The sequence below is a fragment of the Lampetra planeri genome, chromosome 24, assembly GCF_965212315.1.
Source record: "Lampetra planeri chromosome 24, kcLamPlan1.2.h2, whole genome shotgun sequence".
Lineage (NCBI taxonomy): Eukaryota > Metazoa > Chordata > Hyperoartia > Petromyzontiformes > Petromyzontidae > Lampetra > Lampetra planeri.
This window is the reverse complement of record NC_136130.1, coordinates 6,631,163-6,703,251: the sequence shown is the minus strand read 5'-3', so window position 1 is coordinate 6,703,251 and position 72,089 is coordinate 6,631,163. Positions and strand designations below refer to the sequence as shown.

At 46.8% G+C, this 72,089-nt stretch overlaps 2 protein-coding genes and 1 long non-coding RNA gene across 3 annotated transcripts in view; 1 reads left to right on the top strand and 2 right to left on the bottom strand.

Annotated features, from left to right (window-relative positions):
- LOC144726682 (von Willebrand factor C domain-containing protein 2-like) overlaps window positions 1–2,037 on the top strand; it is a 17,318-nt gene extending 15,281 nt beyond the window's left edge. The window contains exon 3 of the mRNA XM_078605473.1: window positions 1–2,037. This exon is cut by the window's left edge and continues 2,714 nt beyond it. The gene's annotated coding sequence lies outside the window, so the exon portion shown is untranslated.
- Window positions 1,565–3,833, bottom strand: LOC144726684 (uncharacterized). Its single transcript, XR_013587324.1, has 2 exons — window positions 3,622–3,833; window positions 1,565–3,145 (listed from the first exon to the last, which is right to left on the bottom strand). It is a non-coding gene; the product is annotated as an uncharacterized LOC144726684 (long non-coding RNA).
- Window positions 3,834–16,240: 12,407 nt separating this feature from the next.
- LOC144726683 (beta-1,4-galactosyltransferase 2-like) lies at window positions 16,241–52,799 on the bottom strand. Its single transcript, XM_078605474.1, has 6 exons — window positions 52,171–52,799; window positions 34,015–34,250; window positions 31,930–32,117; window positions 31,304–31,426; window positions 20,368–20,472; window positions 16,241–17,640 (listed from the first exon to the last, which is right to left on the bottom strand). The coding sequence occupies exons 1-6, from the start codon at window positions 52,472–52,474 to the stop codon at window positions 17,511–17,513; spliced, it is 1,086 nt and encodes a 361-aa protein (XP_078461600.1). The 5' UTR covers window positions 52,475–52,799; the 3' UTR covers window positions 16,241–17,510.
- Window positions 52,800–72,089: the final 19,290 nt, after the last annotated feature.

The following is a 72,089-nucleotide window of genomic DNA, read 5'->3' as shown; positions in this document are numbered from 1 at the left end:
CCCAATCTGCCTTTTGCAAATAAATTCTGATAGTTTATTAAAATCCCTTTTTGGGAAGTTTGGGAATTCCATTATTGAGAGGCATGTGCGAGGAAATCAGAGTACCAGGAGAAAACTCCCACACATGAGGGGGTAACACTCAAAAGCTCTGCACAGATGGATTTAATAATCTATTTGCAACACGTTCCTTCGGAGTGGGCAAATAGGAACTTGGTTGGACAGCGCATTCGTGCGATCCGTGTCACGCGGCGCAAGCTGCGTGGGGCGGCGCGTCACGTGGTGCTGAGCCCGCCCGAAGTACTCTATGAAATACAAATCGAGGGCGTGGCTATGCACGACAGACAGGCACATACTCCCTGGTGGGCAGTGTGGAACTGTTGTTCCTACCTGTATTAATTATATCACCTGACCATCTTGTAGTCGAACAAGTAGCCAGCAAGATTCAGTTTTCAAAATGAGTTATTGGTTCAAGGCCCGACACTAAATGACTTTTGAGTTTCTCAAATGTCAAAGATGACTTTTAGAATGTTCAGGGAGTTCGAGGCAATTCGTTCCACAAGCGCAATATTATTTTGTATAGAACATTATGACTAAGATGACAATGATGACGACGTGCTCCTGTGTTACCACTAATGGGCAAAATGTAATTACGTGAAACTAAACTCTTGAAAAAGAAATGCCATGGTAGGCTTTAAGATGAATACCCGGGCACACTCCACATTCCTCAGCGCTGTAATATTACGATTTTAGAGATTGAATTAACAGTATTAGACAATATTATATTATTGTCATCATCTTCATCATCGTTTCACGTGCCCCTTGAAGCGTTGCTTGGCATCAGACAAGGATCCCCAAAAACGTATGAGCCACTTGGCATACCTTCGGGAATCCGCAAAAAGTTTATTTTCTGTGCTTTTACACACACACAATCGTTTTCACCCGTGAAAGCGTGAGTTTAAGACGACTCTTTGTATTTTACGCGATCGCAGCCCTAATTAAACGGCACATTTTGTAATGATTGTGTCACGGTAAAGTATGCTTTGCATAAATACTTAACTTTTTGTTTTCAAATTGCCGACAAACTTAACTGTAATAGAATGCCTGCAACATAAACTCTAAACGCAGCTCTGATGCAGAGCTCAGATAATTACTTTTTTTCTTTTTTTGCTCTTGAAGTGACAGTTAAATTATTATAATTTACTTTCTAAAAATGAACGCCATTGGTTGAACAGAAGGGCAATTTTAGATATGAACTCCGGCACAGGTCGCGGCTGGGCAGGGTAGCTCTCTAAAGTATTCTGGGTTGTTACCGCGTGTTCTTTGGTATGTGGTCCGACGTTTCACTCCACGTTCCAGGAGCTTCTACACGTATTGCATTAAATTCAGTGCAGCGAAACGTCCGACATAATGCCGAACTACACCTTGTACAACCCAAAAGCACAGTTTATAACACAACGTTTGTTTTTAGTTTGGTATTCAACAAGTAAAAACAAAAGGATTAAGCCCTACATATGGTGATACAAAAATAATGCAAAAAATGGGCTCTTTGATCAATATCACACTGGCCAGAAGTTACGGAAAAAGTTGTGCCCAGAAATGTTTGTGGGCAAAAACGTTAACTGTCAACCGTTTAATGTTTATTTTTACATGTGTCTAAGGTTACACAGAATGTATTGCAAGAACACACGTATAGGTTTTGCTGTGATGTGGCACAGCAGATCTTGTGTACGTAGTTAATCAATAGAGCAGCATATGGTTTTAATATTATTTTATCTTATTTATTCCTTTTTTTTTACTTTGACATAGTGCATGTTCAATTGTAAAACCTGTCAATAAATTGCAAGGATACCTGGTCACCTTATTGTGAAAATCGTTTTACATTGCTTTATCTGCTTATAAATCTATACACATTATTCATGTAAACCTGGCATTTGCATAAGTTTACACGTGCAAATGTATTGCTTGTCTAGTACAGCGTTGTTATTAACAAGATGTGAGCAACTGAACCGTCGAAGAATAAAATCCTTTGAAAAGCTTTTTTCCAGTTAATATGTTGTTTTTCCCCCAAAATGATACGGACATCAGCTGATGATTTCTATGTTATTGTTACTGTCATTTAAAAAGCATGTAAACAAAGTGAAATGATATTATTGGTTCTTTCGGTAAAGTCACGTAGAAGGGAAATAATAAAACAATATAAATATAAAACAAAAACATTTCTCACGACGTTTTGACTGCAACACAAGCAATCATCATCAGGTGTGAAATCCACAGCAAGAAAATTTGTGTTGCAGGCTTCGTTGTTAACTAGGTCTCGCATTTATCATAACAATTTAACAGCATTATAAAGGCATTTACAGCATTATAACGGCCATTCTAACATTATAACAGCATCCCCAGTATTATAAGAACATAAACGAACTTACAGACAATGCTTCTTAAAGTCCCACAATATCCAATTACAGCTGGCTTCACTGGGACACGATGTGTGCCGCCATCTTGAACTCTGTGTAATGGCGGACCCACCAGCCTCGTGGCTGAAGGGCTGTCAAATCGGAACTTCCTGGTCACGTGACCAACCTCAACCTCAAAACAGGAAATTCCTGTATACACACACCCCCACTCCCGCATGGAGCAACACACCTGCCGTGAGGCAGAACACCGTGAATTACAGAACAGTCGGTCGTCAATTAAAGGACCACCCACACTGCCACCCTCTGGCTGCCCCAAGGAGGAAGCTGTGCCCTCCAATATAGAATGGCTTGGACGCTCATTGGCGTTGTCGCTTGTTGCGGTGCCCCCACGCTTGATTGCCCGGTGACCGCTTGCCCACCTCCATGATCACCTTGGTGTACAAGGGCCATTGCTCCGCCTTAATGAGCTTGTACTCCAGGGTGTTGATGCCGTCCCTCCACATGGTAAAGGCCGTCTTAGTGATTTGCCAGCTTCTGTGTGCAGGGGTCACGGGCAGATATCGACATCAGGGGAGCAGCCAGACGTTTTTTGGCGCATGGTGCGTATCTCGGCCTCGCTGTGCGCTGCGTTGCACCGCTAGTCGAGTAGATAACCTTGCGTTCAATAAACCCTCGGAGCCAGGATGAACGTCCAACTCCAATCGTCATTTATTGATTGTAACAAGGTAAAACTGGCGAGAAAACACAGATACAGCATCTGTTATTATCCGGAAACACCAACACAATGAACACCACAGCATCAGAACATTGTCTTAGATAACAATAGATCCTGGACGGACCAGGCCCCTACATTACCACTGAACAGCTAGACAAGAGCACAAGCCGGTGCGTTGCATACAGGCACATCGTGTATTCATCCCACTGCACCCCAAATGTACAGCATTACACATAACACTAAACTGTGGATGAGATACTTCGTCATCTTTACTCTCAGGATCGCAACATAGCCACCTGGGCACAAGTCTGACTCGACCTACTAAATCACAAGTAACATCCACAATAAGGAAAGTCGCAGGCTTCGTTACTAACTAGGCCTCGTATTTACTACAACAACTTAACGGCACCATAAAGGCATTTACATCACTATAACGGTCATTCCAACATTACAACAGCATTGCCAATATTATAGGAATATAAACAAACTTACAGACAATGCTTATTAAGCTCCCACAATGGACAAGTGCGGCTGTGGTCTCACTAAGATGCGATGCGTGCCGCCATCTTGAATTATCAGTAAGATGGCAGATGCCCGCGTGGTTCACTGAAAATCTAACATCGTCACTTCCTGGTCACGTGACCAAAATTAGCAACAAAAACAGGAACTTCCTGTATACATACGCTCCACATCTGCCGTGAGGCAAGACAGTGCAAGAGCAAAGCATGGTGCCATCCTTGCGTCCCCCCCCCACCACAACTGCTACAGCAGCGAGGGCACCACCCCCATCAAAAACATGAGCCACCAGTCGTCGCTGCTTGCCTCCATCGATTCACCGAAACATTTATGCAACGCCATCCCCCAGGAGGGGTGCCCAGGGCTGCCGCCTCATCTGGACCACCCCCCACCCCACCCACCACACCCCCGCCTGCCCAGGCATTATGAGGTCAGCACCAAGCAATGTATTTCAAGGCCACGTATGAGAAATGGAAGTGGCAAAAAGTTACTCTGTTGAAACGGCCCTGCTTTTGAGAGAGCGTCTTCCAATTCGAATCGGCCTTGCGGACGTGAAACGTTTAAAATGTAATCCTATGCAATGACGAGCACCTTCACTGTTTGCGGTATATTTTGTTATCATGACTGTAGGACTACACTCATTACAAACCAATAATACAGTCTGCATTCAGCAGCTTTCCCCCTCTTTCCTCCTGATCACGATCGCTTGTGTTGTGATCGAAACGTCGAAGTATTTTGTTTATTTAATATTTATTATTTTATTAATTTGTACCTATAGCTACTTGACTACCGAAAGACCCAAGTAATATTTGTTATCGTGATGTTTGCCGGACGTTCAGCGGACGCGTGGGTTGTTGTACCGTAATATGGCTCCAACATCTATGCTTCTTGCCTTTACCAGACACAGTAAAATAGCTCTCCCGGTCCACACGGCCATGGATAACCCCTCATCGATGCAGCGGATTGACATAGGACTTTACATGTACATACGTGAAGAGGTGGCCATGTCATCAGTGGCACAAATAGTTTCTGCATCCCAGCACATGGCACATGGGCCACAGTAGACTTCGGTTCCACTGGAGATGATGAACTTTAAGGGATACCATTTTCCTTTCATCCAGTGGTGGATTGCCAAACAGGCTCCATGTCCGTGTGCACACCGGCGATTAACACGGTTGGCTACGTACGGTGCGAAAAGAAGTTCCACATACATACCCACACGTTCCTGTTTAGCAAAGTGCGCACTCTGGCACTGATCAAACTGCTTTAGATGTATTCAAGCCACTCCCAGAGTGTTGCTGCAAAAATGTGTTCAACGTGTGTCCGTGTGAAATATGGAAATTGCCCGACGGGAATGCACAGATTTCAACTCGTCCCCACCCCACTTTTGACCAAAAAGCTCTGACAGAAACTACAGTTATGTACCTGTCTATATAGTCACACTGGCGGTAATAATTTTAGTTTATTTTTATAAATGCCCGAATGATTATTGCCTTGCATGCAGATATTGTGCGTCGTGTAAAGGGAGACTCACCGGAATGGGTTGTTTTCATTGTGAGCGTCTCGATCGTGGCGAATCATTCTGTACCTCCCAATCGTCATGTCAGGACGTGAGATGTTCATTCCCACTCTTCTGATCCTAGCGTACAACGCAGCTTAACAGCTTTACATGTCAGCATTACACGCAATAACAGCCCTCACATTGCTGTGTATATCGTCTTTGCAGAATTGTTTTTGAATATCGCAATTTCCTCCATAATATATTCCCTTTGCCAAGCCATTCTCTCACGATATCTCCGCGTCCTGGCGCCACGAGATCTACTGTCATGGGAGGCACGATATGAATATGAAATATTGATGGTCCATGAATCGAATTGGTGTTTAACAGTCTAAACACACGCATCTCACTACATACTCACCTGAATTCATAGTCAAAAAATACACCTGTCCTTAAAAGGATCAAATTCTCATCATTATGATCAACCGTGAACAATTTCTTAAGCTTAATACAACAACCGGCATTTAATAAAACACCAAATGCTTGGTAGAATTGCATCTAGTATTAGTAAAAGTCCATTGTCAATGTTACCAAATTCTCCATGCTGATGTTTCACAAAATACGTGGAATGCGCACCTGCTTTTCGCAGAGAGTCCATGACATGAACAAAATAATCTAAATAATATACATTTGGATACAATTTTTATTATTTAAATTATTTATGAGGCTATAAATATCCACGGGATAGGCCAGGTTGTTTCTAAAAAATAAGTGATATAGCTCAGTGAACATTACTCTGAAATAAAAATAGTTTAGTTTATTTGTATATTTTTGTTTAAGTGATGTATTTACCTTTCCTATACTGTGCACTCCCATCGTGTTTTTGTATTGTTTGTTGTTGTATCGTTCTCACCCGCCCCTACTGGACATCTGTGAAAAATAACTTTATAGTTCATCGGATTCCTCCTGCAGTCTAAATGCATACAGCTAGTCCCCGACTTACGATATTTCGATCTTACGATGGCGATATGACAAAATTGTTAAATATTTTACATTTCGCAAGGTAGGCAAACGCAGCAGCGTACGAGGTACGATACTGTACGTTGGGACGCTGCCGGGATGTACTGCACGCATCTCCCGCCTTGTGTGGTGATGCCTCACTCTCACCAGCGGTCGACGGAGTTAAGTTGTCTCGGTGTTCAATGCATGTTAAAAGTTTTGATAGCAGATAGGATTGTTTTCTGAAAAAACGTTCTATATAATTGCAGTTCATATAGGTAGGCTAAGAATTTAACTTGTTTTTTACTTTAAATTTTACTGTGCAAAACAGTATTGTAATTAATAAATACGTACAGTATATAGTTTATACAGTACGGTACTGTAAATTGCTCTGATTTGTTAAATTATCACCATTCTTTAAGACTCTTGGGTAGGCTAGGCCATTTTCCACTTACGATGGGGTCGTCGTAACGCATCTCCATCGTAAGTCCGGGACTACCTGCATTCTGATTCTGAACCCGTATTGTGCATTGTGGTGCGTACATCTCTTGTAAACCCTGCCACGTTGTATGGCTGGTGCCATGCATTTGGTGGCTCACGCTGCTGCAAAAGGGCCTCTGCTATGTGGAGCTCCAGAGAGCCTCGATGGAGTGAAAGCGACCCACTCTTTACACACCGGACAGACGTGTTGTGTTGCACACTCGAAATGAAGGACGTGGGCAGGTGCTCCTAATCGAGGGCAAACACATTTATTGTGGCTAATCTGTATTCTTGTGAAGAACAGCACCGTCACTCTGTAAAATGCAACAGCACGTGTGTCACACACAGCAATTCTTCCGAGTCACCATTAACCATGTCGCTGGTGTCCAAGTCCGGTTAATCATTAACAGTTTTCTCTTAAACCCAATTCTACTACTGATCTTTTTCTGACAATAACATTTACACTTCACAATTCGAATATTACTTTAATCCTAAGCTGTATGTCTATCTATACCATCCACTTATATCGGTATCTTACACCCATTATATGTACTGTATGTGCACAGTATATTTACTGTATTTGTCACCATTGTACAACTTACTACTTTACATGTGTTCTATTCTCAATAGCATTGCAAGTAGTCATATTCTGGGTGCATGGGCATGGTTATAGAATAAACAGTATTAGGGTTAGAGAATTAAGAATTACAAGTGTGGTGATCATGCTGGGACATGCGCGCGCCAAGCCACTGTATTTACCGGTGCGGGGTGGTTGTGTTTCCCCCGTCTGGAACCCGCCAACGGGAGGGGGCTGTGGGGTGTGTCTGTGATCCCACAGAACCCCGCCCCTCGGTGGGGTATGGTATAAAAGGCAGGATCCTGAGAGCTGAAGGCAGTTCGCCTCAAGCCGAAGCCGCCTGAAGACAAGACCCTGGACCCCAAGTCCCGACGGCCTTCTCAGGGCCGGGGCTCAGTGCGGTGCCAGTGGTCGGGAGGCTAGGACCCTGAGGATCCCTCAGCCTGACGTCCTTTTAAGGGCCGGGTCTGGATGGGCCAGTGGTCAGGGACCCATCAAGCCAGTGGTGGGTTAGCCTCCCTTAGGTCCAGCTAGCCGGAGGGCCATAGAAGCCGTTAGCCCGGTGGCTAGGGTACATTAGCCCAGAGGCTGTACCTCCCTAGGTTGTGGGTGGAAGGGGCCGTTACCCCTTCGTGTTAGGGACCTAGTTGTATACTGTGATAGTTATAATTAAAATGTTGCCTCCTATGACGACTCTGTCTCCATACAAGACTACTACACAAGTATTAACTACAGTACATCATCCTTTACAATGCACAGTGATAAAACCCTTCTAATTGAATATATCACAAACTAACAATTCTAACTCTTTGGTTTTTTCGGTAAAGTCACGTAGGTATAAAATAAAATAAATCACGACGTTTCGGGCGCAACAGAAACGTCCGTCATCAGGTGACTTATTTTATTCTATACGTACGTGACTTTACCGAAAGAACCAAAGAGTATGGATTCCTGCAGTCACGAAAGCTTCAAATTAACAATTCAAAGCCAAGCTTGAAGTCTAGAACAAGTCGAGAACAAGTCTAGAACATTTCTAGAACGATCAAAAACAACCTTTGGGTCCTTTATCTGTAGAATGCAACAGCACGTGTGTCACACAGCAATCGTCACCGAGTCGCCATTAACCACGTGACTGGTGTACACGTTCGGTTAATCAATAACCCTGTCAGCCCCCCACAGGCCCAACTCAGTCATCACAGGCTGGTGTACACACGTGCATTGATGTACTGCACAGCACATAAGGACTTATTAAAAGAGTGGTCCATTCCTAACGTGCCACAGTGACCTCCTTTTTAGACACCGTTTTGAATTTGTGTTTCAGCACTCTTGTTTATCCTGTTTGCAGTGAGTTCTGGCGTGGGTTTCATGTAATTTCACAATCTCACCCTGCAGTGTCATGCAAGTGCCACCACTGCAAGGTGGTTGTCGTGGTCACAGAGTTGCCTAGCTCTACGGGGGCCTTGCCAGTTGTAAAAAAAAGTCTGAGTCTGATAATATTTAAAGATAACATTTTAAACATTTCCTCTCCAGTGTTTCTGCAAAAAAAACACCCACGTCTGCGACACCTACATCATAGAGATGACACGCTGAAATGTGCATAAAGAAGCGTCGAGAGACGCATGTTTTGACACCGACAAAAAGACAAACACGTGTATAAGAAAACGTGCAAAAATCATGTATCCTGTAAAGGGATTATGACCTGGACAGGGCAGACACATCGCTATGATAGACTGAAAGGACAATACTGGTGGACTAAGTGGCAAATTGCTCCTCATTCATTGAAATTGATGGAGCGAGTCAGGATGATATTTCTGGACAAACACAACACATAGAAACACACGCACAGATTAAAACAAGTCTTCCATTTTCTGTAAATGATGAGAATATTATTTGAGATGAGAATATGTATTTATACTGGAGAAATCTTATTAAGCTATTTTTTTATAGATGTCCAGTAGGGAAGGGTCAGAACGTTACAAAAGAACCAAAGAGTATGTAAACAAATCACTTAAACAATTATACAAATAAACAATTTTTATCTTACCAGGTAAAGCCCACTGAGCTATTAGCTTATTTTACAGAAGACCTGGTCACAAATGATAGCTCAACGAAGTGGCTTATCACGTGATATTTCATAGCAGCAAAATAATCTAAAATTAAAAAAATATCGGCATAAAAGTGTCTGCAGGCTGGAAACGTACATCAGAATGATTCACGCAAATAGTGATGTCCATTGTCTCAGTAGATGTTAATGTGGCCATTGGATCGGGACTTCCAAAATGCATTGGTTGTCACTTGGCACAACAATACTGCGTGTATGATGCACACAACATTGTTTTAGACCAACAACTCAAGAGCGTTAAATTTGTGGCCATAACGTTTTAGACTAGGTCTTTCGAGTGTGTGTGTGTATATATAGTTGCGCATTTCTGGCACAAATCTGCCACTCAAAGCACCATCACATTTAAACTTAAAATAAAAATAAAGAAAATTTTATAAACAATTAGAATACATATCAATAGTATTTACAAACTATCTAAAGTTGTTTAAATACAATAAATGTTATTCAAGTTGTGGTTGCGAGATAGTTGTATGCATGTGCAAAAATATGCGTTTTTCAACGGTGACTGTGAATGTAGTGGTGGGAGACGAGTGTGCGGGTTGCTTTGGGGACGTTGTTCCAGAAGTGCGGTGCTGAAAATGAGAACGATTTTCCAACCCCATGGTTTTGTGTTTGGTTGTTGGTGGTTGGAGGAGTGTTTGGGTTGTGAAGCGATGTGACGTGTAGTTTTTCTTGATCTTCATGAGGTTTCTGATGTTAGGCGGAGCTTTTTCTGTAATGCTTTGTATCTTTATATAATGATTTTTAAGCGTATTCTGTATTTGATTGGTAACCAGTGTTGGACACATTCCCATCAGTGAGCACCTCTGGCGGGCAAGGCTGCGTTGGTTTGGTGCGTGGTCCGCATGCCTCGCCACGGCATGCCTTGCTACTGCATGCCCACGCAGCTTCTGTTTGGCTGGATGGAAGGGGGATAAATTGACGCGGCACGAGCAGGAGGATGTGGTGCCGAGTGGACTTGCCGAAGACCTGGTACCAGCGGTGTCAAGATCGGCCACTGTGAAGGAGGCTCGTGAAGGACGCTGCTACTGGGCAGTTGGAGGCAGTCGCCTTCCAACAATAGCGCAGGGCAGAGGAGCCACGCTCACAACGAGCGGATAAAACGCAGCAAGTTGGCATAGTAGGGGGGGGGGGCACATGTGGTGCACCTGCCAGTCATCTGTCAGTCAACCCATGGAACCTGGGTCTGTGCCGTGAGCCCTCTTGTCAGCGAGCCCTTCAACACTTCACGTGGCCTCGCAGTGCACCTGGACTGGTACAAGTGAAGTACCGTTGATGACTCTTGGACACCGTTGGTGAGGCACACGTATTTATTCCGTACAAGTAGTCACAACTGTGGACATACAATACTAGAGGGGGTATCGGCCCCCTCACCCGGCTAGCTGGGAATACACTGCTAGCTATCTCTGACCTACCTCCTAGTCCTCCACTAACGGGCTAGGGGAGGCTGTCTGGCCCGTCACTGGTAAGTCGGGCTACGGTACCCGGAGTCCCAGAGCACTAGCTCTGGTTCTCGGGACCACGCCGCTGGCTCGGTCCTGCGCGGCCCTGACAAGGGCGGCGTCCCAGGGGAGTCCAGGGCTCTAGCTAGACGATCTTCGGTCTTCACTGGTTTAGCTTTAACATTCTGCCCCGAGCCCTCTGACACATCCCCCTTTATACTCCACCCCCGCTGAGGGGTGGGGCCCCGGGCTGCCTGGTGCGGACGTCGTTGAGAGCACCCCCCCCCCCCGTGCACTCACGTAGCCCCGCCCACTGTGTTTGTTTCCCATAAGCTGCCATGCATAACGGCTCTCTCTCTAACACCCCTACACAAGCGCCGTGGTGACGAATAGCGGCGATTGTTGTTGGGTCGTGAAGCCCCCCCCTGTCCCCCCACTACTGTCCCCGCCCCCCCATACAGTCCCCGCTCTCCCTATAGTCCCCACCCCCTACAGTCCCCGCCCTACCTATTATAATAAAACAATAAAATTATTGTGAGAATTGTATTGTCTTATTTTTATTATTTTATTATTTCCCTTCTACATGACTTTACCAAAAGAACCAATAATATACATATGTAGCGCAGTAAATAGGGCTATACTGGTAGTCCTCTACTTACGATGGAGATGCGTTACGACGACGCCATCGTAAGTCAATAATATCGTAAGTCAAAGATGGACTAGTCTACCCAGGAGTCTTAAAGAATGGTGATAATTTAGCAAAACAGAGCAATTTACAGTACCGTACTGTATAAACTATATACGGTATGTATTTATTAATTACAATACTGTATTGAACAGTAAAATTAAAATACAAGCTAAATTCTTAGCCTACCTATATGAAATGCAATTTAATATAAAGTTTTTTCAGGAAACAATCCTATCTGCTATAAAAACGTTTAACATGCATTAAACGTATGTATCGTATCGTGTTAACCCTAAAATGAAATCGCTAAAGCTATGTATCATACATGCATTGAACGTATCGTAACGTATCATATTGTACTGTACTCACCAAGATTCTGTCCGTCGTCTGCATACTTGAACGATGTGAGGTTGTTGATGGCTACATTAACTTAGTTGTCGGAAGCGGATGGCAATGATAAAGTACAGTATCGTACCTCATACGCTGCTGCATTTCCCTGCCGCGCGAAATGTAAAATATTTTACAATTTTGTCGTATCGCTATCGTAAGATCGAAATATCGTAAGTCGGACCATCGTAACTCGGGGACTACCTGTATATGTACTTAATGGGTTGCGCTACGTACCTGCAGTTGCGAACGAGGTCCACCAGGGGCAATACCTCGGACCGGCATAGGGGCCGCTATATACCCCAGCTCCGAGGCAAAGGGGGGCTGCGGGGTGTGCTGGGATCCCCCGGGACCCCCCTTGGAACTCTCTGGAAGGGAGGCGTGGCCGGGGGTGGGCACGCCTCCAGAACTGTATTAAAGCCGGACCTCTGGACAGCTCAGGAGCCAGTTGAAGACTGAAGACCAGCTAGCTAGTTGAAGACTGAAGACCAGCTAGCCAGGACCCTGGAACTCACCTGACCTTGTAAGGGCCAGTGGTGCGACCCTGGAACCCTCGGGGCCCGACGTCCTTGTAAGGGCCGGGACCGAGCGGCCCAGTGGTCGGGACCTGTACCTTGGCTGGGTTAGGTCAGAACAGCCTTGCCTAGGTCACCTTTAGCCGGAGGACCCAGAGACCGTAGCCCAGTAGTAGGGCACGTCAATCCGGATGCGGTACCTCCTTAGGCAGCGGGTGAAGGGGCCGTTACCCTTTCACGTGTTAGGGTTCGCTACGTGCTGTATCATAGCCATTGTTAATAAACGTGTGCCTCTATCCGTCCATCTCCACTCTCATAAAACCCACACTACACATATAAATACATTTAAAGCACAAAACCATAATATATATAGTCACAGGTATGTGTGTAGGAGCGTAATTTTACAGTTACGCGTTCAGTTTTGTCTATTAAAGATACATTTTCCCAACAAATATTAAATGTCTTAGCTATGTTTTTTTATTCACCTTGTTCAACAAGAACAGCTCGCACCACAGCAACATGTGTTTAAATGTAAAAAAAATAGAAATTTATGTGAAACATGACCCAGATACCAACGTGTATTAACAAAATAAAAAAACAATACCGTACACTAACCCGATTCCCAAGAAGACTACCCCTGATGAAGCTCAAAGCAGTTTGAGCGGAACGTCGATGTTAAATTCAGCCACGAACAATCGTAAGCCACCGGTGAGGTTAATGGTTAAGAATCGGTACATCGAAGTGGCATGTATACCATATTTTCATATTTGTTGAATCATACATTTAAACACCGAGAAAGCTTTTGCAAAAATATACAGTAAAACCTTAGATTGCGAGTAACTTGGTCTGCGAGTGTTTCGAAAGACGAGCAAATTTTTTAAATAAACTTTAACTTGATAAACGAGCGAGGTCTTGCAATACGAGTAGTACGTATACGCTTTGTCTGCCGAGCGTCACGTGATCACAACTGAGCCGATGGTTCTTCTCTTTCTCGCTGCGGGATTGTGGGTAATCGTCTCCCATGCTCGGTCTCAGTCGGCGTGCCTCACTCGTATAGTCAACATCCGTGCGAGCGTATACTGTTTACTATAGTGTTGTGACCAAGTGTGTGTGCGTAAAGCATTTTTTTAATTTTGTGTCCAAGTGTAGTGACTCTTCTTTAGTAACTGTACTGCAACAATGGCCCCCATAAAGAAAAAGGTTGAAAAGGATGGCGGTAAGAAGAAGGAGATGATTATGGTGGAAGTTAAGAAGGAAATCATCGAGAAGCACGAACGAGGTATAAGAGTGGCCGACATCGCAAGATTTTATAACAAGTCTACGTCGACGATTTGCACAGTATTAAAGAAATAAGGGGGCTAGATGCAGCAAAAGGAGTCACGAGAGTATCAAAGCAACGGCCACGTGTTCTGGAAGATGTAGAAAAGTTGCTTCTTGTGTGGATAAACGAGAAGCAACTAGCAGGTGATACTGTGACCGAGAACTTTATCTGCGAGAGGGAAAAGGCCTTGTACGCCGACCTCGTAAGTAAACTGCCGGGTACGTCGACAGAAAACGAAGAAGGTTTCAAAGTGAGCAGGGGATTGTTTGATAACTTTAAGAGGAGAAGTGGCATCCATAGTGTTGTGAGGCACGGAGAGGCTGCGAGTTCGGACGCTAAGAAAGCTGAGGCGTTCGCTGCCGAGTTCCAGAAGCTCATGGTTTCCGAGTGTTACCTGCCGCAGCAAGTTTTTAACTGCCGCAGCAAGTTTTTAACTGCGATGAGACGGGGCTTTTTTGGAAAAAGATGCCAAAGAAGACCTACATTACAGTAGAAGAGAATGCAATGCTCGGTCACAAGCCCATGAAAGACCATCTCACCCTCTTGTTGTGTGCTAATGCAAGCGGTGATTTCAAAGTCAAGCCCCTGCTCGTGTATCGTTCCGAGAATCCACGAGCCTTCAAGAAATGCAAGGTGCAGAAGAGCCAGTTAAATGTTATGTGGAGGTCCAACAGCAAGGCTTAATGCTCCTGCTCATCCTCCAGGCCTTGACGACTTAATGGAGGAATTCGAGTTCATTAAGGTCAAGTTCCTTCCTCCCAACACCACTCCATTACTCCAGCCCATGGGTCAGCAGGTCATTTCAAACTTTAAAAAGCTTTACACCAAAGTACTATTTCAGCAATGCTTCGAGGTGACCAAAGGAACAAACCTTACCCTCCGAGAGTTTTGGAAAAATAATTTCCACATCGTAAACTGCCTCAAGATCATCGATAAAGCCTGAGATGAGGTCACCAAGAGAACCCTCAATTCTGCTTGGAGAAAACTGTGGTCTGATTGCGTTGAGAGGTTTTCTCATGAACAGGAGCCGCCAGTTGTCGATGAAATTGCGTCCTTGGGGAAGAACATGGGACTGGAGGTGAATGAGGACGACATTCAAGAGCTGGTGGAGGAACATGGCCAGGAGCTGACCACCGACGAACTGATGGATCTGCATCGCGAGCAACATCAACAGGTTATGGAGGAGATCTCGTCTGAGGAGGAGGAGAAAAAGACGGAGGAATCCCTCATATCAAATGAGATTAGGGAGATGTGTAAAATGTGGGAAACAGTGCAAAATTTTGTAGAAAATCACCACCCGAATAAGGCTGTAGCAGTGCGAGCGATGAATTATTTTAACGACAATGCAATGTCACATTTCCGTGAAATCCTCAAAAGGATGCAAAAGCAAGTGTCATTGGATAGGCTCCTTGTTAAAGTCTCACAAAAAGAAAAATATTCCAGTGAGCCAACAGATAGCAGTGATTTCGTTAGTGACAGTGAAAGTCGTCCTACAGAATAACCCTCCTCCTCTCCTCTCTCTCGTCTCCCTCACACCAACCACGATTACATTTAATAAATACATTTGATTACTTTATATAAAATTTAAATAATAAAAATATTAAAAGTTAAATTTCGATATAAAACTTTCGTGACTTCAGGGATTCATCTTCTTGGTTCTTTCGGTAAAGTCACATAGAATGGAAATAATAAAATAATAAAACATAATAAAATAATTCTCACGACGTTTCGACCACAACGCAAGCAGCCGTCCTCAGGTGGAGAACAAGTCTGTCGAGAAGACAGTCTGAATCACACACCCCAGGCTTGGAGCATCTATTTAAGCTGGGATGGAGGGGGGAAGAGCGCCTTGACTAAATAATTTGCATATCAATATGAATTTAGCATATTTATGGGAAATGCAGATATGCGATTAGTACTACTTGTGAAATGCGTAGGAGGTTTGGTGGGGGGTTTAAAGTCATTATGCCCGTGCATTATGCAGGATTAGCAGCATCAAAGGGAGGGGATAGGGGTAACATTAATAAAGGGAAGGAATGTTAATACTATGTAGCTGCAGTAACTAAACCACCACGTAAACAACTAAAGTATAAACTACATAGTATCATCAGTATACTAAATATACTCTCCAATAAGCTGAGCTACTAACAGTAAGTAGACAAACCCAACATTAAATTTATGCCAGTATATAGTACGGTGTAGACTCGTGTGATGTAGCTGGAAGCATATTATATTTTTTGCGACATAGAATTGTAGTGTATTACTTACTGTTAGTAGCTCAGCTTATTGGAGAGTATATTTAGTATACTGATGATACTATGTAGTTTATACTTTAGTTGTTTACGTGGTGGTTTAGTTACTGCAGCTACATACTATTAACATTCCTTTCCTTTAATAATGTTACCCCTATCCCCTCCATTTGATGCTGCTAATCCTGCATAATGCACGGGCATAATGACTTTAAACCCCCCGCCAAACCTTCTACGCATTTCACAAGTAGTACTAATCGCATATCTGCATTTCCCATAAATATTCTAATTCCTCTTGATATGCTAATTATTTTGTCAAGGCGCTCTTCCCCCCTCTATCCCAGCTTAAATAGACGCTCCAAGCCTGGGGTGTGTCATTCAAACTCTGTCTTCTCGACAGACCTGTTCTCCACCTGAGGACGGCTGCTTGCGTTGTGGCCGAAACGTCGTGAGAATTATTTTATTATGTTTTATGTTTATTATTTTATTATTTCCATTCTACGTGACTTTACCGAAAGAACCAAGAAGATATAAAAAGTTATTTTGTATTAATCATTATTATATGAATATTTATGTGGGTTGAGAAACGAATCATCTGAGTTTCCATTATTTCTTATGGGGAAATTCGCTTTGATATACGAGTGCTTTGGATTACAAACACGTTTCCGGAACGAATTATGTTCGCAATCCAAGATTTTACTGTATATATTAGGCTATATATATTTTTTAGAAGGGTACTATGTTGAGCGCAATATTAGTCAGTGGCTGTGGACTTTCTGTGCTTTCTCTTGACTTGAGTGTCAAACTCCCACCAAAGATTATCTGTTTAGTTAACTCGCAATGGTGATGGTTTATTTCTAACTGTTCAGTATGAGACTTAAATAAATTCAGAACTATAGACTGGTTGTTTCCGTTTGCTTAAAACGAATGTATTTTCGGCTGTAATCTTGGAGGCCAAATTCAAAGAAATTTGATTTTCACATTTTTATAGATTTAAGCATTCCTTGTGCCAAATTTCAGCTCTCTTGTCTTTCTCGAACGTCATGAGAATCCACGTCAGTGATTATCATTTATGTGTTCGAAAACAAGTGCTAATTTCTAATCTCTTGTTAATCCACTGCTGGATGAAGCGCCTCCCCCCATGCTATGTCTGTCATGGGGGTTGTGTATTCATACTTCCCCACACTGATTATTAGTAGCGATATTTATTGAAGAGGGGAGGCGACGACCAGCTCGGATATAACTCGCTAATGACGTAAGCCGGGGCGGGGAATCAACCACAGGTCACCAGGTTCGTAGTTCATTGTACTCACCACTGCACCACCGCTCTTCACATGTATTAAGTAAGTTAAACGTAAATCCATAAGAGCAAGAGAAAGTTTACCGAGGCCAGCACGATAATTTACTTGTGTATGTGCGTGTGCGTGCAACTGTGCAAGAGCTAACCCATCAACACTGCACAGGACAGTGATGCTAGTCAGGGGTCTAGACAGACTGTGGAAGTTAGATTACAGATGGTATCTGGGAGTTTCAAAACCCAGGTCATACCTGAGTCAAACCTGGAAAGGTGGACACACTAGATCCCTACTTCTAGGGGTTGCCGACGTTCACCGTGACATTCGTATAGAGTGGGTAGAGTTTTTTTTCCACCAGCAAGTACTGAAGTGAGTTGATGCCGTCTTTCCACATCGTGCTGCTGGTTAACTGAAGCAAGTTGAACCTATACACACGCAGCACACGCACAGCACACGCAAAGACAAAGATTCGCCATGTAACTTACAAAGGTGGTTGTGGAAAGGCCAGAATGACACACGAGCATGTGGGTGTGGCCAGAATCTCGCCCCGGCCACCTTTGTCTCTCGAGTGCTGGTGTATACACAATGCATTAGATACTCATTTAGGACTAAATCAACTGAGTGGAGGTTCATGACCAGTCAGCATAATCATCACCACTGTTAGACATAGTTTGGTATTGAACCCGGGTGACTGGGTTTACAGCGCAGTCCACTAAACACGGTGCCGTTGCTCATTGAAAACACACACAATATAAATTGAAGAAGCCTACGACCGCATCACCAAGAATGCATGCTCCTGATTTCATCAGACCTCAGAAGCAAAGCAGGCTTGAGCTCGGATAGTGATTATCAGGCGTCATAGGTTCCGTTGTGGGCAGCAAATGAAAGTGTATCAAAATACATTGTACTGTATGTACAACTATGCTTCAAGGAAATCTTTGACGAGGGACACCAAGACACATCAGACAGAAGCAGCATTGCATTATTCTACCATCTACTGCCCTCTACTGACAACTTTCAGGGCTAACAAAAGGAATGTTTAAAATATTGCTGGCTTGCGCTCAATCCGAAAATCGGCGCCACTGGTCTCGTGTTGATGCCACTATGAACGGCAGGCAGTCCTCGACTTACGAACATTTTCTATAAAAATTTGTTTTTAACATTGACTTAAAACGTTAATTCTCACTTGCTAATTGAACAGCGGCACTATTTTGTTTCGCGATATGTAATGGGTCAACCTCGTGCTGCGAGTGTTTGTGTGGGTGGGCATTTAAATATACGATACATTATTTTGTTCTGACTTACGAACGGGTCTCAGGAACGAATTGTGTTCACAAGTCGATGACTGCCTGTACTAGGGTATCAGCTAACATGGGTGAAGGGCGGAGAGGGAATATTTAACATCTTCAACATAAAATTGTGATGCTATAAGAGCAGACCTGGTAGGTCAGGCGTCAACTGTGCAATTGCTGAGGAATCTGGCAGTAAGAAGGAAGCAAGGGTGATGATGTGGGCTATGGTAGCATCAACGACATTGATTTCACGATTTCGAACTTGCCTTCGGAGTGCCTCTCCAGCCACTTCGAGGCTTCTGAAGGGTGAGGGTGGGACCCTGCTGTTCATTGGGGGGATTCTGCTGCCGTGACACCGGACTTGCAATTAGGCCTCGGCAAGGTAAGGTAAAAGTTAAAAGGTAAAAACAACGAGCCTATCTTTACCCTACCTTTTACCTTACCACAATACAATCACTCTACCCTACCTTTTACCCTTCAGCAGGTAAGGTAAAAGGTTAAAAGCAACGAGCCTACCTTTTACCCTACCTTTTAACCCTTACCCCATACAAATTACCCGATTACAGGGTATATACTAGGGAACTACTACACATAAACAAGGTTTATAACGGTAAATTCTAGGTAGAGCGCTTTAATCATATAGAATACTCTCGATGATTCCAATTTTACACGCTTTCTTTTAACTCACTCTGTTGTTGTCATTGTTATCATTGTTGTAGTTGTTGTTGTAGTTGTTGTCGTCGTCGTTGTAGTCGTTGTTGTATCCTAAAATCTTGTAACTACATTTTTACTCACTTCCTAATGTGGTATCGACTGCAAACTTGGTATACTTATGTCATACTTATGACAACACTATATTCTATCATAAAAAAAGTATTTTTAAACATTCATTTTGTATATGTTATGTTTCGGGTTGGGTCTAATTGTCGACGCTCAACTGACATTGGCTGTAATTGCCCACGGCCCCTTACGCTATAGAAAGCCTCGGGGCCACTTCCTGGAGTCGTGGAGTTCTTCCATTACTAGTACATTTAATAAAAGCGTGGTTTTAAGAAAGTTTAAAAAAAATATTACTTATTAAATGGAGGCCACGGACTGCGCCACGGAGCTTTTAGCGGTAAACAAGGTACCATATTTACCGGGTAACACTTTGCGCTACCTTTACCCTACCGGGTAATTCTTCCGAGCTACCTTTACCCTACCCTTTACCTTACCCCTTGCCAAGTCGACACCTTTACCCTTTACCCTTTTACCTGGTAAAAAGGGTAAATTACCTTACCTTGCCGAGGCCTACTTGCAATCCACAGGCTACAAGTTCCATTTTCCAGTGCAGCAGTTAAAACAATGGGAATGCTTTTGTTTGTTTGCCCGCCTCTCTGCTCCCAGCAGTGAAAATGCGTTCACCACAGTTAGTCGATCTGCCGATCGCATGTGATAAGAGTAAACTACATGTACTCCCACCTTTTCCAAGACATCCATCCAGCATTGAAGACATCGACCCTCTCGATAGAACTCACTCTAGTGGAGGGCCTTCCACCAGCAGTAACATGAGACAGTAATTTAATGGGCTGCACATTTACATTTACTGCTCATTATTGGGGCATGGGGAACACCGGATCACCCCATTTAAAGCTTGCTTTTGGCTATTTCTGATTTGTATATATCGTGGCTTCCTGGTCTAAAAGCAAGATGATTGTGTTACTTCACAAGGATCATAGGAATCCATACAATGCCATTTATTTTCCTCTCGTTTCTGCTCATGCAACTGAACTGTATTCACGCAAATGAACTGTGTTCATGCATGTGAACTGTGTTCACGCAACGCACACCACGTGCTGAGCCTATGCTGGTCAAACTCGCCTTTGTGGGTTCGGCTCGTTGTTCTTGTCCTTTGTGTGCTTTATCATTCGGTATCGGCCAATCTCGCCCGATGGTCGAGAGATGTGCATTCCAGTCAGATACACTCTGTGGGGGGGGGGGCGGGGGAAGGCAAAAGTGGAAAATGCAACTCCATCCTGCCTGAAACATCACAACTTGGGTTGCACCCTTTAGAGGTACAAACAACATTCATGGTTAGGAAAGATATCACAATACAGTAAAACCTCGTTATTTCGGTATTTGATCATTCGTAATTGGGGATAATTCGGCACGGCTGCGCTTTCTGCAAATATATAGTACGAGTAATTCACCATGAGCCAAATTACCGTACCGAATGGTCCAATTTCGGCATACACGTGGAGCGACGCCGAGACGATTCCCCACACCAACAGCCCCCAGGTCCGGTTCGCGCCAGCTCTTATGCCTCGTCTGGTTCGGCCACGCCCCTATTGTCGAATTCTCCTCACCGCACCTGGCTCTGTCAATCTCTGCCTTTATTACACTTTCCCGCCATTGGATCCCGTGCTCCCCCTCACGGGACCCTGTCAACGTTTGTCCCATCAATCATCATTGGCACGTCCATTAGTAACCATGGTCCGGGCAACCATACTGTCCCTCTATGGCTCCGTACTGTCTTTACATATATGCAGCTATGTCCTCGTCGTGTCCTCCGCAAGTGCCCAGTCATCTTAGCTATGTTTGGGGAAACCAAAGCTGCAGCTAGCTGACCGAATCGTCATGATCCTGGCCGACACGTGACTATAGTCACACCAGTTACACCTCCTGCCCAGGGCTTAGGCTCCTGGGATGTGGAGCCAGCACTCCGTGTTCTTCAGCTTAATGTGGAAGGACTATCAGAGGCTAAACGTGATGTCATTCATGAAGTAGCCACTTCACACAATATCGACATCGTCTGCTTACAGGAGACACATGTTTCTGACGACCAAGCAGGGAGTTTCGAGATAGCTGAATATGACCTTGTCTGTTGCTCACGTCACCCAAAATATGGCCGTGCAATGTATGTAAAATGTGAACTAGTTGACATCGAACTGCTGCCGCCCTATGTTATCTGTGGTGCTGTGCGCATTGACTCTTATACTGTCTGCAATGTATAGAAGCCACCAAATAATCCATAGGGTATACCATTCAGTCTACCCAGGTTTCAGCATTCTGCGATATACGTTGGAGTTATTAACAGCCACCATACACAGTGGCAATATGCAGTGTCTGATGACAATGGCGAGGTGCTTGTGGAGTGAGCATCACAGTACGATTTTCACTTGGTACACGATCCTAAACAGCATGGCACCTTTCACTCGGCCAGGTGGAAACGCGACTATTCACCGGACCTATGCTGGGTCAGTGCAGCTCACGGCCATCAAATGCCAGCATCATGCACTGTTCTGAACAACTTCCCCAGGAGTCGGCACCGTCCATCATTATTCCACATCGGACTTCAGCTACCCATCATCACGAGCACCTTAAAACCACGCTGGAACTTTCGCAAGGCACAGTGGACAGACTACACTGCAGCAATTGAGTGCATCATCGCCTGCATCCCGAGTACCATCTCAAAAGATGACGCATGCTCACGCTTTATGGGGGTATTGACAATAGCAGCCACAAAGACCATACCACGTGGTGTTTGTGCCATCTATACCCCGAGTCTTGATGCTGAGTATGCCGAACTACTTCGACAATATGAGGAGTCCGGCGACCTGGAGGTAGCGACTCATCTTATTCACACATTGTGTGGTGTGCTCGCTGGGAAGAATTAGTAACAAATACAGACTTCTCCAATTCAAGCAGAAGGGCCTGGACACTTGTCCGCAAACTCGGTGCTGCCCAGAAACCCCCAGCATGCAAGCACCCACTGGTTACACCTAATCAAGTTGAGAATCACCTGGTACAGGTAGCCAAGACCAGTTGGGTCAAGGCGCACGAGTGTAACGTACGCCATGAGTGGCGGAAATACCTGCATAATGAAACAAAACGCCATCACGAGCCTTTCACGACTGCCGAAGGGCACAGTATAGGAAAGGTAAACTCTTTTTAATTTCACAGAGTAATGCCCACTGAGCTATTCACTTATTTTTCAGAAACAACCTGGCCACGAATTATAGCTCAACAAAGTGGCCTATCACGTGGCGTGGATATTTATAGCCGCATAAATAATCTAACTAATCAAAATGTAATCAAAATTGAGATTATTTAGATTATTTTGTTTAGGTCATGGACTCCCTGCGAAAAGCTGGTGCACATTCTACCAATTTTGTGAAACATCAGCATGGAGAAATTGGTAACTTTGACAATGGACTTTTACTGTAATGAGGGAGCGCAATCCAGGGGACACCAGAGGGTAATTAGTACGAGCACGATGATGTCATCGGGATCCAATCCTATGGGGGGATATGATCGGGCTGGAGAGGCATTCGGGAACCCTCGAAAAGGTTCCCCAAGGGGGTGTGGCCAGAGGCGTTGCTTAGCCCCGCCGAGGGGGATATATGGAAGATCGAGGGGAAGATTTGGGGTCGGTGTGGGAGCCTGGGTTCCGGACGGCGGCGCTGCCCTTCTCCTCCTCGCCACGGGCTACATGGTGGATCTTCCCTCGAAGCTCGCCTCCGCTTCCAGCGCGCCGTCAGCCAGCGGCGAGGCCGGGAGAGTGGAGTGAGCCTCGCGGGAATGCGGATACAGAAGCGCCTCGTCCACGGGTTGGGAGAGTGAAACCATCGGGAGGGAAAGCGAAGCATTGTGAATGAAGAAGCACTTGTAGTGAGCTCTTATGGAGACGGAGACGTTGTCGTAGAGGCAACACGGGTTGCTTTTATTAACTAACAATAACTATCTTAATGATCCCTCTCTAGGGAGGTACGGCCTCCGGGCTATCAGGGACTTATACTCTGCCCTCTTAACTCTTAGTCCTCCGGCTAGCAGTGCCTAGGGGAGACTATCTGACCCGATCCAGCCAAGGTACGGGTCTCGACCACTTGTCCCAGCTCGACCCCGCCCTGAGAAGGACGTTGGTCTCGAGGTCCCAGGGTCCTGACTAGGGAGGCTATCCTGACCCGACCCAGCCAAGGTACGGGTCCGACCACTGGTCTAAGCTCGACCCGGCCCTTACAAGGGCAGCGGGCTCGAGGTCTCAGGGTCCTAGTCTAAGTGGCCTTCAGTCTTCGTAACACTGCCTCGAGCTGTAATCGGGGTGCCCCTTTTATACACCTCCAGGTGACCCTCCGCCCCTGGTACTGCCCCCTTTCTGGAACCTTCCAGAAGATCTTGGAAGGCCCCCTCCCAGCCCCCCACCTGGGGTATGGGAGGGGAACCTACCTCCCTTGGGTCCGGCTCCCTCTATATCCCCTTTGTACTCGCTGGCACACCCTACCGACTTCTGGCTGCAACTGCAGGTAAGTGTATTCGGCGAACGGCAGGTAAGTGGATACCGGCGGAATGTGCATACGCGATCCGACGTTACATGTACGTACGCGATCCGACGCTACACACCCAACAAGCATCGTTGTGGAAATACTTTATTACTCTAACACCGGAAGCAATTCTACCAAGATTTGGTGTTTTATGAAACGCCAGTTTTGTGTTAAGCATAAGCAATTGTTCACTGTTGATCATAATTATTAGAATTCGATCATTTTAAGGGCAGGCTATGAATTCAGGTGAGTCAGTTGTGAGCTGTATGTGTTTAGACTGCAAAACACCCATTCGATTCATGGATCATCAATATTTAATATTCATATTGTGCCTCCATGTAAGGGAGGGGAAACGAGCAAGAATCACAGGTAGGCGCACGATTGGCCACGTGGGATAACACGACCACGTGTTTTTTAAGTGAGGGGGATAAAAAGGGGAACCTGAAGCGAGCGATCATCTCAACAAGCGGCTGCGTGGGCGGACGCACGGCAAGACTGAGGGCAGAGCCGCAGCACGAGCGCTTGTTGAGGTAATCGCTCGCAGGTGTGGGCGCGGTCGTGCTGCTGCGTGCTGTGGAGCGTGAGTGGTGGGGGACGCGAGAGAGTAATCAAGGAGCCGCAGCATGTGCGTGTGTTAAGAGGCAATCGCTCGCAGGTGTTAGGCGCTAGCGTGCCGCTGTCCGCTTCGTTAGCTTTGTCTGTGGTGTAGGCTAACTCCGTGCGGAGGTGAGCCAGCAATTTAGCTATGTCTCTCAGAGAGGGTGCTAGCGCGAGGGGGCCGATCACCCGGTCGGCAGGGGCCCAACAGGAGCCAATCGACGTGGTGAAGAAGGGAGTGGAGGGGGCGGATGTCACGCCCCTCCTGCCCAGCGAGGGCGGTGGGGTGGACGCCGGCCCCCACAAGTGCAAGTACCAGTCCTGAGTGTGTTTAAAATATCTGCTTTAGCTGCTGTAAACATAGGTGGTTCTTGTCATTCCTGTCTCTTACCACTAGAGGCCGACCGAAATTCGGTTTCGGTGCCGAAAGTTGGCAAATGGCCACTTTCGGCATACTTTCGGTTTTGGCCGAAAGTCAATTTTTTTACTTTCAGTTTACTTTCGGTTTCGGCCGAAAGTCAATTTTTTACTTTCAGTCTGGTTTCGGCCGAAATTGATATTGACTTTCGGCCGTCAACTGAAGATCTATTTTTAGAATATAACGCTAGTTGTTCTGCCTCACGGCAGGTGTCTTGCCTCACGGCAGATGTGGGGCGTATGTACACAGGAATTTCCTGTTTTTGATGCTAAGTTTGGTCACGTGACCAGGAAGTTGCGATTTTAGATTCCCACCACGCGGGCGTCCGCCATTACACATAATTCAAGATGGCGGCACACATCGCGTCCCAGTGAAGCCAGCCGCAATTGTCCATTGTGGGACTTTAAGAAGCATTGTCTGTAAGTTCGTTTATGTTCTTATAATATTGGCAATGCTGTTATAATGTTAGAATGACCGTTATAATGATGTAAATGCCTTTATAATGCTGTTAAATTGTTATGATAAATACGAGGCCTAGTTAACAACGAAGCCTGCAACTTTCCTTATTGTGAATGTTACTTGTAATTTAATAAGTCGAGTCAAACTTGTACCCAAGTAACTTTATTGCGATCTGGAGAGCAAGGATGATGAAATGTCTCATTCATAGTGCAGTGTTATGTGTAGTACTGTACATCTGGGGTGCAGTGTGATGATAACACGGTGTGCCTTTATGTAACACAGCAGCTTATGCTCTTGTATAGCTATTCAGTGGTAATGTAGGTGCCTGGCCCATCCAGGATCTATTGTTTAGAAACATGTTATCTAAGACAATGTTATGATGCTGTGGTGTTCATTCATTGTGTTGGTGTACTGTTTTCTTACCAGTTTTATCTCGTTAAATTCAATAAATGACGTTTGGAGTCGGATGTTCATCCTGGCTCTGAGGGTTTATTGGACGCGAGGTTAACTACTCAGCGCACAGCGAGGCCGAGACACTAGTGCTAAGTCTATCAGCCGGTCAGTCGGCGCTAGGCAATCTTATGCGATCGGCTGCATACACACACACGTCAGCAGCAGCAGCTTGCGAGCGAGGTTTCAGCCGCAACCATGGTCTGGGGCCATAATTAAAGGACGTCACGCACCTAGGGGGGGGCAGCGACTGCGTAGCGATTTGCCCGCTGCGCTGCGAACCTGGCGGCCCAAATTCGATTCCCGCTCACGGCCGGTGACGATTATTTGAACCGGTCCTGGGACTCCCCTAGGTCGACTCAGCCTCAAACGAGTAAGTGGTGTGGTATGTCAAAATCGCCACTGGGGAGACAAAGGCGGCCGGCCGTGGTGAATCCAAGTCCCGGGCGAAGCCGGGTAGTAAAGCTAGTATTTCATAAATTTTGTGACCGGTAACTTAGGTTATATACCTTTCTGTTTCGGTCTTGGTCGAAAGTGTAATTAACCTTTCGGTTTCGGCTTTGGCCGAAAGTAAATTTTTAACTTTCGGTCTGGTTTCGGTTTCGGCCGAAACTAGAAATTCAGTTTCGGTCGGCCTCTACTTACCACATCTACAATAAAGAATACCACAATAATAACTGCATGTGTTTTTGCACGGTGGCAGATAAGCAAAATGTACGCACTTCCTCAATTCACATAACCCACCAGACATTCTATTTTCCATAGCTCATATTTCAGCTATCTTTTCATTATGATTCACCTTATTACGTACATTAAGTACATTAAGCTAATGTACATAATAAGGCCCAAGCTGTGGACATTCGCTCAATACACATAATACATTACATACATTACTAGCGGGAAGTACCGAGCATTGCCCAGGGGAAAAATATATTTCAAAACTTAAAAACATAACATATACATACACAAATACTAAGCTATTGTGAAAGCCCGGCGTGCGGTTTGTCTGTCCATTTGTCTGTCAACAAAATTACAAGTCAAAAAAGTTATAGAAAGTGGGGGGTAAATAGTTGAACTAAAAGGTTTCCAAAATTGTCAACCCCCCTCCCACCAGCCTATTCCCATTTCATCGATACCACAAATCCTCACCAGATATCGATTCTCGCCACTCCCGTATGCGGGTTGACGCCACACACTTCATGATCATCCCCCCCCCCCCCCCCAATACAAAAGTCTATTTTATACGTTTTGCATTGTGTACAGTATGGGAACTACCCACATGCCAAGTTTCAAGTTTGTAGCATGTTGGGAAGTATGCTAAACATTTCGAACAGACACACATATCCACAAATTTCCCTTTTACATATATGTAGACTAGCTTTACTACCCGGCTTCACCGGGACTTGGATTCTTGTCTTGGATTAATACACGGCCTACGTGGAGGGTTGGGGGGGTGGGATGCGTGACGTCAGCAGGCACACTGCGTAACGCTGCCGCATGCGGGTGGCATGACAGATGTGATGTCACCGCTCACTTGCGTACAAAATATATGCATTATTGCGCCCCCCCCCCCCCCCAAATACAAAAGTCTATTTTTATATGTTTTGCATTGTGTACAGTCTGGAAGCTACCCACACGCCAAATTTCAAGTTTATTGCATGTCGGGAAGTATGCTAAACATTTCGAACAGACATACATATTCACAAATTTCCCTTATATATATGTACTTTAGTCTCATGTACGACATCAAGTACATAGATTATATACACTGATGTGATGCACGTAATACGTAATACAGTAAAACCTTGGATTGCGAGCATAATTCGTTCCAGAAACGTGTTCGTAATCTAAAGCACTCGTATATCAAAGCGAATTTTCACATACGAAATCATGGAAACTGAGATGATTCGTTCCACAACCCAAAAATACCGTATTCATATAAAAATTATTAATACAAAATAACTTTTTTTATTTTTATTATTTAAATTTTAAATAAAGCATATCAATTTAATTAATTAAATGTAATCGTGGCTGGTGTGAGGGAGACGAGAGAGAGGAGAGGAGGGTTATTGTGTAGGACGACTTTCACTTGAAGTACAGTTCCTAAAGAACAGTCACTACACTTGGACACAAAATAAAAAAATGCTTTGCGCACACACTTGTGGTCACAACACTATAGTAAACAGTATACGCTCGCACGAATGTTGACTATACGAGTGAGGCACGCTGACTGAGACCGAGCATGGGAGACGATTACCCACAATCCCGCAGCGAGAGAGAGAAGAACCATCGGCTCAGTTATAACGTGACGCTCGGCAGACAAAGCGTATACTGTACATACTACAGTACTCGTGTAATAATGTTCCAGGAGACTGGACGCCGGGGTTTGGAGGCACACGTATTTATTCCGTGTCGGTACAGCACAACACTGACATACCACACTGGAGGGGGTATCGGCCCCCTCACCCATCTAACTGTGGATACACTCTCTAGCTACGCCTAGCCTACCCCTGGGTCCTCCACTAACGGGCTAGGGGAGGCTAGCTAGCCGACACTGGTAAGTCGGGCTCACGGTACCCGGAGTCCCAGACCAGCTCTTACAAGAGCACCGGCTCTGGCTCTCGGGACCACGCCGCTGGCTCGATCCTGTTCGGCCCTGATAAGGGCGGCGATCCAGGGGAGTCCAGGGCTCTATCTACGACGATCTTCAGTCTTCACTGGTTAGCTTCAACATCTCTCCCCGAGCCCTCCGGCTCATCCCCTTTTATACCAAAACCCCCGCTGAGGGGTGGGGCCCCGGGGGATCCCAGCTCCGAGTCAGCCCCCCAGGCTGCCCGATGCGGACGTCGCTGGGAGCACCTTCCCGTGCACCGACATAGCCACGCCCACTGTGTTTCTTTCCCATCTGATCCCATTCTATAACAGCCCCTCCGTAACACCCCTACACTCGTATTGCAAGACCTCGCTCGTTTATCAAATTAATATTTATTTAAAAAAATTGCTCATCTTGCAAAACACTCGCAGACCAAGTTACTCGCAATCCAAGGTTTTACTGTACTCCAATTGACGCATTTTTTCATCTTGTTTGAAACCAATCGTGTGCTGCATCCGCATGCGAATATGTTTGTCGGTACCAGTGTGTAAATATTCACAACAGACATGACAAAATGCAATTTAGTTTGGTTCAAATAATTTGGCGATGTTAAGTTGGCAGTGGTGCACAAATACAAAAAAACAAAAACCCACAATTGTCAACAACACTGTGGCCTTAACAAAAGAAAAAAATATATATACAATACTCTTTGGTTCTTTCAGTAAAGTCACGTAGGTAGAAATAAAATAAAACAAATCACGACGTTTCGATCGCAACACAAGTAATCTTCATCAGTTAGAACAACCACAGCAAAGAAAATGCTGAAGTAGGCGAGAGAGCTGCCGTGGCAAGAGGTGATATAGGTAAGAAAGGGGGAGGAGCAAGGGGGGAGAGAGAGAGTGTGGAGCAGGGGAAGGGGAGCTGCGTGAGCGCTAAGGGGAGAAGAAGTGAGGCTGGGGGGGAAGTAGGCGGGGCTAGAAGTGGGAAGCTGAGTGTGGGACACGGGGGTAAAGGATTATGTGGGTTAAATACTTTGAGGAGTAACAATTGTCAATAGGATCGTTGAGCAAACGTACTTACTGGCCAGTCTTAATCGTGTAATGCTCTCAAGTTTAATGGACTGTTTTACCAATAGGTCAATGCAATCGCCATGGGATATAGGTCCCGGGTTTTGTTAATATTTTTGCTGCACGGTGGAAGAACAATATTTTTTATACGTGGACGTTAAAGGTAAACTCTATAAGAGCTGCAGTGGCGACTGCGTAATAAAATAAAGAAACATAATCATATTCCTCACCAAGGATGTCCTCCGCACATTCATTGATGTAATCACGCACTGTCACCCCTCACTATAATTTACAGTTCCATTCTTGCGTGCGGCAATAATGTTCAGTAGCTAAATTCTAATGCCAAGGTCTGCTAGCCACGATTTTTCAGTATACATCCGATGCCAGCCTTGCTACTTTGAAATAAATATGTCCGTACAGGAGAACCAGATAATCACGTTGCTTCATTACGACACAAATATATTTGCACAGCTTATTATTTACAACTCTTTATATACCATATGTAACAAATTAAATTACATACTGAATTCCACAAGCTTTTGTATTTTAATTTATTTTGTCATTTATAATACCCCACAATAATGCTCATGATTATTATCTCTTATGCATTATATAGTTTTGCGTTCAACTAGGACCCATATCTAAAAGAGAGGGTTCTTGCCTATACGTATGCTGAACTTCTGTTGCACCTTACGCAGTCAACCATGGGTAGTGCATCAGCAATGATTTAAGAAAGCTCTTGAGAAAATGAATGTTAAAATAAGTCCTGGGTTTTCTTGTATGAAACCAATTCTGCTGACAAAAATAATTCTCAGAAAGCCATGTTGTTGGTGGGATGTGTAAGATAAAATATTATGGAGTGGCAGATATTGGAAGGGAACTTCTTGTCTGAGAATAGGTTTTCCCCTTTTTTCTGGCAACAAAACAGGTGTTAAGATGTTAAAAGACCACACTGAAACCTTTTACAAGGAATCATGTCTGCATTAACCACAATACTAGTGGTCAGAACACAAACAAAAAACAAACTGTGATAGATTTGCACAGCAATACCCTGGTGTCGACAAACTAAGTTGAGTCTGTGCCAGCAGTTACATTGGGGAAACGAAACGACGTCTCGGACCGTGTTCACGAACACAAGGCAGATTTGAAACATGGCATAACCAATACCTCTACCGTGGCTGATCACTGTTTGAACGCGGTGGGCTCACATGATATTGTCTTTTCCGAGACCAAGGTACTCTGCAAACCTTTGGGCTACCATCAAAGATTTGTCCATAAAGCCATCCAGATTTAAAAACACAGACATAATTTCAACCAAGAAGATGGATACACAATATTAGCCAACTCTCAAATTTCCAGGCCCTATCCGAACTCGGCCCTCGCCGAGCTTACATTTACATTTACAAGCAAATTTCTGGGCCCTGGCCGAGCTCGGCCCTTGGCGAGCTTACATTTATAAGCAAATTTCTCTCTCCAACTCGCTCTCTCCTACTCGCTCCTACAATAACATTAGCTGCCCCGCCCATCTCTAAACCTTTATAAAGAGCCTGCCTCAGTAGATTCCCCCTCTTTTTCACCTGAAGACGGTTGCTTGTGTTGTGATCGAAACGTCGTGATCTATAATTTTTTCTACCTACGTGACTTTACCAAAATAACCAAAGAGTATACTCTGATAATATATGCACAATAATACATAGCTTTTAACGCGTTATTGCATTGCTTGCCGGGTGGACTTTTCGTTTTGTTTCATCAGCACTCCCGAATCAGGGGCAGGGTAACACGGAAAAGAAGAAGAGTGAGCAACACCATGGGCATGACTAAGCCACCAGGGCCTGGAATCAACAATGACAATGCGGGGCAGCCGGGGCAGCACCAATGGGCATCCTTGCAGCTTGGCCGCCTGGCTTCTCACCTGGTAGAAATGTCATCGTCCTCGCCACCCCAGCCCCAGTAGTTGTTGGGGAAGCCGTTTATCTTCTCAAACTGAGCCTTGGAGAGGCCTGACACTCCGCCAAAGATCCTGTTGTACGGGAGTCTGAAAATAAACATTGTCGCGAATGTGATTAAAAAACCTTGCAGCATTTTTCCGGTGCGCTACTTTTAGACTTGAAAGAGAATCATAGTACTATACTTTGTTGTGGGTGTTCGCATAAGTGTTTTGGTAAGCCTATGCACCCGCAATCTTGACAAGACATACACTATATTGCGTGCAATTATACACAAATGATGGCCAATTGTCATGAACAATAACGGAGTGGCAGCCAAGGAATGCAACACATCCAAGAGGACGTCTGTCAAGAAAATCGAGTGATGAAATCGGTTTGTCCATGGGGATGCAATGTTGGATTTTTGTATCACGGGATCCCAAGCGGTGGCGACGGTTTGGGGAAAGCCTTCAACCAGCAGTGGATTGACTATGGTTGATAATGACGACGATGATGAAGAGGAAATTAGAATAGTTGGGCCTTCAGCAGGGTGGGCTCATCCCCCTCCAACCCCTTTTCCCCTTGACACTACGGGGCTGGTGTTGACCCTTACTGGAATCCGAGCTTGTCTACGGCAACAGAGAAGTGCCGGGGGTTGTCATAGCAGCGGTAGAGGTTGCGGTCGTCCATGGGCACCAGGTCGACGTCGCTGAAGATGAAACAGTCGTAGGGGGCGTCCTTGAGGGCCTCCACGTAGCCGATGTTCATGAGCTTGGCTCGGTTGAAAATTCCCTCTCCAAACTGCAGCCACCGCACGCGAATGGTCCAGTTAGCCAGACATTAGGAGGTAGTAGGTTCTGCCAAAGCGAGTGTTTAGTGGATCACCCGAATGTAACGTGTGTGTGACCATGAGAAATGCATGTGAACTACGTGCCGACATTCATATTAACGACCATGAAATCATTTGCAATAACGTTTTACAGACATATTCTTAGGTTTTTTCCGTAAAGTCACGTAGGTAAAATATCAAAATTAATGAAAATAAAATAAAAACAAAAACAAAAATCACGACGTTTCGGAGGCAACACAAGTCTCCGTCATCAGGTGGGACCGTCACAGCCGAATTAGCTGCATCAAGTGAGGCAATGATTCAAGAAGTAATCCCTTATAAGCAAGTTGAAGGGGGGAGGAGAGGGGTGGGGAGCTCATCAGAATGTGGTAGCCAATGAATGGAACGTATCGGGAGGGAGGGGGGCGGGGCTCAAAGACAGCACGGAGCGCCAAGCACAACGCATCGGGAGGGGGAGGGGGGCCAAAACAATGGACGACGGCTTGGACGCGGTTGCCGCTGCACACGCCAACACAATGGACAGAGGGGGGAGGGGAGGTCTGATACACATGATAGACAAAAGAACGAAAATGCCCATGCCGACACCAATGCCGGCTGAACAATGAAGAGAGCACTGCCAAAAAACAACTGGGGATGTTAACACTCGGTAAAGTAAAGTAAAATAGTGCCTGTCAGATAAGATGGTCCAAAAAAGTGTAATTAAGTCTTTTTTGCGTGGTTGATAACATCTTTCCAATGATTACTAAGTTTTTACCCATCATCAGGGTTGAAATTATGTCTGTGTTTGTATATTTGTATGGCTTCGTGTACAAACCTTTGATGGTAGCCGGGAGGTTTGCAGAGAACCTTGGTCTCGGAAAAGACAATTTCATGAGAGCCCACCGAGTTGTAGCAATGATCGGCCACGGCAGAAGAATCAGTTCTGCCGTGTTTCAGATCTGACTTGTGCTCGCGGACACGATCAGAAACATGACGTTTCGTTTCTCCAATGTAGCAATCACCACAAATGCAACTCAATTTGTAGACTCCAGGATACTGTAAGTCAGGAACGACATCCTTCACAGATGGAATCAGCTCACGGATTTTATGCACTGTACTGGATCGGACTTGGATCTTATGTTTGTTTAGAATTTTGGAGATCTTTTAGGTCACGCCTGCTATGTATGGTAACGTGATGGTTTTGGTCGGAGTTTCAAGTGGCTGTTTCTGTGTGGTGACCGTACTATCCGCCAAGCTGTCTCTCCCACCACACAGTGGTGCTATCTTGGAAGTGATATGATCTCTAGAGAAATTGTTTACACGATTTCATAAACTCCTTTCATGACCAGTTCAAGAAAAGAAAATACTGCAAAAGGTTTGCAAGGGGAAATAGGGAGTTTCGAGACGACATTAATTATATAGGGGAGAGTGTGGCACATTATGAATGGACCACTCTTTAAAATATTTCTTCGTGCAGCAATGGAGTAAAGTGTGGTTTTGTGAAGGTCGTTGTGCTGTGCAGTACATTAATGCACGTGTGTACACCACCATGCGATACTGAGTCGGGCCTGTAGGTGGCAGGCAGGGTTATTCAATAACCTGACCTGTCCATCAGTCATGTGGTTAATGGCGACTCGTGAAAATTGCTGTGTGTGACATACGTGCTGTTGCATTTTACAGATTACCACAATAAATGTGTTTGCCCTCGATTTGGAGCACCTACCGACGTCCTTCATTATAAATGTGCAACAAACGGTATGTTGAACATCCACTGTGAAAGTGGACGGCCGCCCATTTATTTTGCGGCTAAAACGCCCGCATTATTTAACCAGGGGGCAGCCACGGATACGGGCGGTGTGTCATTCCTACCTGGTTGACGACGTAGATGCCATACTCGATGGTCTGCTGCTGGAGTGTCGGGTGCAGGTAGTAGAGCCAGTGCTTTAGGTGCTCATCCCGGTGCCGGAAGGGGATGATGATGGCCACCTTCTGTTTGGAGATGCAGTTTGCGGGACGGAACCGGCCACCTTCTTGCACCTTTGGGTTCATGGTCTTTGTCTTTTCCAAGGTCACGGGAATGTTGAATTCCACCAGACGGGGCCCCACTGCATAAATGCATGTGACAAGCAGTGCATTAACTACAAAAATTCCGCTGATACAAATGACCGCTTCCTGACTTTGAGAACCAGTATTCGATTATGAAAACTGTTATACAGTGGATTGGAAACACAGCAAAATATATATTTAAAAAATCTTGTTTCCTTTTTCAAATGTACACACCTTCAAAATCAATACATCAGCTGTATTATCATGAAAATGTAATATATATGTGTAGTGACATCGCGAATGTCACTGTGCAATGCCGGCCCTAGAGAGGCACGGTGTGCGAAGTATTGAAATCGCGGACACCACTTATATGTGAGTGCAGTACCAGCCCTAGAGGGGCTTGGTGAACGCTGACTGACAGCGCTGGATGGCACCACGCTCTGCGTGCAGTGCCGGCCCCTACCTTTGGGTTCACGGGAAGGGGGTTACTATAGGCCGTGGCACTCTGGTTGATCCCAGAGGACACGTGACCATTTGAGTCTACACAGAGGTGGTCACGTGTCAGGTCCGAGATCCTGCTCAAGGATTCTTCCAAGGTTGTCGTGGCCAAGGGCGGAGTCAGCCACGCCGCAGAGGATCCCCGAGAGGGACCGGCTGCTGTTGTTCATCCTGAAGAAATCTACATTCTACCTTCTACGTCCTACAGACTCTCCAACACGTGGACCTGGACCTGAGCTATGGTCCGGTCTGTTGTAGCTAGTTACGGTGTAATTCGTGTAGTTAGCCTGGTGGTCCACCACCATAGCTTGTTATCTGGTTAAGGGGCAGTTACCCCTTTGTGTTGGTATTAATGTGTTGCCTCCAAAGAGTATGTCTGCAACTCAGTTGAACTCACTACATACAGTGAAGGAAAAAATTATTTGATCCCCTGCTGATTTTGTTCGTTTGCCCACTGACAAATAAATGATCAGTCTATAATTTTAATGGTAGGTTTATTTGAACAGTGAGAGACAGAATAACAACAAAAAAATCCAGAAAAACGCATGTCAAAGATGTTTTTAAGTTGATTTGCATCTCAATGAGGGAAATAAATATTTGACCCCCTCTCAATCAGAAAGATTTCTGGCTTCCAGGTGTCTTTTATACAGGTGTAGGACTTGAAATGACACGCGCCATGCGTTTGGTTGCGATGCGAGCGTGCAGCGGACAGTGGGAGATAAATGAGGATATACAGTTGTTGTTGCGCCAATTAAGGGGTGAGGTCATTAAGAGACGCCACAGGTGTTAAGGGTAACTGAGGACGCAGGCCGGTGATTGGTCGAGAGGGTGAGTGGTTGATGACTGGCGTCGGGGTGGCGACGATAACAGGATCACGTGAGGCTGGGGGCCTGGGGGCGAGTAGTGAAGCGGGGGATGACATAATTAATTGGGGCTGATTGGTTCGGGGATAAAGGCAGTGAGCGTATGGAGATACGGGAGTCATTGTTAGTGTTGGAGTCAGAGTTGGAGTTAGCGTTTGAGTTGGTGCCTGGGACAAGAGTGTATAGTATAGGGTAGCAGTGGACAATAGTGTATAGTATAAGGTAGCAGTGGATAAGATTGTATAGTATAAGGTACCAGTGGACAAGGAGAATACAGTATACGGTAGCAGTGGATATAGAGAGTACGGACAGAGTAGCAAGGACGGAGCGGAGTAACGGACCTTGGTGGAGAGAGAGATGGAAAGTTGTGCATTGAAGAGCATGGAGGAACATTGAGTGATGCTGTCGGAGATGTAAACTATATGCGGAATAAAAGGAAAGAGAAAGACAAAGAAGTTGTCGCGTCAGTAAGAGTCCTACACAGGTAACGAGCTGAGATTAGGAGCACACTCTTAAAGGGAGTGCTCCTAATCTCAGCTTGTTACCTGTATAAAAAACACCTGTTCACAGAAGCAATCAATCAGATTCCAAACTCTCCACCATGGCCAAGACCAAAGAGCTCTCCAAGGATGTCAGGGACAAGATTGTAGACCTACACAAGGCTGGAATGGGCTGTAAGACCATCGCCAAGCAGCTTGGTGAGAAGGTGACAACAGTTGGTGCGATTATTCGCAAATGGAAGAAACACAAAAGAATTGTCAATCTCCCTCGGCCTGGGGCTCCATGCAAGATCTCACCTCGTGGAGTTGCAATGATCATGAGAACGGTGAGGAATCAGCCCAGAACTACACGGGAGGATCTTGTCAATGATATCAAGGCAGCTGGGACCATAGTCACCAATAAAACAGTTGGTAACACACTACGCCGTGAAAAACTGAAATCCTGCAGTGCCCGCAAGGTCCCCCTGCTCAAGAAAGCACATATACATGCCCGTCTGAAGTTTGCCAATGAACATCTGAATGATTCAGAGGACAACTGGGTGAAAGTGTTGTGGTCAGATGAGACCAAAATGGATCTCTTTGGCATCAACTCAACTCGCCGTGTTTGGAGGAGGAGGAATGCTGCCTATGACCCCAAGAACACCATCCCCACCGTCAAACATGGAGGTGGAAACATTATGCTTTGGGGGTGTTTTTCTGCTAAGGGGACAGGACAACTTCACTGCATCAAAGGGACGATGGACGGGGCCATGTACCGTCAAATCTTGGGTGAGAACCTCCTTCCCTCAGCCAGGGCATTGTTAAATGGGTCGTGGATGGGTATTCCAGCATGACAATGACCCAAAACACAAGGCCAAGGCAACAAAGGAGTGGCTCAAGAAGAAGCACATTAAGGTCCTGGAGTGGCCTAGCCAGTCTCCAGACCTTAATCCCATAGACAATCTGTGGAGGGAGCTGAAGGTTCGAGTTGCCAAACGTCAGCCTCGAAACCTTAATGACTTGGAGAAGATTTGCAAAGAGGAGTGGGACAAAATCCCTCCTAAGATGTGTGCAAACCTGGTGGCCAACTACAAGAAACGTTTGACCTCTGTGATTGCCAACAAGGGTTTTGCCACCAAGTACTAAGTCATGTTTTGCAGAGGGGTCAAATACTTATTTCCCTCATTAAAATGCAAATCAATTAATACAAATTTTGACATGCGTTTTTCTGGATTTTGTTGTTGTTATTCTGTCTCTCGCTGTTCAAATAAACCTACCATTATAATTATAGACTGATCATTTCTTTGTCAGTGGGCAAACGTACAAAATCAGCAGGGGATCAAATACTTTTTTCCCTCACTGTATGTGTTAATCAGGTCACACTCAGTTCATTCGTTATGAGACTGAAACCGCTTTTTCACTGTACAATCGAGCCACGCGCCGAGGCCATGCCAAGCCAGCTCTGTGCCACTCAGGAGGTGCTAGGATGCCGCTGATGTCACGTGCAATCAAGGTGGAATGGCCGATTCACACAATCGACTGGTAAAAAGTGATGGAAATCATTGACGCTGTCCCTTGTCCCTACTTGGCATGAAGTGACATGTACACGTCTGATAAGGCCAGTTTCACAGTTTGGGCCTGACTCAACTTGGAAAACGGCCAGCGGGAAAAGAAAACAAACTATTACGTGAGGGCCCCATGTTGGTGTAGTAGAGTTACCCACTCGATATTCACAAACTCGGAGAGCAAATCGTTAACAAGATTTTCCCGCTCAAACTAACGGTCAGGGTCTCACAAGCTGTGAGAGCTGACCGTAAACAAGGTTTTCCCGCGTGACCAAACGGTCAGGGTCAGATAGGGTGAATTGGGATCGAAAAGCATATTGGGAACGACCAATCACAGGGTTCCACAAGGTGGCCGGGGATTGGACAACCCGGCCACGAACAAGTATAAAGCCAGAGCGCGGAGAGCTCTCGGGGAGTTGGACTACACGAAGACCCAAGACGGCGGAAGAAGCCGAGGGTTCAGAGTAACCAGTGGTCGGGAGACATCTCCCTAGGTCCAGTCAGAGGACACTGAAAGAGCGGGATATTAAGTAGCCTGTAGGGTACGGGGGCTTGTACGTTCTGAGTGTAACAGGTGAGGGGACCGTATACCCCTCAGTGCATAGGGACTGTGTTAATAAGACGAATAAAAGTGTGTGCTACAAAAGACGTTGAAGAGTCCGTCTGTACAACACTACATTGGCGTCAGAAGATGGAAACAAGACGAACGAACCGCACGCGAAGTCCCGATGATGCAAGCTCTGACTCACCTGTGGGTGCTGCGGGCGGCGCTGAAGATGTTGGCGTGTTGCCAGCCGCCCCACCACCAGCTGTGCAGCCGATCGCCGCGAGCGACGGCACCCAGGCTGCTCAGGCCCGCCTCGCCCAGCTGCTGCATGCTGCAGCAGCCATCCTGGAGCAACTTACCCTGGGGGCTGCGGGCGGGGAGGAACGGCCGACAGCGAACGTCCCCGCCATCGCAAACCCGGAAGAGGTCGCTCTTACAGCGAAAGGGCTGAAATTTCATTGGGGAGACGCGGAACAGGCCGCATTTGACTCCTTACGGAATGCTCTTGTAGCAGCACCGCCCCTGGCTTACCCCGATTTCACAAAGCCGTTTATTCTGGACACCGATGCCAGTAACACCGGGATCGGCGGGGTGCTGTCCCAAATCGTTGATGGCGTTGAGAGGGTGGTTGCCTATGGAAGCAGGGTTTTCTCCCCTGCAGAGCAACGTTATTGCGTAACCCGACGCGAGCTGCTGGCCATTGTTTACTTTATACAACAATACAGGCCATACCTGTACGGTCAACGGTTTACCGTGCGCTCCGATCACTCTGCGTTACAATACGCTTTGCGCATTGACCAACCGTCTGGCCAGCTCTCCCGATGGCTTGAAGTCCTCCAGGACTACAATTTTATGGTGATTTACCGTAAGGGCACACAGCACAGTAATGCGGATGCGCTATCTCGCCTCCCGTCAGAACAATGCGCCTGTTTCACGGGTTCTGGCCGGTGCAAACCGCAAATAGTACGCCCGGTTCACCTCCTGAAACGGTTTCTGCTGCCCTTCCTTCCGATCCTGCGCCAGGTGCGGACCACGAAAATCCGTCAGCAAGTGACGACTTGCTGGGGATAACGTTGGACGAATGGGGTCAGCACCAAATGAACGATGCGTCATTGGTGCCTCTGCGTCGTCGCGCATGTGATTCGTCCTCACGTTCAAGTAAATCGAACTCTTTTGCCATGCACCGCGGTCTGCTCATGCATTGGGATGCTGATTCTTGCCAGTACAAAATTGTAGTGCCATCGGCTTTGCAGTGTTCGGCTGTGTGCGCGGCACACGAGCGATTGTCGCACCTGGGTGTGCATAAAACCATTGGGTTGCTAAGATTACAATTTTACTGGCCGGGCATGCTTCGCGACGTAACTGATATTTTAATGGGCTGCACCCAATGTGCGCAACGTAAACCTCCAGCGAAGCCGGCATGCCCACCGCTGCAGCCCATCACGGTATCCCGTGTGAACGAGCTGGTTGCTCTCGACATTTTGGGGCCTTTTCCTACAACGCCTCGTGGTAACAAGTACCTTCTGGTTGGGGTGGAGTATTTTACACGGTGGCCTATGGCCTGGGCCCTCCCCAACCAGTCGGCAGCAGCCGTGGTGGACGCCTTTGTTCAAGGCTATGTGCTGGACAAGGGCGCTCCAGAACGGTTGCTGACCGATCAGGGAAGAAATTTTTCAAGTACCCTGCTGAGTGAGGTATGCCGCCTGTTGGGCACTAAGAAGGTGCGCACTTCGCCCTATCACCCCCAAACAGATGGCATGGTGGAGCGGTTGCATAGAACCCTCACCTCTATGCTATGCCATCAGGTTGACGAATCCCACGTAGACTGGGACCTGCAGATCCCAGGGGTCCTCGCTGCTTACCGTATGGCGCCACATGCAGCGACAGGGTTCTCCCCATTTTTCCTAATGTATGGCAGGGAGGCCATTCCCTCCGCTGATGTGCGGCTTGGGATAGAGCAGCTTCCACAGTCATCGAAGCTCACTGACCATTTGTGGTTCAACCTGCAAAAGCTGTCTGAGGCTCGTGATGCGGCGATCGAAAATTCCGCTTGCCGCCAGCGGGCAAATTCGAGGTTGCAGGCCCCTCGCACGTCCGTGCATCAGTGGGCTCCAGGTGATATGGCGTGGCTTCATTGCCCCCAGGTGCCGGTGTCCACATTGGCTAAACTCCTAAAACCATGGCGAGGTCCGGTTGAGGTGGTCCAGGTAATGCGCCCACAGTGTGTTAAGATACGTTGGGGACGACGGCGCTGGTTCGTGCACCCCTCTCGTCTGAAGCCATTTGTTGCTCCGCGCGGCTCTGCGTCACACTCAAAACACGAGGGCCGAGCGTGTGATATGCCCGATGAGCTGGATGTCGCCCCGTTGGTACCTAATCCACAGCGCAGACGTCTCATTCCTCCCGCAGATGATGCGGGACTGAGGGAGCCGTGCGAGCCACGAGTCTCTGCACGAAGGCCCCGTGAGCCGCCCAACATGTTTGCCAGGATGCCTGACCCGTCTACAACAAGAGTATCTGCAAAGAGACCTTCTGACCCACCCAACATGTTTGCCAGGATGCCTGACCCGCCCAACATGTTTGCCAAAATGCCTGACCCGCCCAACATGTTTACCAGGATGCCTGACCCGCCCAACATGTTTGCCAGGCTGCCCAACCCGTCTGCTCCAAGGGTCCACGCAGAGAGGCCTCCTGCCCCTGCTGACATTTTTGCCAGGATGCCTGGTCAGCCTGCAGCCCGGAAAGGGGCACCCATCCCCTACGACGGGCCCGCGAAATACACACGACCCTGGACCAAGCCCTCCAGCCCTTATCAGGGCTAGGGTTCAGAGAAACCAGTGGTCGGGAGACATCTCCCTCGGTCCAGTCAGAGGACACTGAAAGAGCGAGATATTAAGTAGCCTGTAGGGTACGGGGGCTTGTACGTTCTGAGTGTAACGGGTGAGGGGACCGTATACCCCTCAGTGCATAGGGACTGTGTTAATAAGACGAATAAAAGTGTGTGCTACAAAAGACGTTGAAGAGTCCGTCTGTACAACACTACACTGGCATGGCTCTGAAGGGGGCATTCAATGTTAATTTAGTCGTCATTTTTATTTCATTTTAGTCACAATCTCAGTGTGTTCGACAACAAGTGGTGGAATTATTGTCAAGTTTTGGCCTGTGGAATTTCAAAGTCACCGTCTAAAGCAGACCAAAATATTTACTTTGTAAAGCAGTTGAAATGTTGAGTCTCAGTTACTAAATCCTAGTGTGAGGGTGTGAAATCTTTGCCTTCCACCTCCCACCAACGTTTATGGGTAGACATTCACTGTATAGACAGTTACTACGTTTGCTTTTCCTCAGCGCACTGCAGTCCTTAATAATGTTACTGAAATTATCTCAGTATGCGACATTGTTAACACTCGTTGATTCTTCAAGCTCGCTAATGCCATCTCATTGTAGTCGGCTACGATTCATGTGGCCTCTGGCGGGCAGCAGTCATAGTTGCTCATCGCGCTTGATCGTTTTTGCCCCCTCTTTGTCAACGTTGGCGGCCAGTGACACACATACATCTGACACAGAGAGACAAGCCCGTGTGCGAGAGTAACCAGGAGAGCACGTCAGATTGCTCTGACTGTTTACTTTACCAGGTAAGGCCTAGTCTGTGCACACCTACCCTTGAAAATGCTTTTAACTGACAAACTGTTGGGTTTACGTTTAAAAAAAGTACACAGATACAACACAATCTTGATTTGAAGTTTGCTGTCAGGCCATGTGGCCAGATGACAAACATGTCATCTTCGTATCTTTTCCACAAGGAAGGACATAGGTTGGATGTCAGGATGGCATCTGTTTAAAATTTCTCCATGAAAACATTCGCTACCACTGGCGACAAGGGGGAACCCATAGGGGTACCTGTGCCTGACACCATTGAAATATTTGGGAACTTGGTCCAACAGGGACTGAATCCGGATGCACCAAGTTTGGTAAGGCACTACATTCTACAAACAAAATGAAGGTACCTCGATTGGTTCCCCCTTGTCGCCAGTGGTAGCGAATGTTTTCATGGAGAAATCTGAAACAGATGCCAACCTGACATCCACCCTACGTCCTTCCTTGTGGAAAATATATGTAGATGGCACGTTTGTCATCTGGTCACATGGCCAGACAGCACTGGACCCATTTTTCAATAACATTAATTCCATACACCCATCCATCAAATTCACCATGAAAGTAGAAAACGATGACAAGCTACCATTCCTGGATGTTTTGATCGAGAAGAGACCTAATGGCTCGTTGGTACATTCTGTCTACAGGAAACACACCCACACGGATTCCTATCTAAAGCCTGATTCCCACCACCATCCAGCCCAGAATAACTCCCTCATCAAAACACTACACCATAGGGCACGTTGCATCTCCGATCAGTAACACCTAGCCAGTGAGCTGGACCACGTACATCAAGCCCTCAAGATGAATGGATATTCAAACTGCACAATCTGCAAATCTGTACCCCCAACCATCGGGAAAGAGCCATCTGAGGACCCAATCAAAACCATCACCTTGCCATACATAGCAGGTGTTACCAAAAATATTTACAAAATCTTGAACAAACACAAGATCCAGGTTCGATTCAAGACAGTACACAAAATCCGTGATTTGATCCCTTCTGTGAAGGATGTGATTCCTGATATGCAATACCCTGATGTCTACAAACTAAGTTGTGTCTGCTGTAGCAGTTACATTAGGGAAACACAACATGTCTCGGACCGTGTTCGCGAACACAAGGCAGATTTGAAACACGGCAGAACCAATACCTCTGCCGTGGCTGATCACTGTTTTAACGCGGTTGGTTCACACGATATTGTTTTTTCAGAAACCAAGGTACTCTGAAAACCTTTGGGCTACCATCAAATATTTGTCCATGAAGCCATCCAGATTTAAAAACACAGACATAAATTCAACCGAGAAAATGGGTACAAACTGAGCAATCATTGGAAGGATGTTATTAACCAGGTAAGTCATAACTTGCTGTGATGTTTCCATACTTCCTGCCGTTGTTTAGTAGTTATTTCCGACTCTCTGAATTCTCACTGAAACGGCCACCTATACGATGGTTCTCTGGCGTTGATACGCTGGCCGCGCTATGCCCGGTCATCTGACACATACTCTTAGGTTTTTTCGGTAAAGTCACGTAGGTAAATAATAATAATAAAATAATAGAATTAATAATAGAAATAACATAATAAATCACGACGTTTCGGAGGCAACACACATCTCTGTCATTAGGTGGGACCGTCACAGCTAAATTTACTGTATCAAGTGAGGCAAAATTCCAAGAGACAAGCTCTTAAATACAAGTTAAGGGGGAGAGGGGGGGAGGGGTTCTCTGAATGTGGTAGCCAGTGAAACGCTGGGGATGTCAACACTCTGTAAAATAGAATAGTACCTGTCAAATAAGATGGTACAAATATGCGTAGTTAAATCTTTTTTACATGGTTAATAACATCTTTCCAATGATTACATAGTTTGTACCCATCATCACGGTTGAAGTTATATCTGTGTTTGTATATCTGGATGGCTTCGTGTACAAACCTTTGATGGTAGCCAGAAGGTTTGCAGAGCACCTTAGTCTCGGAAAAGACAATATCATGAGAGCCCACAGCATTGCACCAATGTTCGGCAATGGCGGAAGACTCAATTGTGCCGTGTTTCAGATCTGACTTGTGCTCGCAGACACGATCGGAGACATGACGTTTCGTTTCCCCAATGTAACAATCACCACAACTGCAACTCAGTTTATAGACTCCAGGGTCTTGCAAGTCAGGAATGACATCCTTTACAGATGGGATTAGATCACGGATTTTATGTACTGTACTGAAACGGACTTGGATCTTATGTTTGTTTAGAATTTTGTTGATCTTTTTTGTCACGCCTGCTTCATATGGCAACGTGATAGTTTTGATCGGAGTTTCAAGTGGTTGTTTCTGTATGGTGGGAGAAACAGCTTGGCGGATCGTGCGGTCAGAGTATCCGTTCATCTTGAGGGCCCGATGTACACTTCTCCACTCTTCAATCTTGGGTCTTCGCTTGTCATGTTCGGCATTGTGGGTCAGGCAGTATGAGAACTGATCGATCCAGTTATGTAGTGACCTCGTGGTGGTCTAGTACCCCGTTGCAATCTAGTTACCCCATTGTAGTCTAGTTACCCCGTTGGGGTCCAGTTAACCCATTGTGGTTTATGTAAGTGCCCTGTTGGGGTCGAGAAATAAACGTGTTGCCTCCCAGTGAAGTGTGTGCCTCCAGTAAAACCACTACAATAGAATCAGTAGATACTACTATAGTCAGTCGATAATACTATACAGTCAATAGTTCCTACTATATTCAGTGGATACTACTATATCATCAGCAGATACTACTCTAGAGTTTAGTAACTACTAACTCTATAGTCGTTTCTGTTATAGTCGGTAGATGCTAATGTAGAGTGAGTAGATACTACTATAGTCAGCAGATTATACTATTGTCAAAAGATACGACTATAGAGTTAATATATACTACTATACAAAGTTTGAGTCCAGAGTCCTTACAACTGGTGTCAGAAGTAGCAATAATTAAATGTTAAGATACGGCAGAAGAAAGAACCCACCGGGTGCAACTTCGGACGAAGGAGAAGAAGTTGAAGAAGCCCCCCCCCTCCCTCAAAGCAGCCCTGGAACAGGGATCCATGGTCAACGAAACCCTTGAACGATCGGGAATGGCAGGAGAAGACGTAACCGGACCCCAGCAACTGCAGACGCAAGCCACGGAGGGGTGGCAGGAGGTTGCAGGATGGCTCGACCTGCTCCTCACAGCCATTGCGCAGCTCTCACTGCAGCTGGCCGCTACGGTGGCAAGCCGGGGGGCCATAGAGAGCGCGGGACGAGACGTGACTGAAGAGCCCACGCGATCGCCAGCCACTGCTTGCTGCGGCAGAGCAATTGCGATCACCGACCACAAATGCCGCCGCGACCGCGGCATATGCGATGCAGGAAGCGGCCACCATTTCTGCCGCGACGCAGGTACCAGCGGCCATTTTACATGCGACCGACGCGACGCAGCAACCGGCCGCCATTACTACCGCAGCTGATGCGATGCGGCAACCGGCCGCAATGGCAACAGCGTCCGGGGGAGCGACCGAGTCGGCTCCAAGGATACAAGAAAGAGCATCAGATCGGCCGTGACGGCTGCCCCCCATCATCGCTGTGGGCAGGGACTGGGCTGCTTTTCCTCGCCGTTTTGAGGCAGCCTACCAGTCCGTAGGGTTGACGGAAGAGGAGGCTCTGTGGGTCCTGCTAACGGCCCTCGAGGACGACGCTCTTGCAGCATTCCGAGCCATTCCAGTCGAGACGAGGGCCACAATTCAATGGGCCTACAGGGAGATGGCGGCCGTCTTTGAGCCACCATCCAACACGCAGCAGAAGTTATTGCAACGGAGGCAGGGGGAGGCTGAAACGCCCCTCGCTTACCACAGCGCTTTGATGGCGCTTGGGCAGGTGGCCTATCCGCGTATGGATCTGGCTACACTGGACTCGTTAGCGATGGAGAAATTGCTGATGTTGGCGCAGGAGACGGGGATTGTGCTGCCTGTCGTTGATGAAGAAGCGCAGACATCCCTATGGGTGGCCAGGTGCCTGCAATCTCATGACAGCATGAACCGGCGGCCTCGGGTAGTAGCCTGGGCAGGTGAGCCCCAGTTGAGCGGTGCCTCGACCACCCGATCGGCAAGGAGCAACCACACGACGGCGCAGCAGGATCTGGAGCTGGAGAGGGAAGGGACTACGGCAGTACAAGCCTGGGTTCAGCGACAGGGGGAGACCTCGAGATTGGAGGCCTAGGAGGGAGGCGAACCCCCCCTCCCCCAGCAAAGACTTGCCATCACCTGCTTCAGATGTGGTCAGCCTGGACACATCGCCCAAGGATGCGGGAGCGACGCCCAACCAACTGCGGCGTCACCTATATCCAACCTTCCGCCGACGTCCGCTACACAGCCCAAGCAGGCAAGTCGTGACACACCAGACACCCGGCCCGAACCACCTCACGCATCTACGTCGAAGAGTTTGAACGTCAATTACATCCCTCATCCCTTAGCCATCAACAAGGTACAGCAGGTTCCCACTCTAGGCGGCTGGCCACATTCGAGCACCCAATGGATGAAGTTGGCTCGCCGGGTTGTGGCGGTGTCGGCCGGCACATCCGGCACATCGGCAGTGGCTGGCTACATCGAGGGGGTGGAGGTACGCATGTTAATAGACACAGGGGCCTCGGCCACTATCATCTCACAACATTTTTTTGACACGTTGCCATCAGGGAACCGTTAAGTTATGCCAGTAAGAAATGGGTGTACTGCGGCTAACGGAGGGAGCATGGAAATCGTGGGCCAGGTAGAAGCTCGTGTAAAAATTGGGGAATTGGAAATTAAGGGACCTGTATTGATTTCCAAAGCTCTGGCAGTACCATGTCTTTTGGGTACTGATTTTTTTAGTAAAATGCCCCTAAAAATTCTGAGAGATTTAGGATGTATCGAAATGCCGTCAGGACAGTGATTATTTTTTCTGAACTTTCCGGCTAAAAGTCAGGGTGCGAATGGTTCCATTGTTGCCTTGGTAAACGAATCAATAGAGATTCCGCCAGGCACGCAAATGTTAGTCCCTCTACGATACTGCAACCACTTTAAATTGACTGACCCTGAGGCGGGAGTGCTCCTTATTCCTTCAAACATAGTGATCCGCGGCCTCACCGCTGGTGGGTGTGCAGATGATTTTACGGGTGAACCGGGAGCCATTTTTCCAGGTCCTAAATGGAGGAGTGAGACCCGCGGTGGTCCAGGCAGGTACGGTGCTGGCTCATGCGACGGCTGCAGGTTGCGAGGCTGCTTGGTCCCCTGGGGGGGACATCATAGGCACAGTGGATGAAAGGGCCGAGGTTAATGAAAAATGGGCAGAAGAATTGTGTGGGGAAAACCAAAATCTATCCGAGGCACAACGCAACGATTTGCGGTTGTTGATACAATTTTCTGACATTTTTAGCAAGAGCAAATTCGACATTGGTCGTACCTCGCTGCTACAGCATCACATTGATACGGGTGATGCTGCTCCTATTCGACAGAACTCATATCGGCTGAGTCCTGACGAAAAGGAAAATGTACAGTTGGCAGTGGAGGAAATGTTGGAGGTGAATATAATATTTTTGTTAACAAGCCCCTGGGGAGCACCGGTGGTATTGGTTAAAAAGAAAGACAGAAGCCTGAGATTTTGTGTTGATTTCCAAAAATTTAACAAAGTCTCATTGGCAGATGCATATCCACTTCTACAGATGGACGACTCCCTTGATGCATTATCGGGCGCCCGTTTTTTTTCCACATGGGATTTACTTTCGGGGTTCTGGCAGCTGCCCTTGGACGAATAATCAAAACCAAAAACTGCAGGTAGAAAACCTCGAGGGCTGTACCATTTCAATTGTCTTCCCATGGGATTACATTCGGCACCGGCCACATTTCAGAGGCTCATGGAGTTAGTCCTAGCAGGACTGCAATGGGATTGGTGCCTCATTTATTTGGATGATGGGATTTTATTCGGTCGCACGTTCGAGGAGCACTTGCAACGGTTGCGAGCAGTATTCTCTAAAATACGGTTGGCTAATCTAAAATTGAAACCTGCAAAATGTAATCTTTTACAAACCTCAGTACGTTATTTGGGCCACATTGTTAGCACTTCTGGCATAGTGACAGATCCAGGCATGCGTACGTGACTGGCCAACCCCTAAGACGGTAGGGGAGGTGCGCAATTTCGTTGGATTTGCCTCTTACTACCACCGGTTTGATCCACAGTTCGCGACAGTTGCAAAACTATTACATGCCCTGATGGCCAAAAACCATAGGTTTCAATGGGGGGAGGATGAAGAGGCTGTGTTTGTTGAGCTGCAAAGTCGCCTCGCTAATGCACCCCCCCTCAATTATCCAGATTTCTCCTTGCCATTTATCTTGGACATGGATGCCAGTGACCTAGGCATAGGGGCTGTTCTCTCTCAAGTTAAAGGCAGTGTTGAGAGGGTTATTGCTTATGGAAGTCGGGTCCTCACACCAGCGGAACAGCAGTATTGTGTCACCCGCCAAGAACTGTTGGCACTGCAACACGGATGCATTTTCTCGGTTGCCGCTGGAAGAACGGTGTGCGTTGGGTGCGGGACGCTGCAGACCTCCCGGAGCCGACTTGCCAAAGGTAGTGGCTGCGCTTAGTGAGACAGAACCTGCCAGGGTGGTTTCATCCACGGATGATACTTTGGGGCTCACGCTGCTGGAAAGGGGGCAACTCCAAATGGGGGACAGCTGTCTGTTAACTTTGCGGCGCCACACTGAAGCAAATCGCCACAACCCCACTTCTAAGGGAGTCTCGCGAGTTGTGCTCCAAGAAGAGTTGTTGATAAGATTGGACGAGGTCTCAAAGCCTCAGTGCCTAGTGGTCCCTACTTCCCTTTTACTAACTCGAGCGGTACTAACTCGAGCGGTAAACGAAATTAAGCTGTTTCACCTCGGCCACCGAAAAATATCCTAACCTTACAATGGGACTTTTATTGGCCGGGGCTGTCAAATGATGTCCACCATATTGTGGCGGGTTGCACAGAATGTGCGTGCTGAAAGCCCCCATTGAAAAAATACTCAACCCCGTTACAATACATCACAGTGTCCTGAATCAATGAAATGGTGGTACTAGACATCTTGGGACCATTTCCGTGTACACAAAAGGGAAACGAGTTTCTATTGGTTGGAGTAGAATATTTTACCCGCTGGCCTATGGCTTGGCCACTGCCTGACCAAACAGCCGCATCCATCGCAGAGGCATTACACCATGGCTGCGTTTTGGACAAGGGTGCCCCTGAGCAGCTTCTCACTGATCAGGGGCGAAATTTTTCATCCAAACTGCTGCACAAAGTGTGTGAGGCACTAGGCACTAAAAATATAAAAACATCACCCGACCATCCTCAAACGGATGGGATGGTGGAACGCTTGCACAGAACTCTAACATCTATGCTCTGCTAAGTGGTGAATGAGGCACAAACAGATTGGGACTCGCATGTTCCTAGAGTTCTCGCAACATACTATATAGCCCCACATGCCTCTATGGGATCCTCCCCGTTTTTTCTTATGTATGGCCGGGAGAATGAACCAACCATAGACACAACTTAATGTTGTATGCTGCAAAACTACAACAGTTAAAAAACTGATTTATTTTTCTTTCACCTTCACATTCAATCCTCTATCTAGCCCAGCGGTGGTTGGCTATGCACGCCTGGAATCCAGCTTTTTGAAGGCAGTGAGGGTTGGTGGATCACACATTTTTTGTAAAACTTCCTTCCCGTGTGCGTCAAGGTGCCATATACTTGGATAAAGTGTTGCTCCCTTGCACGCGTGGGTTTTTTTCCGCAGTTCCTCCGGTTTTTTCCCATTTGTTTCACTCATCATCATTTGGCATTTTTAAAAAATGGTTTGTTCAGCTTATATTAAGTTTGTTTTGAAAGGCAGTGCCACTCGTTTTTTTTCTCAAGAGACTTGGCAATGCTGATTTGAATGTGTTTGGGTAGCATGAATGGATTTGTATAAAGATCTGTGTTGAGATTGTGTTGAACTTAATTACAGTATACTGCAGAGTTGTGATAGACCGAGGCCGATAAATATTCAGGTATGGACTACATTGGAGCATATGGCAATTCACATTATATTTAATATGTAAAGTCAAATTAAGTGCGAGGACAATATGTATATACAATGTATAGCTCAGAAACGATATTAAACAGTAATATGATAAATGCTCTGTAACTCTCAAGTCAAACTGTTTAACGAATTCTTATACCCTCCTGTCTTCAAACTCCACATAAGCACATGCAAAGTTCTTATTGACCTGTGGCTGCTTACTTAATAAACCAAAAGTTTCCCCCTACGCTTGACTTAGAATACGCACTAAGGGAGGTTGTTTTCGACTTATGTTGCCTTGTCAAACCAACTACTGGCCCTCAGCCAAACGGCTATCGTGCGGTTGGCATGGGGGGGGGGGGTATTAGCATGGGGGTTGGCAAGGGATGTAATGTTGAGGCCCCCCCCCCAATCTAAGCAATTTTTTTACCAGGTCAGGCCCACTGAGCTATATAGCACTTTTTCAGAAGCGACCCGGCCACAAATGATAGCTCAACGAAGTGGCTTATCTCTTTGACATTTATAGCAGCCAAATAATCGAAACGAGTGATGTTGATTATAAATATGGAGGGGAAACACCGGAGGACCTTGAGAAAAATACACGAGACTGCGGGGATCGAGAGAGACACGCAAACTCCAACTACACAGCAGGTGTCGGGGTCAGGATCGAAACCCACGACCTCTTGCATACCAGGCGAGGTTGTTAACATCTCGCCAACATGGCGCCTCTAACTCAGGTGATAATTATGACTACGCTATTGATGCATGTCATTGTGTGATTTAATGGGTGTAACTTGATAGTATGTGCATAGTCAGCATGATAAACTGCAGTGATAAAAATACACGTGGCAGGATCGTGTTCAGTGAATTACAATTGAAGGACTTAAGTCGTCCTTATTGTTTCTGAGATTAGAGGAAGGGGAGGAAATGCATGGCAATAAGATCGTAAAATACGATTACAAACATTTGGGAAACTTGATATTAAGATATTATATCATGTCGCGGCGACTCGAGTTCGACTGCCGCTCACGTCCAGCAGCGGTGACAAATTTCGGAAGCGGTTATTGGCTTCCCCTAAGTCGGCTCAGCCGTAATTGTATATCTGATGCTGTGTACAATCATGGGCACAAGAGACTAAGGCGGTCAGGCATGGTGCTGGTAAAACCACTTCCTCATGCTCCGTTGCTGGCCTGCATGAGTGCTCGTCATAGTCTGTTCAAGGTATTTGATTTGTATTCCCTTTAATTGCCGCGTGTAGAAATGACACGACTCAAATTAAGCAATATTTGGAAGAACGTAATCAACCAGGTAGGGTGTTGACTGTTATGTCAGCCGACTCTCTGTTGTATTGCATTATATTTCTAAGTTTACTAGCTTTGTTTTCGCTTTCATTTGTACCTGCTGATGATTGCTTGTGTTGAAATGGAAACGTCGTATGCTATTATTTAATTATTTTTTCTTTCTACGTGACTTTACCGAAAGAACCAATAAGTAATTCCTGCAGTCACGAAAGCTCCAAATCAAGTTTTACGACTCAAAATGTTAAGTTAAATATTAACTTGTGGAAATGACGCTGCTAGAAGGAACGATGGCCAATGGTGAAGGATAATGACAGAGTGGCAGCCAAGGTACGGAACGCGTCCTAGAGGTCACCCACAGGCAGGAGATGGAAGCGATTAAATCAGCTCGCGTGCGAAATGACGACTTGGGGGAGGTCCTTCATCCAGCAGTGGATCGATCATGGCAGACAAGGATTGTGCTGTACGCGTGGGGGTTTTGCACCGTGGGGAGGTCTCGTACCACCGAGATTGAAAGGAGGATTTGCGTGGATGTTATATACGGCAGTCCATTTATAGATAGCCTACCCCCCAAAATAAAATAAACATGGAGAAATCGCATTAAATTATTGTACTCTCCCGTGTAGGGTAAGGAGCCATTCGCTCTAACAATATCCACTCAGCCCCTCCCCGTATAAATGCTCTAAAGTCGAGTAAAAAACGTTGGTTCAACAATAACCACACAGAAGCAAGCTTTATCATAACGCATCAAACACACACAGACGAGCACATCGTATCATTATTACTAATTTTTAGCGTTTAACATGACTACGTCGTACCGTATCGTGTACTTATATTTTATATGCCCCTCTCAACCTTGTCTAAGACGAGGTAAAGCTCACACACGTATTGTAACGTCATGAGCGCAATATACATGCGAGTATTGTTACAATATGTTTTGAGGTGCGAGTGTAGTTACAAGTCAATAGGATTACTGCTATTGTCATTACGGACCCTCTCAAGCCGGACGGGATGTTACTCACCAAGGCCTGCGGGGTCGTCCGTACACGGCTCCGTGGGTTCCTGGCGAGGACTCTGGCCTGGAACGTCGACGTTCTCCTGCACCCCGAGCGTGGCGCGTAAGAGGTCTGCCTGGTGCCTCTTCCTCATCGGTGGAGGAGGCCACACGGCGTCTGCGTCCGATCGGTCCGTCAGGTTTCTTTGGCGCAGGAACGAAATGGCCTTTGCGGGCACCTCGGAGTACACGACCAAGACCACGAAGAGGTGGACCGAGCACAGGATCACCAGCGACACGCACCTGGTCTCCAACGGTATTGACATCGGCATCTCAGATTTGTTTCGTCACACGCTCCTCTTAATCCCTTCCTTTTGATGCTGCTGATGCTCTCTTTCTACGTTCGGTCGAGTAATTAGTAATCACTGTGGCTGGCTCGCTAACTCGCTCGCTACACGAATAATGACGAATCTGTTATCGGCAGACAGCGGTTTGAAGTCACGGACGTGATATCTCACGACAAAGTGAGGATTGATAGGCAGTGTAACTCTGAACTAACCTCTCTTTAGACCCAGCCTGCGCGGTTCCCACCTTATTGTATTATTTATTTCCATAGTGTGTGGGGGTGGTGACGATGGTGTTTCATGATGCGGAGGAGAGTACGTCTTGGTGTGAATGCATCCAAGGGCTAAGGCGTGGTATCACCACGAAAGAGGAGGTCTCGGTAAGGAGCGGTAAAGGAAGAACTGTTGCTCAGGAGAGCGCTTATGTATGATGCAAGGCTGGAGCCATGGAGTGAATATTGGGGGGGACCAAATCTTTCAGGGGGTCCGGGGGTCTCCCCCCCCCCCCATAAAATATATATATAAATTTGAAAACTAATTTCCTACCTAAAATATTAAAACATTCACTAACACATGGAATGCACTTTTTTATTTTTTACAATAATGTCTAATAGTGTATTGTATTGCATTGTATCATTGTATGCAATGGCAGAGATTAAGGATTAATACTGGTAGGAACCTCCTGGTTACACCAGCCCACAAGGGATTATTGTGTCCGTCGTGCAGGGTGGGGCTGGGTGGGGAGGGAGGGGATGGGTGGGGAGGGGAGGGTGGGTAGGGGCTGGGTGGGGAGGGTGGGGCTGGGTGGGGAGGGGAGGGGCTGGGTGGGCACGGTGGGGAGGGGCTGGGTGGAGGGTGGGAGGGGTGGGGCTGGATGGGGAGGGACTGGTCACCCCGTGGTAACGCCACGTAGATAGAAAAATAATAAAAAAAACTATATGGCGTGAGCGCTGCTAAGGCAGGGAGTTATAAAGGTTTGATATCGGTGTAGCCCAAGGGTCAGTGGGCGGGGCTAGAGATTAAATTTGCATGTAAATGTAAGATAGGAGAAATCTTGATAAACGAAGCTGTGGGGGTGGTCATTGTGTTGTAAGAGATTAACACGTCAATGTAAGAAATTTTCTTGTAAATGTAAGCTAGAGAGAGCTCGGAAAGGAACATCGCCACATGGAGGTGGAAAAGGATGGCAAGCCGCCATTTACTAACACAGCTAACGGTGGCTGTGTTAGTGAATGTAACTCAGAGTCTAAAATAACTGCTAGCATAGGTAGGTAGGAAGGGAACAACACAGCCAGTTATGACCTAAACTGGTTAATAACGTCCTTCCAATGATTGCTCAGTTTGTACCCATCTTCTCGGTTGAATTTGTGTCGGTATTTATATATCTGGATGGCTTCATGGACGAATCTTTGCTGATAGCCAGTGGATTTGCAGAATACCTTTATCTTGGCAAAAAACATTTCTTGTGTGCCCACAGCGTTAAAATATTTATCAGCCACAGCTGAGGTATTGGTCCTACCGTGTTTCAGATCTGCCTTTTGTTCACAAACCCGATACCAAGACATGTCGCTTAGTTTCCCCAATGTAACTGCTGTCGCAGACACAGCATAGTTTGTAGACACCAGGGTATTGCATGTCAGGGATCACATCCTTCACAGATGGGATCAAATCACGAATTTTACGTACTGTTGAATTGTACCTGGATCTTGTGTTTGCTCATGATTTTGGAAATCTTTTTTGTGACCCCTGCTATGTATGGCAAGTTTATGGTTTTGATTGGGTCCTCAGATGGTTCTTTCCATACCATAAGGAATTGTAATATGTATTATTTGATAATACGCTTCCAGGCTGCACTAAGCCTGTAGCTGTCAAAACGATTAAAGTTATTTCTATTTCTCTCAATTTCAGTTGCTCGTGATTCTGAAACAACAGAAGTTCTCTAAATTAGCGCCGATACTGTCTTCGTTGTTTCTCCCCTTGGCCAACGATGTACGTATAACTTTGCATTGTATAGTGAATACCGTGTAGAAAAGTGCCTGATAAGTGTTGTTTATCATTAATATTAGACATCTGGCAGTTCACCAGCATTGCTTTAAGTAACCACAATGGGACGCTTAATGGGGAAGCCATTCGAGGGCTTCCATGTGTAATGACAATCGAGCCTGCATGCGGTCTGAGGGGACTAGTGGCCACGGGACGTAATGACAGGTGTATCAGTTGTGAGTGCGAAGGAACTGGTGGCGACGGGAATGTTCGAGAAGGGAGCGTGGTCAGGTGACGGAGGAGGACGGTAGAGTCTGCCGGTGGAGCGAGCGTCCAGAGTCAGTGAGAATGATCGAGAAGGGTGGCGTGTCCTCGTGTTAATATATAAGGGAGATTCGTGGCAGACTCGGGGCTGTTGCGGTGGGATCTCCTCTGGATGTCAAGTGAACGTATCTTCAATGAAGTTCCATCTCAAGAGAAGTGTGTCAAGTCGTCATTGCGCATGCATTGAACAAAAAAAACATCAAATTCACACTAACATAAATAAGCGTAAATGCTAATAAATGTGGCTCATCTCCATCTTCTCTGCAGCTGACTTGACCAGTGTCACTCGATCTGTATCGTGTATCTCTTTTCACATATTTGTCTGTTGTTTGAAATGTATCATCTTTGTCTCCTCTGTATATCTCTCTTCCTCTTCTCTCGTCCCACTACTGCACCTCTACATTTTCTACGTCTCCCGTCGTGCTACATCGCTATCTCTCGTCTGAATCTCTTCTCTCGTTTAAAGAGGAGTTCATCAATTTAAATGATGCGGACCGAGGTGGCGGGGGCGCAGCATAATGTCCGCTTCGGTTCCTCAAATAGGCTCAGAAACCTACTAACCTGCTTGTACGAATGTACGTTGAACTTCTTTCGCATCGTAGGTAGCCAACCGCGCTCGTCGGATGTGCTTGGCAGAGCAATTCAAAGCCTTTCAAATATAGACGAATGAAATATTGGAGACAAAGCTGAGACCATGTGTAAATATAATAATTAATTAATGACTTACACATTATTTGCTCTGTAAAGAAACCAATATGTATAGCCCACGTATTTCTACTGTTTGATGTTCCAGCGCATAATACTCAATACGTATTGTAAATAGCAGACTGTATCACGTTCAATAAGGTTGCCAACATTTGTTACAACCCACAAAAGAAAAGTTTCAAACTCCGTAAGCCCTGTTTGCATGTTCGGTAATGCACATTATAGCTCACTGTCACTATAGTTATGCCATATTTGCTTTTCTGATATATGTATTTGTAATGTTAAATGTAAGTTAATCTTGAAATTATTTTTAAGTTGAAATATGTTTACACAGTGTCCTCATAGAGATGATGGGAGTGGCTAACATTGTCTAATATTGACCCATTGCTTATTTTTGAAAGAGATCATGTTTTTAATAACTTCAGTTCCAGGATGTTCCAATGAGGTTCTATCATGACACAATGCATGTCCAGCAAATTTCGTCAGAACGCACTCCCTCCCCACTGAACGTATAACAGCAGCACGACCACACGGTGTAACAGCCTCACATTCTGATGGAACCACTACAAGTATTCTGTCAAAGGTACAGCCCTGCATTTCTTGCTCACACCACTGCTGGTGGACGGGCCTCCACCAACGTGAGCTCTAGAAGTCTCCTTTAGATGATTTTTGGCTTACTTTTTCATGTTCGTCTTTGAAGAGGTGGGGATACACACACTTTACCCTGCCACATGCATATCGACTGTGGTGAACCAATTTTGTACACTGTTGCAGGAACAGGTTGGAACAGTTAAAACCTGGCAAAGATAATGGACTATGTTATTTCAAAACTACAGTGGCATAAATCTGGGCTTACATTTGTAATGATAAACTTCCGCGACATGTTGTATAGAGGGTACTTCTTTTATTTCTCACACGGGCATAACACAGGCCAACCTTATCCGTCTTACTCTGAGTACAACACTTAGATATTAACGTCTCTACTAGCTCCACACAGCCAATCACTCGGTGTGGTCCCACCGCCCTCACTCGACTACGCCGCTGGTTGATGGCGTCACGAAGATGGCGATGAAAACCCTGCAGGAGATCTTCCACGTCGCCGGACGACGGAGAGAGATAACGGCGAGCAGCGACACAGTCCGGACCCAAGAATCCACACACGAACGCTGAGCCCCAGTCCGTCCACGCTTATATCTCCCCAGGCGCGACTAGGCTCTGCCTCCGGCCATGCCCAATTGTGGAACCTTCGAGCAGGTTCCCGGAGCATCTCGACCAACCCCGCCTATTACCTTTGCCCCAGATACCTCTCCCTTTCAAATTTGATGTTGTCTTAGCGGTGCCCATACCCATGCTTCTCTTTCCGAGCCAGCAGGTGTCACGATGTCATTACATCACCCCCCATAATAAAAAAGATAAACGTCCCGGCTAATACTAAAGATATACAGGTAAGTGCACCCATGCACAGGTTAAAGTACGACAATAACAGAGCTATCAAAACAAGACTCGGGTATTTTCTGAGAAGGCGGAACAATCCGCAGGAACAATTAGAACACCTAATGAGGAAACCTGTGCAAAATGAACAAGATGGAGGGAAGAGAACACAACTCAACAACCAACCACATTCCCCTCTCCCATTATTGAGCAATACCCAGAATAATGAAATCAACGGAATCGCAAGCTGTTAGACCGGGTTCGTGACGCCGGTCTGTCGATGGGGATGGTTTTCCTCTCCTGCTCGGGCGGTGTGCACACCACCGGAACCCCCGGAGAAGCGGGTTGCAACATCGGTGGCACAGGTGCAGCAGGTTCGGCAGCAGCAGGCAATTCCTCGCTTCCAGCGAGGTTTCGAAGTCTGTCCACGGTCACAGGCTCGGACGCTGTGGGTGGCACGACACAATCCTTCTGACGCATGCCCTCCGCCCCCACTATCCCCGGCTCGTCGTACACACCAGACACCGGCAGAACAATTTTTGGAGATGGAGAGGCAACCCGCGGAGGAACAAACAGCTTCAACCGAGATAGATGGATAAACCAACGGTGACGGCCCACCAGTATACGCACACACTGGCCGTTTGATCTCGACCACTTCCACGGGACCTTGCCAGGGCTTATGCATTTTATTGCCAGAAAGGGGAAACCCCTATTATCATAATTTAATACTGGCAAAGGAGGTCTCGTGATGTAGCTGCTCACCCCGAGCTCTCAATGTCCTGATAGTACGTTGTCTTTGTGCTATTCGCCATTTGGCGTCCTCTGGTCTAACATTGTTTGAGACTAGGCTCTAAAGAAAGCTGTCTCTGGTGTGGACCAATCAGTTTCAAAGACAATGCATATACTGTACCTACGGGCAATGCAACCATGCCCTGTCACCAATGGACCACGGTAGCACGTGAGCCTGTTCCCCCGCATTGCGATCATTGGGCGCCTGCGCTTTGGTGGCGTTAACTTTGGCCGCTTCCCGAGCCGAGAAAATGCATTTAGGCAAATGTTCCCTTCCATAAATGAGAAAAAATGGTGAAAATCCCATGGAAGCATGAGGGGCCATCTTATGCGCAGCTAGTACACTCAGAACATGCAAATCCCAATCCGTTTGCACTGCTTCAACTGCCTGACAAAGCATGGAGGTCAGAGTTCTATAGGAGCTCCACCATCCCATCTTTCTAAGGATGGTATGGTGATGTTCTAATTTTCTTAGTGCCCAAAGCATTGCAAACCTCGCGCAGCAGCTTTGACGAGAAATTGCGCCCCTGGTCAGTGAGCAGCTGTTCAGGGGTCCCTTTGTCCATTACGTAACCGTGCAAAAATGCCTTAGCAATTGAAGCCTCCTGGTCAGGCAGCGGCCAAGCCATAGCCATCAGGAGAAATGTATTCCTTCTTGGAGGGGCAGGAAAGGGCCCAAGGATATCGAGCACCACCAATTCGTTGATCCGTGAAACCAAAATGGATTGCAGCGGAGGCTGGGACTTTCTCTGCAGCGGTTTCCTACGTGCACATTCTTACACCCTTGGACCAATTGGTACACATCACTGGTCATACCCGGCCAATAATAATCACGCTGCAGTGTCAGCAAGGTCTTTTGTACACCGAGATGTAACAATTTATCCTCGTGCACCACACAAATCAATTCACCTCGAAGAGCAGTGGGGACGACAACATGACAACAGTCCAACGTCCACATCAATAGGTCATTATGAAGAACCAATCGCAGCCCATCAACAGGCGCAGAAGTTTTTTGTTCCAATTCCGCGTGACGCCACAAGACCTTCAGGAAATCATCTTCCGACTGCTCGCGAACTCATTCAGAGCGTGTAAGGTGCAAAACTCTATCAGCAGGTGCAACCGCTCAAGCGGGCTCTCTGTCATTCGACGCAGCCATGGCGGTAGCCGAACTCGCCGTCAAGGGTTTACAATGGCCCACACCCGACGAACATGAACAACTAGACGATTGAGGCAACCGGGACAAGGCGTCCGCTTTGTAATGCCAAACACTTTTCCGATATATCACGCGGAGCGAGAATTCCTGTAGAATTTTGAGCTAACGTGAAAGTTGGCCAAAAGGTTATTCAACCTTCAAGCAGTACTGAAGGGCCGCCTGATCCTTCAGTAAAACTGTTGAATGAAATAGGCCATGGCTAACAGTTCCCTTTGAGTAACACAATTACGCCGTTCTGCGGAGCCAGGACACGGCAGCCGTACGCGACCAATTTCTCAATCCCGTTCTTAACCTGGGACAGGACGGCGCCTATGCCCGTATCACTAGCGTCTGTGTCAAGGATAAATGGCAGGGAGAAATCAGGATACTCGCGGGTGGGCACGTCGGACCACCGCTCATGAAGGGCTAGGAATGCAGCCTCTTCCTCCATTCCCCATCGGAACCTCTGGTTTTTAGCCGTCAAGGCATGCAAGGGCTTAGCGACCGGGGCAAATTGCGGTACGAACCTGCGGTAGTACTACTCAAACCTGATGAAACTACGCACATCACCCACGGATTTGGGGGTCGGCCAATTGTGAACACAAGCCGTTTTCTCTGGATCCGTGGCTACGCCCTCAGTGCTAACAATGTGACCCAAATAGCGCAAATAATTTTGTAGCAAAAGACATTTTGCAAGTTTAAATTTCAAATTGGCTGATCGCATCCTAGTGAAAACAGATCGCAGCCGCCGGAGATGATCGTCAAAAGTGCGGATGGACACAATGATATCGTCCAAATAAATTAGTCCATTGCAGGCCAGTCAAGACAAGTTCAATGAGTCGCTGAAATGTGGCCGGAGCCGAATTCAAGCCCATCGAAAGGCAATGAAATTAGAAGAGTCCCTGAGATGTGCAGAACGCGGTTTTTGGCTTCGACGACTCGTGAAGGGGAAGCTGCCAAAACCCCGATGACCAATCGAGAGTAGAAAAAAAACGTGCACCGAACAAGGCATCTAGAGAGTAGTCCATGCGCGGAAGTGGGTATGCGTCGGCCACAGAAACCTTGTTCAACTCACGGAAGGCAACACAAAACCTAAGACTATTGTTCTTTTTCTTAACAAGCATGACGGGCGCTTCCCAAGGGCTAGTAGAAATAATATCGGCGGCCAACATGTCGTCGACCGCCCGTTGCACATGTTCCTTTTCTACTCGACTAAATCGCTACAAGTTCTGATGAATAGGGCAGGCCTCCCCTGTGTTGATACGATGTTGCAACAGGGAGGTACGACCAATAGAAAATTCACTTGTGTTGAACACGTCGAAGAACTTGCACAGGAGCGATTACAAATCACTTCGCTGCTCCGAAGACAACTGCAAATTTTCCCGACACAGCGCTTCTGCCCATATCCCGTTTACAAATCCAGGTTGCTCTACTGCACCAACCACACCTCTTGACGCAACGGCATCATTCTCACAGAATGCGGTCATGGCGTGAGCCAAAACCGTACCTGCCTGAACTGCAACCGTACCCAGACCCACGTTAAGCACTTGTAAGAATGGAGCTTAGTAGGTGCGAAGGACCGTCTGTGCGCCAACTAGCACCAATCCGCAAGTCGACAGAGTCAGAAGCACTCCAGCCGTCGGATCAACATTTCTCAACTTTTTGCGATAGTGTAATGGTACAAGCATCTGTGAGCCTGGCAGGATCTGCACTGAGTCCCTAAAAAGAGCTTGGACATACTTTTAAATTTGGAGCTTTCGTGACTGCAGGAATTACTTTTTGGTTCTTTCGGTAAAGTCACGTATAAGGGTAAAATAATAAAATAAATAAATAATAACCTAAATAGTTTTTTCTTTTATCCTTATACGTGACTTTACCGAAATAACCTAAAAGTAATTCCTGCAGTCACGAAAGCTCCAAATTTAATAAAGAGCTTGGACAGTGACACACGCTGCCGTACGCACATGCGAAGATGGCAAAAAAAAATATTTGCGACCCGACGGCATTTCCACACAACCCTGATCAACCATAATTTTATATTTATTATTAGGCATCCAATTTAGAAAATCGGTACCCTAAAGGCAGGGTACTGCCAGCGTTTTTTAGATTAGTACGGGCCCGACCACAGCGACCTCGCGAATTTTGATGCGGGCATCCACCTGTCCAACGATGCCCATGCTCCCACCATTTGCCGCGACACAAGTATTAAAGACAGGTCGCACTTGTCGAGCAGAAATCGACAACAATTGAAAAATAACATCGGAAATAATGGTGGCCGAGGCTCCCATGTCCACCAAGACACGTACCTCAATACCCTGAATAGAGCCAGATACTGCCTAGTAAGCCACAGCCGCCGCGGTCACCCGACGCGCCAATTTCCACCACTGCGTCATAAAAGCTAGGCCACCCATGCGTAACCGTATTTTGTTGCCCGGTGTCAGTGTGTGTGTCATGCTGAGTGCGGATGAACCCTGAATCATTAGATGTCTGAGATTGCAAAATGGGCCGGGTGTCTGATGTGTCTCAACTCGCCTGTTGGGGTTGAGATTGAGCCCTTGGAGGAGCAGTGGGTGCCGGAGTCGTGGTCGGTGTCCAAGGACGGTTCTGGCATCCTCGCGCGAAGTGCCCCGGTTGACCGCACCCAATCTTCCTGCTGACACGGTCTCCAGCTCCACTGATGCCGCACAGCGTCCTCTCTTCTCTAGTTCCACACCGGGAGCGCAGCAGCATCATCAGGCGGAATCACCATTACTTTACTTTCCGTGGCGACCACCCCTTCGGCTCCCCGTCTCGGCCGGGGTCCCCTGTCCACGCCGCCATTTGAGCCCATCGCTGCAGATTCTCGTCGGCCTGAAGACACCTGGTGGCCCACCAGGATGTCTGTTTGTCTTCGTCACACACAGGTAAGACCACACCAATTTCTCTAGCCAGTCCCAACATTCTTTCCATGACGAGCGAGTCGAGGGCCTCCAGATTCACCCCAGGGTAATCTGCTCCCGCCAATGCCAACAGCGCGCTGCAGTAGGCGAGAGGCGTCTCGGCCTCCCCTCGCCTAAGCTCAAGAAATTTCCTGCACGTGTTGGAAGGCGGCTCGTACACGTCTGCCATCTCAGCATAAGCACCTTTTTGCTTTTTTAGCAGCAGGAATAGCTCTGAAGACAGCAAGAGCGTCGTCATCCAAAACAGTCTGCAGAGCGATCAGCGCCTCCTCTTCCGTCCAATGTACTGATCAGAAATCCACTTCAAACCGCCAAGTGAAGGAGCTCCAATCACCTGCCGCAACGAATTATTTAATCTGAGTTAATCTGCGAGTAGGATCGGTTCCACTTTCCATGTTCCTAGCGGCGGGTACCACGTCTTGCTTATCACGCTTGCTTCGTAAAATGGCGGACTCCATCCGCGCCTCTCCCGTGCCGTCCGAAATGGCGGCGTCCTGCTGCGCATCCTCCTCGCCACATGTAATGGCGGCTGTTGCACTTGCGGACGCTCCCGCCAGGATGTCGACTCCGGACTCCTGGTCGTTCCTCCCCGGCGATGTCAGCGCTGAGCGCCCCGCCACCATAGTCTCCGTGATGAGCCATACCGGCTGAACGACAATGGCCAGCAACTGGTCCACCTGCTTCGACACCTTCCTCCAGCCATCCTTGGGCTGCTGGTGCGGAGATGCTGCATCTGGATCCACTGCCTCTGGCGCAGTTAACTCCACCGCCGTGGCTTCAATAACTGGGACCACGGTTCCCGGGGTCGGCAGGAGGTCTTGGGCCCCATTTTCATCGTCGTCGGAAGACACCACAGGTGGGTTCCGTTTCTTCTGATGTTTGGACATACTGTTTTCTTCGCTGTTTAACACAAGTTATTTTTCTTTCCAACCACTTCTGACTCCAATGTAATGAGCAACATCCGCAACACGTCATATAGAGGGTACTTCTTTATTTCTCAAACAGACATAACACAGGCCAACTTTATCCATCTTACACTGAGTACAATTACATAGTAACGTCTCTACAGCGACACATAGCCGATCACTTGGCGTGGTCCCACCGCCCTCACTCGACTACACCTCTGGTTGACGGCGTGACAAGGATGGCGATGGAAACCCCGCAGGATATCTTCCACGTGGCCGGACAATGGAGAGAGATGACGGCGAGCAGCGATGCAGTCCGGACCCAAGAATCCACACACGAACCCCGAGCCCCGGTTCACCCGCGCTTATATTTTCCCAGGCGCGGCTAGACTCCACCTCCGGCCACGCCCTATCATGGAACCTTCAAGCAGGTTCCCGGAGCATCTCGGCCAACCCCACCACCTTTGCCCCAGATACCTCTCCCTTTCAGATTGGATGTTGTCTTAGCGGTGCCCGTACCCGTGCTTCCCTTTCCCAGCCAACAGGTGTCTTAATGTCATTACACATTTACCAACGCAGTTTTAATTTGTTCATAGTGTATATTAGTCATAGCACCAAATATAATCATAACATTTCCAATTTCTGTCACAGACTCATCCAATGTAAGGCACATGACTATAGGCAATTTCTGCCACGGAAATAAGCTCGTGTTCAGGTGCCAGGTGGATTATTAGATCGCATGATCATGAGAGATGGCAATCGCTGGGAAAGCCTTCATCCAGCAGTGGATTGATCATTGCTGATAACATGAAATAAACTGCTGAGTTAAATATTAAATAAATGGGAATCACAGGGAATTATTTAACAACTGCTGCCCAATAGTACGTGATGTCTTTAGGGCATATACAGATGGGTGATTCTAAATGTGCTTTGTATTTTATTAACCCAGGTCCACACCAATCAGTTGCACACCTTTGCTTACAATCACCTAATTCGTTCATTTGTGGACGTCGCTGCAATCAGTTGCCAGCAGTTGTGGAACCGGTTACTTACAGACCAGAGAGACAGAACTCATCCATCAAGCATCGATCTATTCGGCGATTTGTCGCGAAGTAGTTTTGTTTTCCTTTCATCACGTGCGCTTTTGTAAACTACAATTGGATGTTACAATCCTAAACGCGCCGTTTCATTTCTCATTGTGCAGTAACTCTCTCAGATGTGTGGAGAAAGCAGCCTCGGGTGATGACTGAGTTGCGCGATGTCGAGAGCGAACTGGTTGTAGAACATATCGTTTAGATTTGAGACCCGTTTTAGCATTTCAACGGCGAACCTATAAGCCCAGAAGGTCATCTAGGAATGCATCATCGCATTACAGACTATGCAGTACAATATTGCATGTCAGACTCGCTGGAGACAGAGATATAAACAGGCGAAATGGCCGTAGTTGTGAACGCATTTCAAAGATTATGGTTATGCACAAATAGGTTAACGGACGCAAATAAAGTAAGAAACTTGTTTAAACACGGGGAAATTATTGATTCTGCGCCACGGTGGCAAGACGTTAACGACCTTGCTTGGTATGTAGTTGGTGAGTTCGATCCCGACGCTGATGCCTCCTGTATATTTGAAGTTTTCATGCTCTCCCCGTGGTCACGTGGATTTTTCTCCGGGTCCTCCAGTTTTCTCTCCACATTAAGAATCAACGTGGGTTTCTAGAATTTGGCTGTTGCTATACATTTGCACAAGATAAGCCGCTTCGTTATCATTTGTGACCAGGTAGCTTTACCTGGTAAAAATAAATATATTTCGTTTACATTAGAATTGAAGGCATGTCATATTGAACACACATTGTTCTTTGTGAATATATTGTATTTCTGTTAGCCTTTTGGCATTCGCTGGTCTGACACTGGTGAGACTAGGCCCTAAAAAAGTCTGTCTATGGTGTAGACCAATCCGTTTAAAAGACAATCCATATATTACTGGAGTTTTTTTTTTGTTTCCATGTTCACCACAAGTGCGTGTGGTTAATGCAGACATGTTTTTTTTGTAAAAGGTTTCTATTTGGTGTTTGAAAATCTTAACAACTGTTGTATTGTCAGAAATGGTGAAACCTTTTCTTATTTTTTTAATTTTGGAATTGTAAATGAATTACCATTATGCCATATACGTGACGGTATGGTATGTAACTTTGTACTGCATTTGTAAATTCGCAGAGCAGATGACGCGAGTTGTGGGTGCTCGGTTCTTTGGTACGAACGGAGCTGCGGTAGCGATTGTAAAACTACAGCGCTCGGAGTGCATGAGGGATCTTCACTCCGGTGGCTTTCCTGGTTTAACCTTAATGCAAACATGACATCAGTTCCAAAAGGTGCATGCACTGTAAATTGAACATCTTGGTCACTCTCATGCAATAATATAACAGCCACGCCTTTTTTTATTTATGTCCCATGTCCAGCAAAGCTTCACCGATTCATAAGACTTATTTTAGTCACGTAGGGCATGTTTGCAATGGCAAACACTGGAGACGGTGATGGCTTATAAACATCTGGTAGTTTACCAGCATTGGTTTCAGCAAGCCGAATGAGGAAATTTTCAAACAGGTGCAGTGTTTGCTTCGATTAAGCCAATGCTGCTTATAATTTTGATTCCAGGCGGTCGTGTGCTCGATGGGAAGTGTAAAAAAGATAGACTGCACTTGATTTTTTAACGTGGAGAGAGGAATATTTAAAGGAGATGTATTGCCTGCTCAGACCCTCCTGATAAGTGAGCGATTTTAAAACTTTAAAATACGTATAGAAATGAACCATAACAGACAAAACTGAGAACGTGTAAATATAGATTAAGCCAATGAGCAAAACTTTGATTTTCTCTGCAAAGAAACCAGCATATATATCTAGCCCCTGTGTAGTGTTCTTGACGGAGGCACACACTTGACTTGGAGGAAACACGTTTATTTCAACAACCCAACCGGGTAACTCCATAAACGTACGCAATAGCAACATAGGTGATAGCCACTTGAAGTATTAACTAAGCCACAACGGGGCAACTACATCACCGGTTCAGTCAGTAACATTCTGACTGACCCACGATACCCAGCGACGATCGAAGATGGGAGAGACGTAGCGCCGAGGGTTGATTCCAGAGAACAGCCGCGATCGTGGCTCGGGACTCGGCCTTTATCGACCGTGGCGCCCGGCTCCGCCCTTAGACACGCACCCTTCCAGATCCTTCCCGAAGACTCTGGTCCCTACATCACGTGTCCCTCTCTCCCCCTTTTGTTGCCACCTCGTCCGGTCACGTGCCCTCTCGGGGTCACCCAGACTGTCATGTCCTCACTCGACCTCTCTCTCACTGTCCACAAAACTATGCCCCCTAGGGCCCGCTTCCATGGCATACCCACTCTGGTGCCCGAGAGGCCCAAGACACACAGCTCCACTCTCGTGACGGTATCTGGCGCTAACCGCCATAGTGACCCCATTCATGTCACTACACATGTATTTCTACTGTTTGATGTTCCAGTGTATAATTCTCAAAAAGGATTGTAAATAGCGTATCGAATATAATAATATTACTGAAATGTGTTTGCACCCACAAAATTAAAGTTTAAAGCTACCCAAGTCCCAAAGTATATGTTGGTAATGCGCATTATATCGCATTGTCACCATAATCCTTCTATTAACATTTCGGATTTCTCTATTAAGCTGTAATGTCAAGTCTTACAGCTGTAAAGTTAAATGTACCAGCTGTGTGGCAATGACATTATTGAAGTTACTATTGACAGTGTTTAAAAGTTTGCATCAGTTGTACATTGTCCTCACGAAGATAAAGGAAGCCACTGCTTCTTTTAGAAACTTATCGTACTTTTACATGTCATTCGATCATGACGCAGCACACCTACAGTAAATAGCCTCAGAGAGAATAAAAAAACCCCACAGAACTTCTAACAGTAGCTCCGCCACACGGTGTAGCAGCCTCACGTTATGAGGTAATCAATAAATCTTTATTTTGTGTGTCAATATCGCCCCCAATAATGAGTGCAAATTACAAGGGTGCGGCTCCACAATGTCTTGCTCACACCATTGCTTGTGGAAGGGCCTTCACCAGAAGGAACCTCGAGAGGTCTACTATTAGAGGGTACTTTGGCTAACTCTTCTACAATGACCATGCCTTTGGAAGGGATTGGGTGGATAGTGGTGGTGGTGGGGGGAAGAGGTGGAGTTAAGGAACATCGACCATCGTTTCAACTACCTTTCTGGGAGATCTAATATAATCGAACTGGGGCCCTCTGGATTGAAAGTCCAGTGTTCAAAACATTATACCCTATGGCAGCATTAGTAAAAGTGTGTGCTGCTGTATAATTGTAATTCACCAGCATTCTCTACAGGGAGCGGGAATTGTTTTAAGACAGACGTCTGCGAAATACAAGCGCTATGTACTGTATGTTGAACTTATTTCGTGCCATACGTAGCCAACCGTACTAATTGGAAGTGCAGGAAAGCCCTCACCCTTCTCATTGACATCCAGCAAAATAGCTGCTTGCTGTTAATCGACGATGCTTGGATAATGGAACAGGTTTATCTGTCTACCTCCCAAAAACCACAGAATAATGTTGGGTGTGTAAACCTGCATGTTAAGTTAATACTAAAAAATATCCACTGTCATTTACTGGACAATCTGCACATGACATGGCAAACGTTTCTCCAAAGTGGTGGGTTACACAGCCCCTGCCACCACATTACTCGAATAAGAATAATTTTGACTTAAAGCTTTCGTGACTGCAGGAATTCATATTCTTTGGGTCTTTCGGTAAAGTCCCGTAGATAGATTCCTGATGACGACCGCTTGTGTTGCGATCGAAACGTCGTAGTTTTTTGTTATTTTGTTATTTTCTTTGAACCTATCTACGTGACTTTACTGAAAGACCCAAAGAATATAAGAATAATTTTGCTAAAAGCGGCCGCGTGGTTACATGGTCAGAGTTCTGAGCTCGTATCCCTGCAATCCTGGGAATAAATCCAGTTCTCAGCCACCTGTTATTAACTAAGCCACAACGGGGCAACTACATAACCGGGTTAGTCAGTAACATTCTGACTGACCCACGAGGACGAGCGAAGACTTAAGATCAGAGAGACGTAGCGCCGAGGGTTTATTCCAAAGAACAGCCCCGATCGGGGCTCGGGACTCAGCCTTTATCAGCCGTGGCACCAGGCTCCGCCCTTAGCCACGCACCTTTCCAGATCCTTCCCGAAGACTCTGGCCCCTACATCACGTGTCCCTCTCTCCCCCTTTTGGACCTCCCTTGCCACCTCGTCCTTCACGTGCCCTCTCGGGGTCACTCAAACTGTCATATCCTCACTCGACCTCTCTTTCACTGTCACCAGAACTATGCCCCCGGGGGTCTGCTTCCATGGCATACCCACTCTGGTGCCCGAGAGGCCCAAGACCCACAATTTCACTCTTGTGATGGTAGCTGGCGCTAACCGCCATAGTGACCCTATTTATGTCATTACACATGTATTTCTACTGTTTGAATTGAACATTATGGCGGGACCCCGGTGTCCCGAATAAATGGAAGTCAAAATCTTCATTAATTAAAAAATTTGGCCACTCCATCCCACCGCGCACATAAATGCCGCCACCCACCAGAAATCAATCCTCTCGTTCTTTACCAAGCACCCGTCGTTGCCAAAATTGCCGTAGTCATGAACAAATCTTTGATTAGCGGATTGTCTAGAGCTCATCGATAGGAATAGATTGCCGTATCGTTCACCTTCAACAGATATAAAATGATGTCGCAACGCAGTTTATGTGAGCGCCGGGGGCTTATGGGACCCCTGGGTCCCGCCATAAGGTTCAATTTTGTCGTGAGTTTATGTTTATGTTCTCAGCCCGGTCACCAAAGACTGCAGAAAAAACTATCTGAGTTTTTAATATCATCATACGCTACTGATAGCACAATCACAATTAGGCAAGAAAGACACTGGAATGGCACTTAGTTTTCACAAATTCCAGCTCTGAGAATAACAAAAAAATATTTGTGTTACTCTCATGTGGCTGGGTGGGAGGGAAAGTGATCAATGGTGCGGTCCCAGTCATGAGCAGAGATCTCAGAAGTATGTCCGTGATATCCGCTTCCAAAGGCCGTTCTCTAATACAGAGGGCTTTAGAAGTGACACGATGCCGACAGCACAATCGGGATTAAATTGGAGAAAAGACAACGTAAAACAATATTAAATATATGAAATATAAAATAGTTACAAATTCACTTGTTACACCTCCAGCTTTAATTTTATTCCACACTGTCCACAACATTCTCCAACGACAATGAATTCTGTACTTGTGTTCATTCCATAGAATTCAATTGTGACAAATCGGCTTGTGATTCCATTGAAACAATGCATTGTCTCATTTGCAATGTCTTGTTTGTATTGCTTCTCACGTGTTTGCTCTGTTTTGAATCCGTTAGCCAAGATGTCATATCCGCATAGGATTTTCTGATAATTGGCATTACTTGTAAATGGTCACGCACGCACCACACATTTGTACAGTGTAGCGTGAGCGTAAGAATCAATCTATAAAATTTATGCATTGTCCATGTACAATAAACTGTAGTGAGAACTATATTATCTGTAAATGTACGATATAAACGACTCTGCATAGCCCATCGGAAATATTGCCAAGTGATGCGTTGCCACTTATGAAGCGTATAATATCAATCACTGGCACAAAGTCAACTCGAATGGCAAGTGTGTCCACGTTACTAGGTTGTTTATTTATTTTAACGTGATGCACACGATGCTGCTTGTGTCTGTCTGATCAACCGAACCGATCCCTGTATGCCCCGCATCAGATACATGTGTAGTGGGCACCGTGACGACAGACGCATTTGAGTAGGGCAACACGTATTTATTACAGCTTCACAATAAAAGAGGGTAACGGCCTCTACACCTGCTACTCTCAAGGGAGGTATTCCCACTCTGACTCGCCTACTCTCAAGGGACTACCTGACCTGGCCCAGCCAAGGCACAGGTCTCGACCACCAGCCACACGAAGCCGGCACTTACAAGGACATCGGCTCTGAGGCTCTGGGTCGCACCACTTGCTTGCTCTGCCCAGCGCTTAGAAGGACAGCGGTTCAGAGGAGTCCCAGGGTCTAGCGAGCTGGACTTCAGTCAACAGCTGGTTCTTCGTCTTCGGCTTGTCCCAACTGACTTCTCTCTCTCAGGGTCTCGCCTTTTATACAATTCCCCACTGAGGGGCGGGGTTCTGTGGGATCACACACATCCCCCAGCCCCATCCCCCGAGAGGGGCCCCGGCTAGGGATATCACAACCGCCCCGCACAGGTAAGTAATGGCAGTTAACCGGAGCTGGTGTGCGCACGTTTCAATACCACCACCACATCACCCCCCCCCTGTACAGCCCGCAGCCATCCCGGCTGCAACAACAATTATAACAATAAAATATCTTAATATGAACCGACTTCGGTGTGCCTCATTAACAAGAAGAAGAACAACAACAGTGTAATGCGAGCAAGGATTGAGGGGGGAGTGGGTGGAGTTAGGGGCACGTGGGGGAGAGGATTTAGGGAGAGAACCGGAAGGGGAAGGGGGAGTTGAGATGGAGTGAAATACGAGGAGGCCACGCTGGGCAAGACGGAGAGTGTGGCGCGGTCGCCACACGGTGGGAGACGTCGACACCGACAGCCATCGGTGTCAGACGAAGAGAGCTAACGGGGCAGTGAGTGGCTAGCTGTGAAAGGGGTAGCAGTGACGCTAGATAGCGGGGCAGCGGTGTGGCTGCAAGGATTGCCTGACGGGGCAGCAGGGAGACTGCATATTGGAGCAGCAGGGAGACAGCACACCGGAGCAGCCGAGGGCTGTGGAGAGGTCGTCGAGCGGGACGCGGGCCTGAGCGAGATGCTGTGGTACAGAGATTCTACGAACCCAATAAAGGACAACGGAGATCGACATCTGAGAGAGAGTCCTTTATTACAACAGTAACACCCGCAATAATTTACCCCAGCCCACCTGTACAAATAAACACTATCAACAATTATACACACCATCCCCCCACCCGGCCAGACGACGCAATCCGCCATAAATCGAGGCACAATCTGTGGCGAGAGAAGGAACACGTGAACAGGTAAGTGGTCGCCGCGACGCGCGTGTGGGCGTGATGGATCCAGCCCAATATCAAGAAAAACGGTGCAATCTAGCACGAGTCCGAGTGGCTGGTCTGTCATAAGGGGCAGGGCTGGGTCGTCCGGTGGCTGTGGCGGGTAGCCCCTGAGGGAACGAAGTGGGCTGCCCGGTTGCACACTCGCCACCGGGATTGGGTGGTGGATTCGCTCGGGAAGCCGTAAATTTCGGGGCATCTGAAAGAGGAACAATTAGTGGCAGGTGAGGATCAGGCAGCGGTACCACATTTTCAGAGTCGACGGACACATCACATGCTCAGCCCTTCTGACGTGTAGGGGAGGTATGCGGCGTGATGAACGGTTGTAGACGTGTGGGGTGAACATACCAACAACGTTTTCCCCACCTGATCCGGACACATTGCGGACGTGCGACCTGTACAATTTCGACAGGCCCCCACCACGACCGCAGCAGTTTGGGCGATGTCACTAATGGCACCTGGGGACAATGTAGCCAGGCCTTGTCACCCGGCTTCCACTCGTACGTGTGTGTTCATTCGCCTTCTGGCGAGAGTTTGAGTTTTGGGCGGCAGCCTCTCGTGCCTCAGCCAATTTCAAAACGTTGAATTTAATGTGGTCAGCCAATTTAGACTTTGCGTGGGTTGTGGAAACCCGCAGCTGGGCCTCCATGGGAGGGTCAACGTCCCACCTGTACACATCCCTTGCCATGCCCAGCCAAAAGAAATGAAGCTGGAGCATGGCAAGGGTTTTGTGAGACCCCCAGAGCGGATGGCACAACAATCCTATAGCGAAGGGACCTACCGTCCCATTGCATGAGAAGACCACCTCGCACTACCCAAGAGTCAACCCCGACCACGCCCTTAGCGGATCCACGTGCCCGATGACGCAATGTAATTAGGGATACGTCCTCCATTTGGAGCGGCTCCAATCGGTAAGGGTCAAATTGAGCAATGAATCCGTGCCTTCCGTCGAGAGAGGGATATCAGGTACCGGCACATCCGCAGCAGCAGCCAGAACTGTGGACGGGACATCACTCTGTGGTTTGCAACGTCCCGACCCAAGAAAACAGGCACACTCAGTGCTGGGTGTCAATTGCGACAGAGCGTCCGCGTTGGTGTGACGTATACCCTTATGGTAGGTGGTCGTCAAATTGTAGTCTTGGAGAACTTCCAGCCACCG

Excerpts from the sequence above, each read along its gene's own strand:
- LOC144726683 (XM_078605474.1), bottom strand. The coding sequence starts at position 52,474 with ATGCCGATGTCAATACCGTTGGAGACCAGGTGCGTGTCGCTGGTGATC. Across the intron at positions 34,251-52,170 it reads GGACGACCCCGCAGGCCTTG|TGGGGCCCCGTCTGGTGGAA; the intron begins GTGAGTAACATC and ends GCATTTATGCAG. Across the intron at positions 31,427-31,929 it reads GTAGACAAGCTCGGATTCCA|ACTCCCGTACAACAGGATCT; the intron begins GTAAGGGTCAAC and ends GTTTATTTTCAG.